This window comes from Zea mays, chromosome 9, assembly GCF_902167145.1.
Source record: "Zea mays cultivar B73 chromosome 9, Zm-B73-REFERENCE-NAM-5.0, whole genome shotgun sequence".
Taxonomy (NCBI): Eukaryota; Viridiplantae; Streptophyta; class Magnoliopsida; order Poales; family Poaceae; genus Zea; species Zea mays.
In genome coordinates, this window is record NC_050104.1 from 73,600,369 (window position 1) to 73,671,911 (window position 71,543).

The following is a 71,543-nucleotide window of genomic DNA, read 5'->3' on the forward strand; positions in this document are numbered from 1 at the left end:
CCGGAGGGAGCACCCGTCATGACTGGTATCTTTACAGTTTTGAATTATCCTGCTATTGTTCTTTTTTATTCTGGTGCATCACACAGTTTTTATCAGTGCCAAATTTAGTGCCAAGTGCCAATTACCTTTTCACCACACCGATGGGGGTATTACAATTTCAACACCAGGAGGCAGGGTTGCCACCTACCAAATCAACAGGCAAGTGCCTATGAAATTGGGTAGTCTTGTGATTAGAACCACCCTTCTCATCTTAGGACTGGATAGCGTGGATATTATATTGGGAACTGATTGGTTATCTAGGCATCAGGAAGTATTGGATATTGCAGCAAGGGCCATTGAGATTCACTCCCCTGCTTACGGCGAGACTATTTTATATTTGCCTGATCAGGGTTGTACCTGTTCTTGTGCATTCACTATGATAGAGTCACCAGTGGAAAGGATCCCAGTGGTCCGGGACTACCCAGATGTCTTTCCGGATGAATTGCCAGGGATGCCACCTGATAGAGACATTGAGTTCGCCATCGAATTGCAACCCGGGACTGCTCCTATCTCCAAGAGACCCTATAGGATGCCTCCCGCGGAATTGGCAGAATTGAAAATACAACTGCAAGAGTTGTTGGACAAGGGGTTCATTCGCCCAAGTACTTCACCTTGGGGATGTCCGACCTTATTTGTGAAGAAAAAGGATGAGAGTTGAGAATGTGTGTTGATTACCGCCCTCTCAATGCGGTGACCATCAAGAACAAATACCCACTGCCTCGCATTGATGTTTTGTTTGGTCAGTTGGTGGGAGCCAAGGTATTCTCCAAGATAGATCTTCGCTCGGCTTACCATCAGATCAAGATCCGTGCCAGCGATATTCCCAAGACGGCCTTCTCTACCAGATATGGGCTCTATGAATTCTTGGTGATGTCTTTTGGGCTGACCAATGCCCCGGCTTATTTTATGTACCTGATGAACTCAATATTCATGCTAGAGTTGGACAAATTCGTGGTCGTTTTCATTGATGATATTCTGGTCTATTCCAAGAATGAAGCCGAGCACACTAAACATTTGCATACTGTACTTCAGAGGCTGCGTGACCATCAGTTGTATGCCAAATTATCTAAATGTGAATTCTGGCTGAAGGAAATTAAATTCTTAGGTCACACAATTTCTCAGGATGGGATATCTGTGGATCCTGAGAAGGTACAAGAGGTGATGGATTGGAAACCTTCTACCACAGTGCGGCAGATTCGGAGTTTTCTGGGATTGGCAGGGTATTATCGACGATTTATTCCGGATTTCTCTAGAATTGCCAAGCCAATGACTGAACTGTTGAAGAAGGGAGTCAAATATAATTGGAGCCAAAAGTGCGAAGACGCCTTTCATACACTAAGGCAGCATTTGACAACAGCCCCAGTGCTAGCTCAACCTGATAACATCAAGCCCTTTGAAGTTTATTGTGATGCTTCTGGTACTAGATTGGGATGTGTCTTAATGCAAGATAACAGAGTAATTGCTTATGCCTCCCGAGCACTCAGACCCCATGAGCAGAACTACCCTACACATGATCTGGAGTTAGCAGCCGTGGTTCATGCTCTCAAGATATGGAGACACTACTTGATGGGAGCTCACTGTAACATTTACACTGATCACAAGAGTCTCAAATACATTTTCACTCAGGCAGATCTTAACATGAGGCAGAGGAGATGGTTAGAGTTAATCAAGGACTATGATTTAGAGGTGCATTACCATCCGGGCAAAGCCAATGTTGTGGCAGATGCCTTGAGCAGAAAGGCCCAGTGCAATTGTATGAACATGGATGCAAGAGTTACCACCCTGTGTGATGAATTGTGCAAGCTGAACCTGGAAGTGGTTTCTTGAGGTGATTTAAATTATATCTCGGTGGAGCCCACATTACAAGAGCAAATAGTTAGGGCACAGATTGAAGACAAGGGTGTTCAGGTTATCAAAGAAATGATCAAGCAGAAGGCAGAGAAATACAAGTGCTTCCGTCAGGACAGCAAGGGAATTCTATGGTTTGGAGATCGATTGGTTGTTCCCAAGGACCCTGAGCTCAGAAAGAAGATATTGGATGAAGCTCACCTTTCAAAATTCTCCATGCACCCCGGCAGCAACAAGATGTATCATGATCTCAGATCCTTGTACTGGCGGACCAGAATGAAGAGGGAAATTGCCAAGTACATATCTGAGTGCGATACCTGCCAGAGAATCAAAGCCAGTCATTTGAAGGCAGCAGGCCCTTTGCAACCCCTTCCCATACCATCTTGGAAATGGGAGGACATCTGCATGGATTTTATCGTGGGATTGCCCAATACCTCCAGGCACCATGATTCCATTTGGGTTATTGTAGACAGAATGACCAAGACCGCTCATTTCTTACCAGTGCATACCACCCACAAGACAGAGAAATATGCAGAAGTTTATGTTGATCAAATAGTGCGGTTGAATGGTATTCCAAAGACCATTGTATCTGACAGAGGAGCACTGTTTGTGGCACACTTTTGAGAGCAGCTACAAGAATCACTTGGGACCCATGTAATACGAAGCTCAGCATACCATCCTCAAACAGATGGCCAGACAGAGAGAGTAAATCAAATCCTCGAAGACATGTTGCGAGCATGTGTACTACACTACAGAAAGGATTGGGACAAATGTCTTTCTTTGGCAGAGTTTTCTTATAATAACAGCTACCAGTCCAGTTTGAAGATGACACCTTTTGAAGCCTTGTATGGGAGAAGGTGTAGGACCCCGCTGAATTGGTCTCAAGCAGGAGAGAGGGAAATATTTGGGCCAGATTTGGTACTTGAAGCAGAGGAAAAGGTCAGGGTCATTAAGAACTTAGAAGCTGCTCAAGCCAGGCAAAAGAGTTATCATGATAAGAGGCGGAAACCTCTGCAGTTTGAAGTGGGGGAGCATGTTTATCTTAAGGTGTCACCCACCAAGGGTGTCCAGAGATTTGGGATCAAGGGCAAGTTAGCTCCTCGCTACATTGGACCCTATGAGATCAAAGCAAGTTGTGGACCCGTAGCCTATCAATTGAAATTGCCACCTCACATGTCAGCAGTTCACAATGTGTTTCATGTATCTCAGCTACGGAAATGTGTCCGCCTACCCACTGAAGTGCTACCTGAACCAGACCTTGAGATAGAACCAGACTTGTCCTATCAAGAGTACCCTATCAAGGTATTGGATCAGAAAGAGAGGTCAACGCAGGCAAAGTCGATCAGAATGTATAAGGTTTAGTGGAGTCACCATTCAGTAGAAGAAGCTACATGGGAGACTGAGGATTTTCTACGCTCTCGCTTCCCCGACTTTCTGCCCAAAGGAGTCGGTATGTAACCCAAAACCCCACCCCCACCTGCCCTTTGAATACAAATATAAGAAAAACTTAGATGTTAAGGGTAGTCTAAGTTGTGGTTTTGACTTAAAAAGGACTTCCTTCTGAAGTCGCAAAGAGAATGACATTCGAAGAGCAGTTAACTAGAGAGATCTGAGCAGAGACAGGAGCAACGCACCAGCACACCTTCTTGGCACCCCTCCAAAGGGCTCTCCCTAGAATCTCGGGACGAGATTCCTTTTAGGGGGGAGGGCTGTAACACCTCAGGTGTCACTTTGGGTGTTCACCCAAGGCTACACCATTTAAACCTACTATCACATGTGGTTTAGTTGGAGCAAAGTGCACCAAACTTGGAAATCAAAATCCTAAGCAAGTGCAACCCATCTTAGATATCGTACCCTAACCTATCATGCACCTCTAAAGGGGAGAATTGCCCAAAACCCTAATGCAAACCACTTTGAACAATGAGAACCCTAGAAATAATTATGACCAAAGGGTCATGAAAACCATATGATCATGACTTGGGCCAAATATAAAATTTGTAGTACACTTAATAACCTACAAATAATAGTAAGAAAGTAACCCCAAAAAGATTCCAGAAAAGCCCCAAAAGGTTCACCCAAGGGTTGAGCACAATAGAAAAATCAGGATTTTTCTAAGTCCAAAACCAACCTTTGGCCAAAGACCACACATGTTCACCCTCATTCAAACTTCAAAACATTTCGACCCAATTGACAAAGTGGCGCCAAATTACCTCTAGAACACCCTGGAAAGGGTTGAGCCCAACCCTAAGTCATTTGACACGACTTGGCACAAGTTTTGTCTCGGTTTGGACATCTCTGACATAGCCGACTTCCCACCCCTGTATCTCTCTAACCCGGCCACATCTACCCTTGGAACTCACATGAACTAGGTAGCTCTAGGTGCAGGGAAGAGATCTCTCACAGGTCCTAGGGCAAGATTCGTACGTTTTGGCCGCTCAGCAGAGGGAAGAACAGAGGCAGAAGCAAAGAGCCATGTGTTCGACGCGCTCTGAGCTCGCCAGAGCACGCCCGACGCACGCCCCCGCGTGCCCCGCGTCGCGCCAAAGCCAAGCCGGCGCCACGGCCCGCGCCTACGCCTATAAAGCACCCAGGGATTTCGACCGTACCCCTCCGCACGCGCTCGACCTCACCGGAGCCCAAAACCACCGGCGCTTGCCCGTGCACGGCGTGCCCGCGGCCGCCCGATCCCCCGCCACTGTAGACCGGCCAACAGAACCCTTCCCAACCCCGTCCAACCCTCGGAGAAGACTGTGCACACCTCGGTGAAGCTCCCCGAGCGAGGAATCGGAGTTTGCTTCGCCGGAGAAGCCAGTCCACGGTCGCCGGACTCCACCCGACCGCCAGTAAGCGTAGACCGGGTAATCCTCTGCTCTATTCTTTAATTCCTTGTGCACATAGCCTCTACGTCACCCCGTGAAGCTCACTGTGCCATTGGATTGAACTAGATCGCCGTGATTTAGCCGGAACAACCGCCGCCGACGAGAGCACCCGCCTGCGCACGTGGACCGGACGATTCCGGCCACCCCCGCCGTCGAGCCGTACACCGTTGTGACCGCCAAGACCTCCCGGAGCCAACCCCGCCCCTCGCCGGACCTCTCTCGCCGCCGGTAAGCCACGCCGCCCTTTTCTCTTTTCCAGGAACTGTTTAAACCTAGGGAGGGACCGCGGGGGAGAAGAAGAAAAGGCTAGGGGGTTTTGCGCGTTGTCAGTGACTCAGAGGAATAGTAGCGCAGGGGTATAACTGAGAGAGTTAGTTTGGAAAGAACCCGAGGACTTCGGTGCAAAGTGGTTTTTCCAGGAAACCTTTTAAAAAAAATCTGATTTAAATTCAAACAGAGCTTAAACAATTCATATCTTCTGTTTTGTTCACCCAAATTGAGTCAAACCAATTTTGCCAGATCTTAAATAATGTAAACTACTTAAGAAAAATATAAAACCCCTAAGTGTTACAGAAAACTTTAAGGTTTTGATTTAAATATTGATTTAACCAAAAGCTAAATAATAGGAGGAAAAATGGTTACACTGTTAGACTGAGGCTAAGAAAATTTGGAGAAGTACCTAATTACTTCCTAACCTGTTTAAAAATAATAAACCCCTCTGTACACCCAGTTGAGATAGAGTTTACCATTTAAACCCTTTTTAGCCTAAAGTTAAAGAAAATGTTAATGAAGGTTTAAATAAGGAACCAGGGAGCACCCATATTTTTGTTAGTCTACTTATTCAGTATAGTTCACTAGAAAAATTTATTATACCCTGGTTTAGTACAAAATAATTGGGATACCTTTTATTTTAAGAAAACAAGGAAAACTTAGAAAAACCCTAGAAAAATAACCCCAAGGTGAAAACACCCCAAACCTTGGGATAATTAATGTTTTGTTATTAAGAACATAGGAAAAATATGAAATCTGCTGTTTGACATTTTTCAAATAACAAGGCAGTAGAAAGTGCCTTTTGGGCATTTAACTTTAGAAAATCACAACTAAATAACCATCAATTAACTCTCTGTGATTTTTGGCACAAAAGCTTGTTATTACTATTAGATACCAACAAAAATGACCCTTAGGACAGAACTTACCCCTAGTTAAGAGTTGTAGTGCAAAGTGACCTCCTTTGCCCAACTTTTGTTATTTTTGTCCAAGGCCTACTCTTTTTATTCTGGACCTCAAATTCATATGACAGACTACAGTGACCAATAGTAACCCACTGAAATTTTTACAAAAGTTTTGGGAAAAGTTATACCACTGTTGTAGTTCAAACCCACACTAGAATTCTTAATTAGAAAATGAAAAAAGGGAAAATTGATAATGGAAACTTGTGTCACCCTAACCCAACTAGCAAAACCCTTTTTAATTTTCCCACTGAAATATGTAAGGGAAAATACAAATCCATTATGCTTACCCTTAACAAAACCTAAGCCTAGAGTGATAGGCACAAACCACTAAAGGCCACGTATGACCAAGAAACCCAAAGTTACTAACTAACTTAGTTTTTCTTCCTTTAGCTTAATGGTATTAAATCCTGCATAATCATGACATACATCTTCATTGCATTCGATAGACTGCAACCTCGCTGACGGAGAGTACGTCCTCGTGCTAGAGCAAGGTGTTGCTCAGGAGGTAGCCCCGGATCGAGCACCAGAACCTGCACCAGAGGATCTGCCTGCCACAGCTTTGGAAGGCAAGCCCCGGTTTATGCATAACCTGTTATTTATGCTATTTTACTATACTTAATGATTGTAGGATTGAATGTGCACTTAGGTGTAGGAGTTGTTTGAAACCCTAGTTGCATGATCTCAGGAATCCTATTGAGATGGATACTAGTATGCTAGGTCGAGTAGCTACTTTATTAATTAGAATCTCGGTAGAAGTCGAGTGATTTTCTAGCACTCGCGCGAGGTCAGGAATTGGTTGTACCCACTTTCATATCATAATGATGCTGGCCTGTGGACAACAATCCATGGGGATTGGTTGTCTACGAGATGGGAAATTGGAATAAGGATTAACGTGCGGATACCTGTGTCAAGCGTTTGAACGTACTAAACACATACCGAGAAATATGGTAAATCGGTAAGCCTAGTACCTGAGTGAACCTGCCCGCAGATTGCCCTCCTCACGCGACCTGAGATGTGGTCTCCCATTCCGGTTATGGTGGGTACAAGTGCGGTCACTGCACGATGGCAGTCGGGGTCAGTGAGGCATTGTACACCAAGGCGGTGAGCCCCTTTCTGTTGCCAGGGAATCGATGGGGACGGTTGATATGTGTGGGGACGGAGTGCCCCTACATGTCGTGTGTTTAGGTTTACCTTGCAAGGATAAACTCGATTCGAATCGTCTACTTCTCGCAGCTAATGAGACTGCTTGATCTATTGTACTGCATTGAGTAACAAGTGGAAATATGATGAGTTGATACAAGATGTTGATTGCTAAAAATGTTTGCTACTATGTATGAGTAGATAGTACATATTTAGCCTTAAGAGAGTCACACTTAAACTTGACAAAGCTAAAACTTGATTTATAAACTCAGCTAGTGCTTTTGGCAACCAAACCCCACATCCAAACAGCTGCATGTCTAGAGGTAGAGGAGTAGACTCCTCACACCGGGTAAGTCTAGCTGAGTATTAGTATACTCAGCCTTGCTTGTGGCATAATTTTACAGGTTCTCTGGAGGATATGGTTGCTGGAGTGACTTGGCCGTCTATATTGCCACCGGGTTGGACTGTCGAGTGGGACCCCGCCTTGGCTGAGGAGGAGCATGAGGAGTGATGGGACAGGCTTCCCCATCTCTCTGTTTACTTACCGTTAGTTTTATTCCGCTGCACTTCGAACAATGATGACTACTTTTGCAAAGAAACACCGATGATGATGTAATAATTTAATACTCCTTAATGTTTGGTTTTATGCTTTATTGTATTTGCTCTGTGACTCACCATCGAGTGAGACTGTGGTACTTGATCCTGTCAGAGGCCTCGTCGGACTAGATTCGAGGGATTGACGGGTTTCTTGCTATAAGTACCCCACAACCACCTCCACTCCAACCATCCAAGCATTCACTACATCTCATTCAATACAAGAGCAATATACACCACTCCAAATACACAATTCAAGAGATCAATCCGCTCAAAGTCTCAAAATTAACTCTAGCGCATTTAGACTTGTGAGAGGATCATTTGTGTTTTCTTGTGCTCTTGTTTGCTTGGTTGGCTTTCTTCTTCCTCAATCTTGTTCTCTAAGTGACTTGTAATCAAAGCAAGAGACACCAAGCGTGTGGTGGTCGTTGTGTGGTCTAAGTGACCCGTTTGATTAAGGAGAAAGCTCACTCGGTCTAAGTGACCGTTTGAGAGAGGGAAAGGGTTGAAAGAGACCCAGTCTTTGTGACCACCACAATGGGGACTAGGTTCATTGGAACCGAACCTCAGTAAAACAAATCACTGTGTCATTCGTTTTACTTTCTTGGTTGATTTGTTTTCCCCTCTCTTTCGAACATGGATTTTATTCTAATGCTAACCCTAGCTTGTAGTGTGCTTAAAGTTTGTAAATTTCAGTTTCCGCCTATCCACCGCCCCTCTAGGAGACTTTCAATTGGTATCAAAGCCCGGTGCTTCATTAGAGTTTAACAACTCGAAGTGATGTCGAGAGATCACACCAAGAGGGAGATGAAAACGGCTACAAGCCACGGGAAGGCTCCATCAAGGGAGTCCGGCGCCAAAGGAAGGGAGGAATCACCTCCCCGCGTCAAGTCGCACTGGAGTGGCGACAAGAAGAAGAAAATGAAGAAGGTCTACTACGAGACCAATTCTTCGTCGCCCTCCACCTCCGGCTCCGACGCGCCGTCCGTCACTTCTAAGCGCCATGAGCACAAGAAGTTTAGTAAGATCCCCCTACGCTATCCTCGCATTTCTAAACGCACTCCTTTACTTTCGTCCCATTAGGCAAACCATCGATTTTTTACGGTGAAGATTATTGTATGTGGAGTGATAAAATGAAGCATCATCTAACCTCACTCCACGCAAGCATATGGGATATTGTTGAGTTTGGAGCGCAGGTACCATCCGTGGGGGATGAAGGATATGATTCAGACGAGGTCACCCAAATCCGACATTTTGACTCCCAAGCCACCACTATACTCCTCGCCTCTCTATGTTGAGAGGAGTATAATAAGGTGCAAGGGCTAAAAAGTGCCAAAGAGATTTGGGATGTACTAAAGATTGCACACGTAGGGGATGAGGTGACAAAGATCACCAAGCGGGAGACGATCAAGGGGGAGCTCGATCGATTCGTCCTCAACCAAGGAGAGGAGCTACAAGCAATGTACAACCGGCTCAAAACCTTGGTGAATCAAGTGCGCAACCTCAAGAGCACCAAATGGGATGACCATGAAATGGTCAAGGTTATTCTAAGATCACTCGTTTTTCGTAATCCTACACAAGTTCAATTAATACGTGGTGATCCTAGATATAAGCTAATGTCTCCCGAGGAGGTTATAGGAAAGTTTGTGAGCTTTGAATTGATGATCAAAGGCTCCAAACAAATTGTCAACTTTGAGCAAGGCGCCACCTCCACACACTACTACAAATCGTGTCATATGAGATGGTTATTTTTTAGCTATTAAGACGCTTATGAAGTGTCCAAATTTGATGGAGTCGCAAAAGATGTTCCACATCTGAGATGGTTATAAACCGTCTTAAAAGATATTATATAAGACAGTTTTTAATTTACAACCGTCTAAAAAAGGTATTTGTTTAAGTCATTTTGTCCAATAAACCGTCTTAAATTAGTTTTTTGTTTAAGACACTTCTTCTAAAGAACCATCGAAAATACGAACATGATAAGTCACAAAGTATTTATCAAACTGACTAGAATATCCTATAATAATAGACACTTGCAACAGAAAAACCATCTTATTTAAGAGACTGGTATTGGACGTTTTAGAAACTGTCTTATTTAGGAGACTAATATTAGACGTTTTGGGAAGTGTCTTATTAAGATTTAAATGAAATGACTTACATAGCGGTACATTCTTCAATTTATACTCATTTTTAGATACCACATTAAAATAATTTGAAAGAGAAATATACATACACATATATTTAATAACATTGTAACTAATATAATATAGATAAGTACCATTCAATATCTCATAAATAAATATTGTCAAATAACTCATACATAAGTGTACTCTAAAGCCAAAACTAAATACTAATTGAAAAACTTGGTTATCAACTGTTTGCACTAATATTGAGCCTAACTAAGTATATATGAATTCAAGTCTCCACACTTGTGCGGCCACCAAAATTTGAGTTACATTCCATCTTTTCCTGTAAAACAAATAGGAGAAGACAATAATTAGTAGTTAGACACATTTGAACACCTCATATTGTGACATATCACAAAGGTCATATAGATGTGTATAAAATGATAGAATTATGCTAGATTTTGCATCTATCAAATAAACTTACCTTCTCTGAAACTTTGCTGGAAACAGGCGCGCTGACAATTGGTGAGACAATTATTTTTGCCACATTTGAGCAAAACTTGCATTTGAGTCAAGCAGATTTGATGGACCAAGAAATAGTATATGAAGAAGCATCCGACACTCTCCCATCCTATTGAAAATAACCAAGGAATTAGTAAGTAATTATGTATGAAATAGAGAATATAGGTCATACGACTTTAGAACTGTGGGGTTCTATGTTTTAGATATGTGTAGGTCTCTTTGCTCTATTATTAGCAACGTCAATTTCTAGTATTCATAAGGTTATATATTTGTTTGTAAAGAAAAATAATTTAACAATGTAGTATTACTACATCCAAGGCACAAACACTAAAGCAAGTAGAAGTAGAATAAGCTGGTGTTAGAGAAGGCGAGTGGTTAGGCATGATAGATCAGTCTGCTTCACAGAAGAGAACTTACCAACAAGGAATATAGACATGCACTGTCTTCTGGACTAACATGGTATAGATCTCACAAAAAACTAGTTCTCACAAAAATCATTTGTTGGGCTAAAGAACATGTACATCATAACATGGTATAGATCTGCATTTCACCCCTTAATAATAATTAGCAAGGACAGGTAACCAAATAAGTTGTTCAAGAAGATCAGCTGAGGAATGAACTGGTACTTGTTTCAAATGAGTACATGTAGAAAAAACATAATATATTAACTGTAACATATGTTGTTAAAGGATTGCTTCTACATAATTGTTGTAGATCCTTGTCTCAAAATGGAATGTCATAATGTCTGATGAAATAAAAGGTGAATAAACTTACCATGCATTAAGACCAAAAAACGCTTTGAAGTAACTAATCACAATCACAAGGTTATTTCGTGCAACTCCAAGAATCAACATCTTCATTGTATATTAATCCTGTGTAGATTGAAAAAATTGTCGTCATCATAATTACATAGCGCCCATCAAACACCATCTCCATTATGTCTCCAAGTTTCTATGATAAAAAAGATGTAATGGTTGCATTATTGTGAACAAAACTATGTTCTCTCGTATCCCAGATACTTAAGTAAAAAGCTCTTGGGGAATACAGCTAAATGATCCAACTCAAAAACAAGTTTTAGAATTGTAGTACAGAACCATAAATCCATAGATAAGTGAAGCAAAATGCAATCAAGCTTAGTGGGCAAACCTGTGACACCAGCAGTACATGGAGTAGAGTTGGCATGATCTCATTTGTCCCCTTGATCATAAGATGTCTGCAGAAGGTTATCTATCTGAGACAATGGCTGCAAGGAAATAAAAAATGGATGTAAAGTAGAAGGAATGAATTTACCTGAAAATGCATGTGCATATCGATATCCAACAGGCAAAATGAATTAGAAACAAGCAAATCCATTTCTAGTTCTTTAAACACTACAGATTTTAAAAATCCATGTGAAAGAGTTGGCAGATGTAATTCTTTTGCTACATGATATGATCTTGAAGCTGAACAGTGATATCCATCTTAAAATGTGCGTCTTAAATAAGCATATCTCTAGTAGTGTTTTCCCATAATTTCTGACAGAGGTTAGTCTCCACTTATTAATCTAATTCCTAACTGATTCTGGAAGTCAGACCATCGAGCTGAACGAGCACAACTCCAATTTCTAGCAATTGCGACTCCGAGGACAACAAGTCCATTGACTTATTTCCTTGCTGTATTCTCATATATACTTCACGCTAAGCATAGCTATTTATTATGTCCTATTCATGTTAGATAGGTACATACATATATATATACATATATATATATATAAACACTAAAAACAGGTCTAAAGATTCAGCTCCGTTCTCAATCGTGCAACCACTGCTTTGCCGGATCACGGATGGGCCCACCACCGTTCGTCCCATCGCGCACTCTGTTGCCGCGGCAGCTGAATTAGCCGTATGAGCCCATCTGCTACCCGATGCTCGCATTTCTCAACCCGCAATAGCACAAAAAATCCCTAATCTCCACCCTCCAAGCTGATCAAACAGTCCCAAAAAATTCCCGCGGCTTTTCAGCCCACTTCTATGAGAATCACTTTAGTCAAAACCGTCTAAAATCAACGTGAACACAAAATCGGTCGAGTCGTTGCGATAGTAGGAAACCACCACTTTCTACATCTTAAACTCTATCGACTCTTTTATCTTCCTCCACATGTAATCTCCACGATACTCAGATTCTCTCCACAGTCAGGTTTGTAATAACTTTGAAACATGCTTAACACAAGCAATACTGGCGGTAAAAAAGCACATGTAAATAGAGAAAAGTTGAGAGCATATACCCTTTTCCAATGCGACAATATCAAGCATCCTGCAAAGGTCCACGTGGTTCTTCAAATTATCCTCTACTCTCTTCTCTCCAAATGCCCGTACAATTTTATTGTTTGCCTACAAGTAGTAGTTTTATTCAGTTCATCTGAAATTTATAACAATTGGATCAAAATTCAGAGGGACCACTGGCAATTTCAATACGGGACCAGAATAGGAATGCAATATTTTTTTGTATCTTCACATAGAACCCTAAAGCACAATTAGAATTCCAACAATCAAATTGTGAGTGTGAGAATCAGGGTTGGAGTTGACAGTGGAGCTAATATTTAGGATGTCACACTACAGTCTAACGGTTACTTCAGTGGAAAGCAAATAGCCAGAACAAACACCAACTAAATTTCCATGAGCTTCTTTGCTTCCTCTTCTTGCTTGCTCTGCAAAGAAACACGCCACAGTCACTCACATGAAACCCAGAACCCCGAGAAGAAAAAGGGATGACGAGCGCTTCACAATTCTAGACGGAACGTACGGCTTTGAGCTTGTCGATCTTCTTGCTGGTAGCGTTGAGCTCCTGCCGGATCTTATCCAGCTCGAACTGCCCTGCAGCATGAGGACGCCTCAGAGTCAGAGACCAGCCTGTGAGGAAGGAGACGGGGGCAGGGTAACGAGGAGAGTGGACACTTACTTTCGCGCCATGCCTTGTCGAGGGCGATGACCTCGTCGACGAGCTCGACGGAGGCGAACCGACTGCACTGGGACTCGTGAATAAGGTCCGGGTTGCCGCCCTTGTCAGTGCGGAACAAGTTGATGTCGAGCATCGTCGCTTGCGACGGCGGCGACGGCGGCGGCGAGGGGTGAAGGCGAGCAAGTGAAACAAGCGGGCACGACTGCACGAGGTTAGGGCAGTCCTTTCGTTTGACGTCGCAGGTGGGCTTGGCAGGCTATTTGGGCCGACTACTACAGTCTATGCTGAAATATGGGCCGGACTTTTTGGCAGCAAGAGCAGAATAAAAAATAGAAGCTCAAAGCACGATCCAGCACGAAATAATATAGAATGTGTTAATATAGCCCGAAGGTAGATCTGGACCGGGTCTTAAATTCCGGTCCTTTAAGCCCAGCACAGCCTGCACAGCTGGTTCATCGACTCTCAAAAAAAACTTTAGTGGCTACGCATGTTATCTAAACTTGTTCTACCGTATGAATCAAAATTGTTGGTCCTAGCCTTCTACGAGAGCTAATGTTATTGCCACTACACTGTCCTCTCTTTGTGGCCCTCCTCGGAGCGGGGGCGGTGGAGGCAGCAATGGGGAACCGGCGGCGGAGGATCCGGATGGGGAGGGGGAGATGAAAGAAGGGAGAGAGAAGGGGATGGCGGCCTCGCGAGGGTTCCAAAGTGAAAGAAGCCAGCCGGATGGCCGCGTGAAATGGATCAAGTCGCATGGACGGATGTGGTTTTTGGGGCGACGTGGATAGCTCCACCTAGAGAAATCCTCTCGATTTTAAATGTAAAGAGATGTTTCTATCATCCAACCTGTCTATATAGTGACCCACTATCAGTCACACACTTAACTATATAGCGACCGATCATAAGTGGTTAAATTTCTAGACTTTTAGTGATCGATGGGCCATCCCTACAAACACATAATTAGATTTTTCTTTTAAAAAAAAAAGCTAATCGAAAAAAAATCGAATAATTACGGGGACTTCTACATGATATGTTAACATGATTCAAACATGTTTTGCGCTTTAGAAACACTATGGAACATATTTAGGTCAATCTAAGCATAATTTACTATTTACTACGTTTTTCACAATATGTCTTATCAGAAATATCATACAAAGACGGTTTTATGCTTACAAGTTTCTAGTATACCCACTAACATCTAAGACAGTTTGTATAGTCTAGATGACTCTAATAATATCTTTATTTGAGATGGTTTCATATACAGAAGTGTCTAATATACTAATCAAAATATAAGACAATTCTTGTAAACTTAATGCCTCAAAAGGTATATTTATTTGAGACGGTTTTCAAAATCAATATGTATTAAATCAATATAAGACATTTCCTACCATATATATGTCTCAAAAACCTTCTTCATTAAAGACGGATCTCCAACAAATCGTCTTACCTTACTCATCACCATATGATAAAAGACACTTCTATAAAATGCACTGATATTTGTCTTAAGATGTATGTCTTAAATAAGCATATTTTTAGTAGTGACACCCGAGGTGCAACCCGTTGCATTCAAAGCGATGGAGGAAAAGAAAGAGGAGTCTACCTGAAGTAGGCTCCCCATCGACGCCTCCAAGCTCGACAACGAGGAAATGGCGCTCATCATCAAAAGCTTTCGCCAAATCCTCAAGCAAAGGAAGGGGAGAGACTACAAGACCCGTTCCAAAAGGGTGTGCTACAAGTGTGGTAAGCCCGGTCATTTTATTGCAAAATGTCATATATCTAGTGACAGTGTCAGGGGCGACGACAAGAGAGGGAAGAAGAAGGATAAGAAGAGATACTACAAGAAGAAGGGCGGCGATGCCCACGTGTGTCGGGAATGGGATTCCGACATGAGCTCCACCGACTCCTCCTCCGACGAGGACGCCGCCAACATCGCTGTCAACAAGGGACCTACCTTCCCCAACGTAGGCCACAAATGCTTCATGGCAAAGGACGGCAAGAAAAAGAAGGTACAAGCTAGAACCACCCCCAAGTATACTATATCTAGTGATGAGGGTAGTTCTAGTGATGATGAAGATAACTTGCTTAGTCTTTTTGCCAACCTTAACATGCAACAAAAAGAAAAATTAAATGAATTAATAGGTGCTATCCATGAGAAGGATGAACTCTTGGATAGCCAAGAGGAATTCCTTATTAAGGAAAATAAAAAGCATGTTAAGGTAAAGAATGCTTATGCTCAGGAGATAGAAAAATGTGAAAACTTGACTAGAGAGCTTAGCATTTGTCATGACACTATTTCCAACCTTAGAACCGAGAATACTAATTTAATTGCTAAGGTTGAGAAATCAAATGTTTGCCATGATTCAATTGACAATCTTAGAAATGAAAATGCTAGTTTAATTGCTAAGATTGATAAATTGAATGAATCAATTGCTAGCCTTAAATCTGAGAATGATAAGTTAATTTCTAAGGCTTAAGATTTGAATGTTTGCAATGTTTCTATTTCCAATCTTAGAAATGAGAATGCTATTTTACATGCTAAGATTGATGAATTAAATACTTGCAAACCCTCTACATCTAGTGTTGATCATGTTACTATTTGTACTAGATGTAGAGATATAAATGTTGATGCTATCCATGATCACCTTGCCTTAATTAAACAACAAAATGATCACATAGCTCAACTAACTGCTAAAATCAATGAGCATGAGATAGAGAATGAAAATTTTAAATTTGCTAGAAGCATGCTCTATAATGGGAGACGCCCTGACATCAAGGATGGCATTGGTTTCCAACAAGGAAGCAATGTCAAGCTTAATGCCCCCAAAAGATTGTCTAATTTTGTTAAGGGCAAGGCTCCCATAGCTTAGGATAACGAGGGTTACATTTTATATCGTGCTGGTTATCCTGAGCACAAGATTAGGAGAATTCATGCTAAGAAATCTCATTCTGTTTCTCACCATGCTTATATGTATAAGAATGAGGCATCTAGCTCTAGGCATTCCACTCATTTTAAAATGCCTAAAAAGAAAACTCCTACTACATCAAATGACCATAACATTTTATTTAGGACTTTTGATGCTGCTTATGTTTTAACTAACAAATCAGGCAAAGTAGTTGCCAAATATGTTGGGGCAAACATAAGGGATCAAAGACTTGTGTTTGGGTTCCCAAGGTGCTTGTTTCTAATGTGAAAGGACCCAAGACCATTTGGGTACCTAAGAATAAGGCCTAAATTGTTTTGCAGGTTTATGCATCCGGGGGCTCAAGTTAGATTATTGATAGCGGATGCACGAACCACATGATAGGGGAGAAAAAGATGTTCTCCTCCTACGAGAAAACGAAGATCCCCAAAGAGCTATCACATTCGGGTATGGAAACCAAGGTTTGGTCAAAGGACTTGGTAAAATTGATATATCACCTGACCATTCCATTTCCAATGTTTTTCTTGTAGATTCTTTAGATTACAATTTGCTTTTTGTATCTCAATTATGCAAAATGGGTTACAACTGTCTTTTTACGGATATAGGTGTTACTGTCTTTAGAAGAAGTGATGATTCAGTAGTATTTAAGGGAGTATTAGAGGGTCAGCTATACTTAGTTGATTTTAATAGAGCTGAACTCGATACTTGCTTAATTGCTAAGACTAATATGGGTTGGCTCTGGCATCGCCGACTAGCCCATGTTGGGATGAAGAATCTTCACAAGCTTCTAAAGGGAGAACACATTTTGGGACTAACCTATGTTCATTTTGAGAAAGACAGGGTTTGTAGCGCATGCCAAGCAGGAAAGCAAGTTGGTTCCCATCATCCATACAAGAACATCATGACGACCGACAGGCTGCTTGAGCTACTCCACATGGATTTATTCGGCCCGATTGCTTACATAAGCATCGACAGGAGTAAGTATTGTCTTGCAATTGTGGATGACTATTCTTGCTTCACTTGGGTATTCTTTTTGCAGGAAAAATCTCAAACCCAAGAGACTTTACAGGGATTCTTGAGACGAGCTCAAAATGAATTCGGACTGAGAATCAAAAAGATAAGAAGCGACAACGGGCCGGAGTTTAAGAAATCTCAAATAGAAGGCTTCCTTGAGGATGAGGGCATCAAGCATGAGTTCTCTTCTCCCACACACCTCAACAAAATGGTGTAATGGAGAGGAAGAATAAAACTCTACTGGACATGGTGAGGACAACGCTTGATGAGTACAAGACTCTGGACCGATTTTGGGCTGAGGCGATTAACACCGCTTGCTACTCCATCAACCGGCTCTACCTTCACCGAATCCTCAAGAAGACATCTTACGAACTCCTCACCGATAAAAAGCCCAATGTTTCATATTTTAGAGTCTTTGGTAGCAAATGTTTTATTCTTATTAAAAGAGGTAGAAAATCTAGATTTGCTCCTAAGGCTGTAGAAGGCTTTTTACTTGGTTATGATTCAAACACAAGGGCAAATAGAGTCTTCAACAAATCCACTGGATTAGTTGAGGTTTCTTGTGACATTGTGTTTGATGAGACTAATGGCTCCCAAGTGGAGCAAGTTGATCTTGATGAGCTAGATGATGAAGAGGCTCCGTGTGTCGCGCTAAGGAACATGTCCATTGGGGATGTGTGTCCTAAGGAATTCAAAGAACCTACACAATCTCAAGATCAACCATCATCTTCAAATCAAGCATCTCCACCAACCCAAGATGAGGATCAAGCTCAAGACAATGAAGAAGAAGATCAAGAAGATGAGCCACCTCAAGAGGAGGACAATGATAAAGGGAGAGATGACAATGATCAAGACAAGGAAGATGATCAAGAAGTACAAGGTCAAAGACCGCCACACCTAAGAGTCCATCAAGCGATTCAAAGAGATCACCCCGTGAACTCAATTCTCGGTGACATTCATAAGGGGGTAACTACTCGATCTCGAATCGCTCATTTTTGTGAACATTACTCTTTTGTGTCCTCTATTAAGCCATACAAGGTAGAGGATGCACTAAGAGATTCAGATTGGGTGCTGGCAATGCAAGAGGAGCTCAACAACTTCACGAGGAATGAGGTATGGCATTTAGTTCCACGCCCTAATCAAAATGTTGTAGGAACCAAATGGGTATTCTGCAACAAGCAAGATGAGCATGGTGTGGTGACAAGGAACAAAGCCCGACTTGTGGCCAAGGGTTATTCACAAGTCAAAGGTTTGGATTTCGGTGAAACCTATGCACCTGTAGCTAGGCTTGAATCAATTCGCTTATTACTTGCCTATGCTACTTACCATGGCTTTAAGCTCTATCAAATGGACGTGAAGAGTGCCTTCCTCAATGGACCAATCAAGGAAGAGGTCTATGTTGAGCAACCTCCCGGCTTTGAAGATAGTGAGTACCCTAACCACGTTTACAAACTCTCTAAGGCGCTTTATGGGCTCAAGCAAGCCTCAAGAGCATGGTATGAATGCCTAAGAGACTTTCTTATCACTAATGGCTTCAAAGTCGGTAAAGCCGATCCTACTCTCTTTACTAAAACTATTGCAAAAGATTTGTTTGTATGCCAAATTTATGTTGATGATATCATATTTGGGTCTACTAATAAATAAACTTGTGAAGAGTTTAGTAGGATCATGATTAAAAAATTCGAGATGTCTATGATGGGGGAGTTGAAGTATTTCCTAGGATTTCAAGTCAAGCAACTCCAAGAGGGCACCTTCATCAGCCAAACAAAGTATATTCTAGACATACTTAACAAGTTTGGAATGAAGGATGCCAAGCCCATAAAGACACCCATGGGAACTAATGGGCATCTCGACCTCGACACGGGAGGTAAATCTGTAGATCAAAAGGTATACCGGTCGATGATAGGATCTTTACTCTATTTATGTGCATGTCGACCAGATATTATGCTTTCCGTTTGCATGTGTGCAAGGTTCCAAGCCGATCATAAGGAAGTTCACCTTAGGGCCATGAAAAGAATCATGCGATATTTAGTTTATACACCTAAGTTTGGTATTTGGTACCCCAAGGGATCCACTTTTGATTTAATAGGATATTCCGATGCCGATTGGGCAGGGTGTAAAATCGATAGGAAGAGCACATCAGGGACTTGTCAGTTTCTGGGGAGATCCCTGGTGTCTTGGGGTTCAAAGAAACAAAACTCAGTAGCTCTTTCTACCGCCGAAGCCGAGTACATTGTCGTAGGTCATTGTTGTGCCCAATTACTTTGGATGAGGCAAACCCTCAGGGACTATGGCTACAAATTGAGCAAAGTCCCTCTCCTATGTGACAATGAGAGTGCAATCTGCATGGCGGATAACCCCGTTGAACACAGCCGCACTAAGCACATAGACATTCGCTATCACTTTTTGAGGGATCACCAACAAAGGGGGGATATCGAGATTGCTTATGTTAGCACCAAAGAACAACTAGCCGATATCTTACCAAACCATTAGATGAGAAAACCTTTACCAAACTTAGGAATGAGCTAAATATACTTGATTCTCGGAACTTTGATTGAAACTTTGCATACATAGCTCATCTATATACCTTTGATCATACCTCTTTTATGTCTACGCCTAATGTGTTTTCAAGTGTATTTCTATGCTAAGTCGTAGATTGAAAGGGAAATGGAGTCCTCGGCGAAGACAAGGCTTCCACCCCCACTCCACTCTATCGGTATCGTTTACACTTCGCTATCACTCCACACCACTCTTCGATTGGTATAATCTTCACTCATCTTTACTTGTACCAATGGGAGAGAAAGTAAAAGGGCTCTCAAACGACTCCGTTTTTGGCGATTAATGCCAAAGGGGGAGAAATATTAAGCCTAAAGCAAAAGGACCGGACCACCACCTTTCGAAATTTTTTAATTAACATAATTCAAATTGGTATGTTTTCAATTGGTTAGTATTTTCAAATTGGTATCTAAATATACTTCCAATTGATATTTATTAAAACCCTCTTGAAAGCTAAGAGGAGAATTTCATTCAGGGGGAGTTTTGTTTAGTCAAAGGAAAAGCATTTGAAACAGGGGGAGAAAATTTCAAATCTTAAAAATGAGAAAATTTCAAATCTTAAAAATGCTTCTCACAATCTTATTCATATACCTTTGACTATTTGCAAAAAGACTTTGAAAAGATTTTCCAAAAGAATTTGCAAAAACAAAACAAGTGGTGCAAGCGTGGTCCAAAATATTAAATAAAAGAAAGCAACCATGCATATCTAATAAAACTATAAATTGGTTTAATTCCAAGCCACCTTTGCATTTACCTTATGCAAACTAGTTCAATTATGCACTTATATATTTGCTTTGGTTTGTGTTGGCGTCAATCACCAAAAAGGGGTAGTTCAATTCTGCACTTATATATTTGCTTTGGTTTGTGTTGGCATCAACCACCAAAAAGGGGGAGATTGAAAGGGAAATAGGGTTTAACCTTTTCCTATAAATGATTTTGGTCGTTGAATGCCCAACACAAATAATTGGACTAACTAGTTTGCTCTAGATTATATATTCTACAGGTGCTAAAGGTTCAACACAAACCAATATAAAGATCAAGTTAGGGTTCAAAAAGAAAGGAGCAAAATAAACCAAAGAGCACCCTGGTCTGGCGCACTGGACTGTCCGGTGTGCCACCGGACTGTGTTCGGTGCACCACTGGACAGTGTTCGATGCACCAGGGTCGTACACTCTGAACTTGCCACCTTCGGGTTTCAGAATAGCCGCTCCGCTATAATTCACCGGACTATCCGGTGCACCAGCGAAGCAACAGCTAGCTAGCGCAACGGTCGGCTTCAACGGTCGCCTGCAACGCTACAGTGCGTGAACAGGTCGCACAGAAGTCAGAGCAGCCGCAGACGGCGCACCGGACAGTGAACAGTGCCTGTCCGGTGCGATATCGGACTGTCCGGTGCCACAAGAAGACAAAGCTCCAACGATCAAAACTGTCAGAACACTAACGGTTGGGTAATGTGGCTGGCGCACCGGACAGTGTCCGGTGGCGCACCGGACTGTCCGGTGCGCCCATCAACAGCAGCCTGCCCTAACGGTTGAATTCGTGGTTGGGGGCTATAAATACCCCACAACCACCTCCACTCCAACCATCCAAGCATTCACTACATCTCATTCAATACAAGAGCAATAGACACCACTCCAAAGACACAATTCAAGAGATCAATCCGCTCAAAGTCTCAAAATCAACTCTAGCGCATTTAGAATTGTGAGAGGATCATTTGTGTTTTCTTGTGCTCTTGTTTGCTTGGTTGGCTTTCTTCTTCCTCATTCTTGTTCTCTAAGTGACTTGTAATCAAAGCAAGAGACACCAAGCGTGTGGTGGTCCTTGTGTGGTCTAAGTGACCCGTTTGATTAAGGAGAAAGCTCACTCGGTCTAAGTAACCGTTTGAGAGAGGGAAAGGGTTGAAAGAGTCCCGGTCTTTGTGACCACCTCAACGGGGACTAGGTTTATTGGAACCGAACATCGGTAAAACAAATCATCGTGTCATCCGGTAACGCCCTGAATTTGGGGGTAAAATTTTTTTTCTTCTTTTTACTCACCAAATTCAGGCGTTACTCCCTTTTCTTTTCCTATTTCGCTCCTTCTTCCCAATTTCAAAGCAGTATAGCGACCGGTGTCTGTATTGCATGTGTACAAAAACTAAGTTGACATGAGCGTTGCATCATGCCGAGGCATATTTCTTTGTCTGATGTCGTGTTCAATTGCGTGTGTTGCTTCGTCTCGTTTTGGATTTTGTTTCGCGTTTGGATTCCGATCTGTGGTTGTGCTCGTCGTGGGTTGTTGTCCCGCAGTGCGGCCCGACCCGATCCGGCCTAGCTCGGCCTGGGCTTGGCCCGCGCACCCCTGGCGCCCTGCCCCTCCCTATGTCATGCCCCCCTCCCCTGGTCTCTTTCCCCTCATTCAATTCTCCTGCGCACAACTCCCTCTCTCTCCCACCTCTCTCTCTCCCCATGGCGCCCTAGGTTTTAGAGATGGTGATCGCCGGATTTCGACCCCGAGGTGAGCTCCCTCTCCCTCTCTCTCTTCCCCTCCACCTCCCCTTCCTTCTCCCCTGCGCGCGTTCCCTGCGCGCGCCCGCGCCCCGGTGGCGGCCCCGTGGCCGCGCCCCTCTCTGCCCCGGCGGCGGCTCGGCCCGGCGACCCAGCGCCCACGCCCCTGCCCCGGTGGTCCCCGCGCCCGCGCCCCGGCGGCCTCGTGCCCCGGTGGCCCCGCATCCTGCGCGCCCCGCGACCCCATGCCCTCGTGCCCCGGCGTGGCCTCGCGTGCCCCCGGCCTTCCGAAGAACAGTGTATGGGTTGTATGAGTTCACTGTTATGTCTTTTGGACTAACGAAGGTCAGGTTATCATCAGCTCAGGATCCGACCCACATTTCGAAGATGACATTCATTACCAAGTATGGGTTGTATGAGTTCACTGTTATGTCTTTTGGACTAACGAATGCACCAGCCTTCTTCATGAATCTGATGATCAGTGTATTCATGGATTTGCTTGACAAGTTTGTGGTGGTATTTATTGATGATATTCTTATATATTTCCAAAGTGAAGAAGAGCATGTGAATCATTTGAAGATGGTATTGCAGAGATTGCGAGAGCACCAGTTGTATGCAAAGTTGAGCAAGTGCGAGTTCTGGATCAATGAAGTCCTGTTCTTGGGTCACATAATAAACAAAGAAGGATTGGTTGTGGATCTGAAGAAAGTCACAGACATTTTGAACTGGAAAGCGCCAGCAGATGCCCGAGGAATCAAGAGCTTCATCGGAATGGCTGGATATTATCAGCGATTCATTGAAGGGTTTTCGAAGATTGTGAAACCGATGACATCTTTGCTAGGCAACAAGGTTGAGTTCAAGTGGACCTAGAAATTCCAAGAAGCCTTTGAAGCGCTGAAAGAGAAGTTAACTACAGCGCCTGTCTTAGTCTTACCTGATGTGCACAAGCCCTTCTCAGTGTATTGTGACGCTTGTTACACTGATTTGGGGTGTGTGTTGATGCAAGAGGGAAGAGTTGTGGCTTACTCGTCCCGACAGCTGAAGGTTCATGAGAAGAATTATCCAATCCATGACCTAGACTTGGCAGCAGTGGTTCATGCACTAAAGACATGGAGACACTATCTGCATGGGCAGAAATGCGATGTTTACACAGAACACAAGAGTCTGAAGTACATATTCACTCAGTCGGAGTTGAACATGAGACAATGAAGATGGTTAGAGTTGATCAAAGACTATGAATTGGAGATTCATTACCATCTAGGCAAAGCGAACGTAGTGGTAGATGCTTTAAGCAGGAAAAGTCAAGTCAACCTGATGGTCGCTTATCAGATGCCTTATGAGCTAGCCAAAGAGTTTGACAGGTTGAGTCTCGGATTTCTGAACAATATGCGAGGAGTGACAGTTGAGTTAGAGCCTACCCTAGAGCGGGAAATCAAAGAAGCACAAAAGGATGATGAGAAGATCAGTGAAATCCGGCAGCTGATTCTAGAGGGCAGAGGCAAAGATTTTCGGGAAGACGTAGAATGTGTGATATGGTTCAAGGACCGCTTGTGTGTTCCCAATGTCCATTCTATTCAGGAGTTGATCCTCAAGGAAGCTCATGAGTCAGCTTATTCTATACATCCTGGAAGTGAGAAGATGTATTAGAATCTGAAGAAGAAATTCTGGTGGTACAGAATGAAAAGGGAGATCGCAGAGCACGTGGCAATATGTGACAGTTGTCAAAGGATCAAGGCAGAGCATCAGAGGCCAGCTGGATTGTTGCAACCGTTGCGAATCCCTCAGTGGAAATGGGATGAAATCGGAATGGACTTTATAGTCGGATTGCCTCGCACTCATGCCGGCTACGATTCCATTTGGGTAGTGGTGGACCGCTTAACCAAGTCAGCCCACTTCATACCCGTCAAGACCAACTACAGCAGTGCAGTGTTGGCAGAGTTGTACATGTCTCGGATCGTTTGTCTTCATGGTGTGCCAAAGAACATAGTGTCAGACAGAGGAACGCAGTTCACCTCTCATTTCTGGCAGAAGTTGCATGAAGCCTTGGGTACACATCTGAATTTTAGTTCAGCTTACCATCCGCAGACAGACGGCCAGACTGAAAGAACTAATCAAATCCTCGAAGATATGTTGAGAGCTTGTGTGTTGCAAGATCAGTCCGGGTGGGACAAGAGATTAACTTACGCAGAATTCTCCTATAACAACAGTTACCAGGTCAGCTTGAAGATGTCACCATTTCAGATGCTTTATGGAAGGAGTTGTAGAACTCCGTTGCAATGGGATCAGCCTAGAGAAAAGCAAGTGTTCAGGCCAGACATTTTTCTCGAAGCGAAGAGAACATCAAAATGGTTCGAGAGAACCTGAAGACAGCGCAATCAAGGCAGCGAAGCTATACAGACACAAGGAGAGAGCTGAGTTTCGAAGTTGGAGATTTTGTCTATTTGAAAGTTTTGCCTATCAGAGGAGTCAGAAGATTCGGAGTCAAAGGCAAGCTAGCATCCCGCTATGTTGGTCTGTACCAGATTCTCGTAAGGCGTGGAGAAGTGGCCTATCAGCTCAGTCTACCAGAAGGCTTGTCCGTAGTGCATGATGTCTTCCACGTGTCTCAGTTGAAGAAGTGTCTGTGTGTGCCAGAAGAGCAGTTGCCAGTGGAAGGTCTGGAAGTCCAGGAGGACTTGACCTATATAGAGAAGCCAGCACAAATTCTTGAGACTGCAGATAGAGTCACCCGGAGGAAAACTATCAAAATGTGCAAAGTCAGATGGAGTCACCACTCTGAGGAAGAAGCAACCTAGGAGCGTGAAGATGATCTGATGGCCAAGTATCCTGAACTCTTTGCTGGCCAACCTTGAATCTCGAGGGCGAGATTGTTTTAAGGGGGATAGGTTTGTAACGCCCTGAATTTGGGGGTTGGATTTTTTTCTTCTTTTAACTCACCAAATTCAGGCGTTACTCCCTTTTCTTTTCCCGTTTCACTCCTTCTTCCCAATTTCAAAGCAGTATAGCGACCGGTGTCCGTATTGCGTGTGTACAAAAACTAAGTTGACATGAGAGTTGCATCATGCCGAGGCATATTTCTTTGTTTGATGTCGTGTTTAATCGCGTGTGTTGCTTCGTCTCGTTTCGGATTTTGTTTCGCGTTTGGATTCTGATCTATGGTTGTGCTCGTCGTGGGTTGTTGTCCCGCGGTGCAGCCCGACCCGGTCCGGCCTGGCCTGGCCCGGCCTTGGCCCGCGCACCCCTGGCGCCCTGCCCCTCTCTATGCCGCACCCCCTCCCCTGGTCTCTTTCCCCTCATTCAATTCTCCCATGCACAACTCCCTCTCTCTCCCACCTCTCTCTCTCCCCCGTGGTGCCCTAGGTTTTGGAGACGGTGAACGCCGAATTTGGACCCCGAGGTGAGCTCCCTCTCCCCTCCCTCTCCCTCTCTCTCTTCCCCTCCCCCTCCCCTTCCTTCTCCCCTGCGCACGTTCCCTGCGTGCCCCCTGCGCGCCCGTGGCCCCCGGCCTCGCGCCCCCGCGCCCCCGCGCCCGCGCCCTTGCGCGCCCCGCGCCCCGGCGGCGGTCTCAGCCTCACGGTCCCGCGCCCCTCCCTGCCCTGGCGGCGGCTCGGCCCCTCGCCCATGCGTGCCCCTGCGCGCCGGCGGCCCGGCGACCCCGCGCCCACGCCCGCGCCCCTGCGCGTCCGAGCCCCGGCGACGGCTCACCCCAGCGCCCCGCACCCTGTGTGCCCCATGACCCCACGCCCTCGTGCCCCGGCGTGGCCTCACGTGCCCCGACGCGGCTCACGTGCCCCCGGCGCGCGTAGCGTGTTCTCGCGCGCGCGACTGTAGTCGCGCGACGTTCAACTTTCAGTTTAATCCGTTTTTCTTTATTTTAGTTTAGTCGATGTGTTGTGTCGCGCGCTTCGTCGCGCGACGATTCATTTTAAAATTCATCTTTATTAAGGAGCTGTGTAGCACGCTTCGTCGCGCGACGTTTCGTTTTAAATTCAGTTCAGATGACGTATGTCGTCGTGCGTTTCGTCGCGCGACGCTTAACGTTTCTTTATAATTAATGCAAGAGTCTCGTGGCGCCCCCGTCGCGCGACGGGTCATTTATTTCTTAATTCAATTTAAGTGTTGTGTCGCGCGTCTCGCCGCGCGACAATCCTTTTAATTTACCTTTATCTGTTCATAATAATTAAATATGGAACATGACTTTACCCTATGATAAACGTGATGGCTAATCAATACCATTCTGTTTAGACGAGTATTTTAATTTTTAATCGTGTGACGTGATCGCTCGTCGACTGTAGCCTCGACCGTTACTTTCCCTTTCTCACTTAGTCGTAGGTGTGAGCCCTGCGTCGAACGTCTGTTTATTTATTGCATTCTATTATTTGGTGTACTGTTCCTTTGTATTAATTTTGTGGAATGTATGTTTGAAACTCGTATAGATAACGGTCAGTTGGCGGATTCCGAAGGAGTTGCAGGTGATGGTCACTTCGGCGAGGAACAAACAACACTATGGATCTCGACTCGCGAAATGGATCTGATATTTGGAATGGGCTCAACGAGAGGATTCCAGGCATATATATATATTGCTAGGATTTAAAGATATTTTAATTTTCGAAATAAATCATTTTTTGGATTAAAATAATTCCAGAAAAATTCTTGAAAACGTATTTAACGCCCCAAAAATATCTCGAAGGCTCCAAAAAATCTAGGAAACTTCCTGGACATGATTTGGCACCCAATGAACTCAAAAAAATATTCATAGCTTTTGAAAATGTTTTTAATTACTGCAAATAAATAGATTTTGGTTTCTAGAAAATAGAACAATATTTCGAAAAATATGAAAATTTACTGAAAGCTTCTACAAGGTATATTAACATGTTTCAAACATCTTTTGCACTTAGAAACACTAAGCAACAGCATGAATGCAACAACCAAGGAACCTCTAAGGCTCACTTCACTAGGCTTAAGCCAATATATAACAAATTAACTCTCCATTATTTAGGAAAAAGAGAAGAGAAACAAGGAAAGGAGAGGGTAACACCTGAATTTGGTGGATATTAGAAAAGAAATTCAGGGTGTTACAAATCTAACCCCTTAACAGAATCTCGCCACCAAGATTTAAGAAGAAGCTAGCAAGAAAAACAAGGCTTGTTCATCATTTGTTCACAAGACCTTACAAACAAATCTACTAACTTATCAAGAGACACATCACTCCCTCGGCTCGACGCTTATGTCCAATAACCTGCCACTTTCATTACTTGTTTGAATTATTTTATACTTTGAGCGAGTAAAGGCAACTTCTTCTTGATTATCACCAGTTGAGTTCTGCTTTGGGACCTTCTTCTCGAGCCGATCTAGACGCTTCTTGGGGCATTGGCGAATGCAATGCCCTTCTTCCTTGTAGTAGAAGCAAGCACCTCTTGCTTTGACCTCTCTGTGAGTCGATTTTGCTTGATTGCCGGCAGATGATGGTTGATCGGTTGTCTGCATGTTGAATAGGTGAGCTTGATTTGATTCTCTTGTTTGGGTATTCTTTAGTTTTAGGGCTTTTGCTTGTGGTTAAGGTGGTTTAATCTTGTACCCAAACATTCTCCTGGTCCTCTTGTTGTTCTCCATTCCATTCAATAGATGTCCATGTGACTCATCTTTCTTGTTCATCAACTAGGTAGATGTAAAAGGGAGAGTGAGACAAGGTTTTACAAGGTGCGCGATATATATGAAGGGGAAAAAGGAACAAGGATATATAAACATTGATATAAGAAAAGAGATAAAAATTGATATGAAACAAAAGGATGGTGTTGTATTTTTATAGGAATAGATTGATGGTATTGTGTATCAAGAGAAGGCTAGCAAGAAAACAAGGTTGGCACATACGTTGCACATAGATTCTCTGATTCGACTCGGACTTGCCAACTGAGCGGGTATAAGAGGAAAGGATAGAGAGAAAAGAGGTAAGCATAGACAGAATAAAGTGAGAGAGAAGGGAAAGAGAACCCAAATACCCAACTCTATAACACTCGCCTAGTAATTGATGCCATTGCAGACCCAGGGTCACAACACATCAACACTCATCACAAAAGAAGCAAATCAGTCATAACACAAAGACAAACAACATGAGCATTCAATAACAAACATATAGTTGCTACACATTAATGTTAACTAGATGGTGGTCTTTCCTTACAAAGGGGAAACTAATTTAAGGCCATCGAAAGACAAGGGGAATGATAAGACATACAGGATAGGGGCATGAGCACAATAAAGGATGGAGCTAAGGCAAGGATTGTAATCGACAAGGGAAAATATGCAACCAAGGGAAGGATAGGTAAGACACCATTCTCAAATCGAGATGGAAAAGAGGATATTTCAAAAGGCAGGCATAAGATAAGCATCATGGAAAGGTGTAGAGATTACAAAGGTAAGAGAGATAACAAACAAAAGCGCAACAAAGGATCGAGTTAAGACAATAATTGCAAGTGACAAAGAAGAGGATATGACCAAGGGCTAGATAGGTAAGTTGCCACTCTCAAATCGAGGTGGAAGAGAGGACATTTTAAAAAGCAAGCATAAATATAAGTATCAAGGTAAATCGATAGATGACAAAGGTAATGGTGATAACAAACAAAAACACATCAAAAGATGGAATTAAGACAAAACTTGCAAGGCGGCAAAGAAGGGTAAACAATCAAGGGTAGGATAGGTAAAGCACCACTTTCAAACTAGGTTGGAGAAGAGGAGGCTTTAAAGGGTAGGTTCAAATTAAGCATCAAGGTGAAGATATAAATATTACAAGAGTTAAAGGCGATGATAGGCAATGGTGTAAGAGAAGAGGTAAAGGTGCATAAGAACAGAGGGTACGAGTACAACAAAAAATGGAGTTAAGACAAGACTCGCATGTGGCAAAGATGAGGTTACAACCAAAGGCAAGATAAGTAAAACACCACTCTCGAACTGAGATGGGAGATTGGAGATTTTAGATAATAGACATAATGTAATCACTAAGGTAGGATTGAGAGATGATAAAGGTAAAGGCAATAGCAAACAAAAGCATATCAAAGGATGGAGTTAAAAACTCGCTAGCAACAAAGAAGAGGATACAACCAAGGGAAAATAGGTAAAATACAACTCTCAGATTGAGATGGAAGAGAGGAGATTTTAAAAGGCTGGTATAAGATAAGCATCAACGTAAAATATAGAGGTGTCAAAGATAAAGATGATAATAACGAAAAGCATAACAAAGGATAGAGTTAAGGAAAGACTCGCGATGTGGCGAAGTGGAGAAAACAATCAAGGGTAAGATAGGTAAGGTTCCAATAGGATGGTTGAAGTAAAAAAATCATTACCGAGTGATGTTTTAAGGGAACAACGAGATCACCATGGATGTGCGAAATAAAATGATTGCTCATGGATTGTCAAGAAACAATGGTGGTCAAGGGCATGTAAACTGAAATATTTTAAATAGACATTGAGGGTCTAAAGGTAAGCATTTATATAAAAATAAGATTATGCAAGATTCCAAGGATACGAGCATACCAAGACCAAGAGAATCGAAATTTTCGAAAGATAGTGACTTAACAACGGAACAGGAAAGGATCTAAGAAGACAAGAAGATCATGGTTATATAAACTGAAATGTTTAAATATGTAGCAGAGTTTTTAGAGGTAAGTATTTGAAACAAGAGTATTGATGAATCTAGGGATACAAGCATATCAATACCATGGGAATAGAGATTGCCCAATGGTAGCAACTTGATGATGGAAGAAGAAAGAATCCCAAAAGACAAAGAAGGTTATGGTCACGGGGCACCTACAAAGATGCTGTGAGCACAAGAGTGAGATCAGATCTAATAGAATGAATAAGTAGAGCATGTATAATACTAGATTAAAATACATTTAGCGAGGTGATATATAGGAGCTTAACTTAGAATTAAACGATGTGACTAATATTTTGAAGCAGCATCAAGGATGAGGTGAATTAATAGCACTACAACACATGTGGCCTTTTGTGACGAACATCCCATGACAATGAATATTTTCGTCATTGGCTATTTTGTTTTATGACGGTTTTTTTGTGGCAAGACAACTTTATGACGAATTTTGGGAAGCGTCACTAATAACATTGAGAAAACGTCATAACACTAGTCATTCGCTATATCATGACGAATATCTTGTTGTCATAAGGCACTAACAGTAAATGTCATAACTATATGACAGTTCCATATCGTCATAAGATATTACAAATAAGTAATTATTTAAATGTTTATTGTAGTTGTTAATAAAAATCAATATACATGTTGAAAAATACTTGTAGTTTATAAGTGATGCCCATACTACGCTACAAAACTGAGAGAAAAATTATATAAAAATCAAAATGTTTAAATGAGAAAAAAGATTAAAAACCTCTACTTACAGGATTTGAACTCTCGGGCTCCTATATACAGTCTAGAAGAACTTCTTTTGTCCGCTAGGCTAAGCAAGGCTATCTTTTAAATTTGGACATATTAACAATATAACGTATTTTCACCAAATTATTTACATCCTCCAAACAATCTCCATTCATTCGACTTCGCCATTATCTGTACGAGTTCGGCATCGTGGTCGCCCCGGCTGGGATTCCTCCTCCACGTAGGTCTCCTCTTCACGTCACACAACGCCGGAGGTCTGTCGCGCAGCCACCGCCGAAGGCCTGTCTCGCAGCAGCCGCCGCCTGAGACCTGTCGCGCAGCAGCCGCCGCCGGGGCCTGGGCGCTGCCAGGGGGACGAGGACTCCATAGGTGATCCGTGGGGGATGGGTCCTGGGCTCTGTCAGGGGACGAGGACTCCATAGGCGATCTGCGGGGACGACAAGAATTGTTCCGCTTTGCACGTGCTGCCAGTCTGCCTGTGCTACCAGATTTCAACCTCGACATCGACGCACATCACCAATTTGCTGCGCCTGGTAAGGATTACTCTAACCATGTAGATCTATTTATATGAAACAGATACTACAATTAGCAATATGGTGCACTGGTTGAGGAGATATGAGAATAATGGTGCTTGTTGTTCTATGCAGTTGTTGTATTATGGGTACTCCGTAGATAGAAAAGACAGATAATTTGATAGTGGTAAGTGTGGCATAACAATAATATGATTATTATTTACCAAGTATTTCACTTCTATTACCTTGCTGCAACATTGATTTATTTTGGGCACTAAAATAATTTTGCTTTCGTCAGATGGACAAATCTTGGATCAATGCAACACTATTTAGCAAGCCACACCTAGAAGGAGTTAGTGAGTTCATGAAGCTTGTAATAGAGCGATTTAATGCGAATGAAGAGATACTTTGTCCATGCCGCAAGTGTTTGAATCGGCTTAGTGGACATAGAGGACAGGTGGAGGACCACTTATATCTTCATGGGATAGCTAGTACATACACTAGGTGGATATATCATGGAGAAGCCATGGATGACATAATTAATGAAAATGGTGATTACGAGGATGAACATGTGAGTTTCAATGATGATGCTGGTATGAATCAAGATGAAGAAGATCCTGATGATAGGATTAATGGTATGGTAGAGGAGTTATACACAGCCGAAGATCAAGGTAAAAGGAAATCTATGTTTGGAGATATACTAGAGGAGATGAAACAAGAACTTTATCCTGGTGCAACTTATACAAGATTTTCGTTTGTGGTGAAGTTGCTTCATATTAAGTCGTTTTATCGTATCAGCAATGTTGGCTTCACTGCAATACTGAAGTTGTTGAAATCGGGATTTCCTAATTGCTCCCTTCCTGCATCTTTTGGAGAAGCAAAGAAACTTATTCGTGCACTAGGACTTGGGTATGTTTCAATCCATGTGTGCGTGAATAACTGTGTTTTGTTTCGGAAGAACTATGCAAAGCACGATCAGTGTCCAATTTGCGGCGAATCAAGATGGAAAGATACAAATAAACGGATCCCTCAGAAGGTATTGCGCCATTTTCCATTGATCCCTAGGCTAAAGAGAATGTTTGCTTCCAAAGAAATAGCAAAACAGGCACAATGGCATAAGTTCAAGAATAAACATGTGGAGAATGAGCTTAGTCATCCAGCTGATGGAGAGGCATGGAAAGATTTTGATAGAAAATATGGTCGGTTTGCAGAAGATGCAAGGAACATTAGACTTGGGCTCGCTACTGATGGTTTCAATCCTTTTGGCAAAATGAGCTCATCATACAGCATGTGGCAAATATTTATTATACCATACAACTTTCCTCCATGGGAATGTATGGAACAATCCAACTTCATTATGGGCCTACTCATTCCTGGCCCAGAATGCCCAGGAAAGGATTTTGATGTCTTTATGGAACAACTCATTGAAGAGTTATTGGAGCTTTGGAAAGGTGTCACTACTTGGGATGCATTGAGTGGAAACAATTTTGAACTACATGCTGCAGTTATATGGTGCATTCACGACTATCCAGCTTTGAGCACATTGTCAGGTCGGGTCACAAAAGGCTATTACGCTTGTGTGCATTGTGACAAAAATCCTTGCTCCAAAAGAATAAGGAACAAGATATGCTATGTTTATCATCGACGTTTCCTTCCAAAAGATCATCTATGGAGGAGAAATAAAACTTTTGATGGTCATAGTGAACAACGTGAGAAGCCAGAGGAATTTACCATAGATGAGTTGATGCAACAATTGGAGAGGGTAAAAGATGTAAGACCAGGAAAACATACTAAAAGCAAAAAGAGAAAGAGGGAAGTAGAAGGTCAATGTTGGAAACGAAGATCATGTCTATGGGATTTGCCATATTGGTCAAGTTTGAAGTTGCGCCACAATCTTGATGTAATGCACATTGAAAAAAATATATGTGAGTACTTTCTTGGTACATTTCTTGGCATTGTTGGAAAGACAAAGGACACCATTAATGCTAGGCTTGATTTGGAGGACATGGGCATAAGGAGACATTTACACTTAAAGCATAATGGTGACTCATACAATTTTCCTCATGCACCATACACAATGAATAAAACACAGAAGGTTGCTTTTTGTGACTTTTTGAGAAGTGTGAAATTCCCCGATGGCTATGTTTCTAACTTAGCAACATGTTTTAGTACTGATGGATGCAACCTCCAAGCATTGAAAACTCATGATTGTCATTTCCTTCTTCAAAGAATTTTACCTGCTGCTATTAGAGGAATCATGAGTAAGGACATATATGAAGCACTTGCTGAATTAGGTATTTTCTTTCAGCACATATGTGCTAAGACATTGAAGTTGGATGTTTTACAAAGAATGAAAGTTGAAATCCCAATCATTTTGTGCAAGCTTGAGAAAATATTTCCTCCTTTCTTTGATGTGATGCTGCACTTGGCTATTCATTTACCTGACGAGGCAATCCTAAGAGGACCAGTGCAATATGGGTGGATGTATCCAATTGAAAGAAGGTTGTATACATTGAAACGTTTTGTAAGAAATATGGCTAGACCTGAAGGATCCATTGCAGAAGCATATGTTGCTAATGAGTGCTTGACAGCTTGCTCGAGGTACTTCGATGATGTTGACACACGACACAATCGAGAGGGTAGGAACAAAGAGCGTGTTGATTTGAGCAGAGGCAAATTTTATGTTTTTCAGCATGGAGTTGAACTTCTTGGAGTGCCAAGAATTACATACCTCTAAGATTATTATGATAAGATGGTTTGGTATGTCCTAAACAATTGTTCGGAGGTCGAGCCATATATAAAGTATGCATTTCCTTATATGTTTGCCATTTTTATATGAATTGTTATTATCGCCTCTAATATATACCATATCACGATGTATAAGGAAGAGTTAGAGAATGAAGGGATTGTTAATGTGGAAAAAACTATTGAGAAGCACTTTTCCTCCTGGTTTAAGAAGCATGTGAGTTTCAAGTTCATATCCTCAGCATCAATAATTGACTTGTTTTCACCATGGATTTTTTTATGTCTTCAGATTGCAAGTTTGCGTTTTGTCGATGGAGAAGACATTGATGATGACCTATATGCATTGGCATGCGAACCTGATTTGCGAGTTCGAATTTTTTCTGCATGTCTTGTTGATGGTGTCCGGTACCACACCATTGACCGTGAGAGAAATAGAAGAACCCAAAATAGTGGAGTCATGGTTGAAGGCACTCATAATAATGAATGCATTGATTTTTATGGCTGCTTAAAAGAAATTATCGAGTTGCAGTATAACTCAGATTTGATGGAGCATCGGACAATTGTTCTTTTCCGGTGTGATTGGTTTGACACTCATAGCAAGAAAGTTAGTATGAAATATGATGGATATTTTAGAAGTATAAACCATAGTAGTTGTTGGTACAAAAATGATACTTTTATTTTAGCAGCACAAGCAACTAAGGTATTTTATTTGCAAGACATCAAGAATTCTGGAAACTGGAAGATTGTTCAAAAATTTACACATAGGCACTTGTGGAGTGTGGCTGAAAATGACATTGATGAAAGACCTAGTTCCTCAGGACTATCATACCAAGATGATACATGTGTTGGTTCTGAAGTGCAAGTTAATGAAGGAGATATGGAGATACCTGGACATCAGGATGCTGACGAATCTGTTAATGTCAATGCAAGTGTGGTTGATGAATTTCGGGTGCAACGAGAAGAGGAAGTGGAAGAGTATGAGACAAGCGACAATGAAGATGAAACTGGATGGCAATATGCTAGTGACAACGAAGAATCAATAACTATTGTCAATGACGATGATGATTTCAGTGATAACGAGTAGCATGTTTTTTGTTTGATCTGAGAGAAGTGAACTCTATGCTGTATTTTGTTTGATTTTTAAGAAGTGAACTAGCTACTGTTATTTGAGAAAAGTGAACTGTATGCTGTAATTTGTTTGATTTTTAAGAAGTGAACTCGCTACGGTTATTTGAGAGGAGTGAACTTTATGCAATAATTTGTTCGAGCTTTGAGAAGTGATATTCAACTTTTCTATGCAACTCAGATTTCAGAAAACACACATTTCAGATTTCAGAACATACACATAATACACATTTCAGATTTCAGATTTCAGAACATACACATTTCAGATTTCAGATTTCAGAACATACACATAATACACATTTCACATTTCAGATTTCAGAACACACACATAATACACATTTCAGTATTGTCTAACTGATGTAATACTACTGCTACACATAATACACATTTCAGATTTCAGAACATACACATTTCATAATGCATTTCTATGCAACTCAGATTTCAGAAAACACACATTTCAGAACACATTTGTGTGCACCACATATTTCACATTTCAGATTGTAGATTACATTTTAGGTTTCAGAACATAGATCCAGCCATGCATCAGTAGTGCACAGCATGTTTACAAGACCCCTACATTTTTCTACCCAATGACATCTCGCTTTTTCTTCTTCTGGTTATGAACCAATTCCTGCAACATTCCATAGATGGCTTCCTTTTCATGTCGCATAGCTTGTAAGCCAAGTAGTCCTTGTTGTCATCCACCTTGACATCCTAGTAGTTCTAGATCAGACTTAGGGATGGTGGCAATGGCATGGGGTACTATCTACCAGTTCAGCGACGAACATGGTGTGTAACTGAATTTTGTGATCCGCTTCTAACACCTTGTAATACACAACACCAACCTTGTGATCCATGTCTTTCAGCTAGTAAACTGAACATGGCGTGTAACTGAAACTGCACATGGCGTGTAAACTGAACATGGCGTGTAACTAAATTTGCTTGTAAACTGAAACTGCACTTGTTGCATGCCTGTATCCAGAATTGCACAGGCACTGAATTGCTGAATGATTGTGTCCAGAGTGTAAAATTCAGTTCTCGACTGCCATCACTGAGATGAGAATGTACTCTGCAAGTCTGAGCTTATTTGACACTTCCATTCAGACTTCAAAAATTGGCACACTGTGGCTAGGTGGATACACTACAGGTCGGTAGCATTCAGGATGGTGATGGCGCCCGACGAGGGATGACGATGGCGTGACGCTTAGCATGGGCGACAGTGCAGCTCTCCTCGATGGGATACAGACGGCGCGGTGGCGCTCGAGCAGAAATAGCAGAGGTGTTTTCTGTGTCCATGGAAAGCTCTCGGCATGACCTGTGCCGCTGTGCGCTATGATGGGCCTCAACTTTGTGCAGCCCATGTCACTTTTGTATAGTTATCGCTGGATCAACGGTGAAGGGTGCAGATTAGCTGACTGCTCTCTGACGTTGTCTAGTCTGAATCCCACGACCCCACCCCACGCCCGTCTTCCTCGCCTCAACGCCGCCACCCAATCCAACCGCCTGGACGCCACAACCCCGCCCCACCTCGGCGCCGCCGCTCCATCCAACTACCTCGACGCCGCCATCCATCCAACCGCCTCGGTGTCTGCTCCTCAATACCTGGCCGTGTTCAACATGCCCCCTGGAAGGATGGATGGGGCAAGGACATGCAGAGACCTTGGTGGTAAGTGACTTCAAGTTCTTCTCTCATTTACTGCTTTGCTATCGTTGCCCGGCACGGGTCGCCGATGCCGTCGCCTAGCACGGGCCACCGCTGCCGTTGCCCAGCACGGGCCGTCGCTGCAGAGAGATGTCTTTTATCCTTGCAAACACATGTGTATTTTTTGCAGCAGAGAGGTTTGAGGTGCTCAGATCGGATCCCCTATTCTCCTTTTTTATAGATGGATTCTATAGGTTATCTATCGCAGTGGTAAATAGAGATGCATAATTTAGTTATATGCTTATTTTTGTACAGATATTGTTGTCGCTAATGGCATATAGTGATTATCTAAAGATATTATGTCATAAGTTATGATTTTCTATATGATTTTGATAGTAGGAGTGTAGGACAGTACGTTAGAGCATCTCCAACAAATACCAAAAAATTAGCTCCCAAAACACAGACATTGGGATCTCCTTAAAAGTATTTAGGCCAATAAAAAAGGTAGTACTCCAACAGCTCCATATAGTTTACGTAAAACCTGTTTGATCGGTTCACAAATCTCCACCAGTTTGTTACCCGTCGTCCACTCCCACAAATGTTCTAGGTTTATTATTCAAAACGTACATACTGCTCGCTTGAACACATGTATTATTCGGAATGTGTTGTTGAACTGCTCGCTTGAACACAGGTAAAAAAGGTCTGGTTAGTATTCAGAACATATAGGTACAAATTAGTAGCTTAATTATTTACCATTTAGAATTCAGAACATACAAGAACAAATTGCTAGCTTCAACTGCTAGCTTTACTATTTGTGACACACATAGAAGATAACGGTACAGGCACTTCATTATAAATGCAGTTCACATAACAGATTAACAGCACAGGCAAAACACAGGAGTATCAGGCACACATACAGTCTGATTCACAATGTTGTGTTCCAAGTAAAAAATGTAAATATCAAGTGAATTGATTATATGTAACAGAATAACAACTTCAAGAAATCCACTCTAAATAAACACATATGCTGTCCAGTGTGTATTCTTGAACTATAATCAATTCCTTTATAATTTAGTCCATCCATTTCATTTTGTCATACGTTTACATGAATAGCTATTTCATCATGGAGTACAATTTTTACTGCTAGGCATCACAAATAACAGAGTTCAGAAAACATGAAGAATCTGGAGACATGCTTTTCTTTTTTCCCCTATAATATGGTTTGAGACTTTGATATTAGGTGCTATTGGAGTTGCTCTTATCTCCTCTTTTTCTAGCAAAGGCAACATATATGCATGGCCACTAGTTACTTCTTTTTGTTTACAAGAAAATAACAGACGAATTGGTGAATCGTTAACATCACTTGTTCTGAACTGACACCAATAATTACTTTACAGTTGTTTACTACTATGTTCCACCAACCATCGTGTTGTTAGCACAATTCTGATATTTATCTAGTTCGACAGAATTCCAATTAGTTTACTTGCTCCAAACAGTTTAGTAGTCGTGTCCTATTCACTTGCTTCAATTAGTTAACAGAACTTGCATCAATTAGTTCACTTGATGCAACACTCATATTTTGCCTATTTAATGTATGTTCAGAGGTGCCAATTACTGAGTATGAAAAGGAGAGGGCTTTAAATGTGATGAGGAACAACAAAATGTTGAGTAGCCTTGGTATAACTGGATTAACATCACTTATTCGATCAAGTAGTACAAGGAAGAACTCTATCGCTCGTGAAGACTTTGATCCATTGTATGAACCTGATCATAGTGAGGACAATGATCATCATGTGGCTAATCAGGTACTTAGATTTCTTATTGTACCCCTTTGGTGTTATTACTGATTTGTGCTCAATGTGCAATAAGATAAATTTGGGTTTAATTCTTTTATTATGCCTACGAGGCCATGCAGGATGATCCTTTCTACATTGAAAGAAGGAACACCAACATGTCTACTGGTTTTGGAGGAACAAAAGGATCCAAGAGAGTGGTAGCACCTAATGTAGAAGACCAAGTTGGTAGAGTAACTAGGCAGAAGACAAAGGAACTATCCTTAGTTGAGAAAGATATACATGGTTTGACTGCAAATACAGATGAGCACACATTGATTTCTGCCAATTTTCCTGCACACCATGATGACGAGATTCAGATGTGTGATGAAGGCAAGAAAACAGTGATCTATTCTAAAACAAATATGTTCTAGAAATTTGCATTAAACTGATTATAATCTACATTAATTTTGTGAAAATGTTCATTATTTTCAAGTCAAATAGATGTCATGACAGATAAATGGATAAGGGGAAAAAGTATGGGTAGACAATTGGAAAGGATAAGTCGAGGCCTAAACACTAAGATCCCATTGGTCATCACTGAAGGGAATAGACGTCCTGAGGTTCCTATGCAAGCTGCAATGCTTGCATCAGAAGGAGGAATTGTAATTAGGCAACATATGCCAATCCTAACACACTGGAAGGAATACAAGAATGACAAATCCTATTTGGAAGACTTCGTCGGTAGAATTGGTGTAAGTAAATAGTCTTTCTTCCTAAACATCAAATGAATAGGGTGGTAGGGCCTATGTCCTATATTGCCAATTTATTAGTATATAGTTAGTAGGTGCACTTTGTCCCATAAATAGCTAAAATAACTATGGCAGAAAGAACTGCATATGTTTCTCTATTCCAAATGACACCTTACCTTAGAAATTGTTCTATCCAATTTCATTAGACACTATGAATCTCTCTATTCTAATATGCATGTTTTTTACTAGGGTCAATTTGCCATAGACACCAAAAACAAAGATGTCAAATATGCATGTGCTGATTTGATGAGGTGTAATCAGCGACAAATGAGATATAAGCTCAAGAAGGCTTACTTTAATGGTGTGGCAGCTGACAAAGTGAGAACAACATCACCGTTGAGTACTATGACAGATGAGCAATGGATGCAACTAGTCAATATGTGGTCTACCCCAAAGCACAAGGTATAGAATTACTAGTTGCAATTTGTGTTTTCTACTATTGTCAACATGAAATTAGACATAAACTATCTTATGCTTTGAGCTATTTCCACTTGTGGTTTGTACTTAAATCAAAAGATTTTGATTTTGATTACAATACCAACTTTAGAGGATAAATTGTTGGATACTATTGTTTTCTCAAAAAATACTGGTTTTCTCAAGCATGTAGGAGTGTTATGTGTCTTTAAGTTAAAAAGAGATAACTGGTCTGAAACACACACAAAATAAATAATATAAACGCTTTTTAGTTGCTCTGTGAACACAAGGGTGTATCCTTTACAACTGTTTGGGTCATTTTCATGACTCACTTCTTAGCTTAACCTCCATATGCGAAGCTGAAAAGAAAGCAAGTTTGGACTGCTCTAGTGTAGACTTAAAATTCCAGGGCATATGAGGTTAGAAACGTGTGTGGTGCCATTGTTTCTTGAGCTACATTTTTTGTTGAAAGGAATATGCAGGAACATACCTTGTTGTGCTGTTGAAAGGAACACACAGTAACATACCTAGTATTCCAACAAAACATACCTTCTTCAAAGGAACAAGCTGGAACATACTTTAATCTATGTTTCTAGTTTTACAATATAATGGTTTTATAGGAAAAATGTGTGAACAACAAAGTGATCCGTGGAAAAGTTCGGTTCCAGCAAAAGACAGGATCTCGGAGTTACATTGCACATATGCATGCCGTGGTAATATACATATACAATATGTGTTCAATTGTTCCTCACCTATCCTTTATGTTTGAGCTTACATTTAGAAATTGTTTGCATGTATTTTAGAAGCAAGCCAAATATGGAGATGCACCACCAAGTGCGATTGATCTTTTTAAAGAGTGCCATTGTAGTAGGAAGACTGGTTTTGCTGAGCCTGTAAAGGAAGCAATTGTAAGTTATGCTTCATTTTAACTGCAATTTTATTTATTGATTTCAAACTGAATAATCGTTTGGCATTGAAAGCAACTTTGGCCTATTCATAAATCAGAGTAGATGTGCAATGTATGATGTTCTTCTTCATTAAGTAATAAACAACCAGACCTATTCAGTTTAGTAATATACATGCAGAACTATCCATTTTATTGAGTGTTTAGCTTATTTTTGTCATTATATTTCACTTGTGCACCTTGCGCTGACTGTGTTGTTGTTGAGGAATTTTCCCCGATGTAACCTGTTCTTATCCAAGTGAATACTATGAAGGAGCTAGTACTGTAGAAACCGAACATAAATGTGACTAGCTTATTCAATGCTTGTTTTGGTTTCATTTTATCCATACCACTTGTCTTATTTTTAAACTTTCCCATTCACAGGACACAATGGAAGCACTTGTGGCTGAGCCTGGAGTAGAAGGGAAAGAATCTAAGACCCCTACAGAAGCAGTTGCTCAAGTGTTGTCTTCATCAAAATTTCTTTATAATATTGGTCTTGTACCTGCCACAAAGAAAAGCTGCAATGGTGGTGATCCTACACGCGTGGCAGAACTTGAGGCTGAACTTGAATCAGAGAAGCAAAACTCATTAGAAGTTAGAGCTCAGTTAGATGCCCTAAAGAAGAAGGTAGAAGAATCAGAAGAAGCAAGGGCTAAGGAGTTAGAAAAGATTAATGATCTGCAAAAAGGAGCAGATGAGACCAATGCTCTCCTTCGTCGTCTCTTTAGCCTCAATAAGTAGTTGGTCGATTGTGCCCTGATTTTGCTGTCCTATTTGTACTTTGCTTTGCACTCTACTTGATGCTGGTGACAAAACATGATGATAGTTTTAATTTTGATATGTCCTTTTGGTACTGTCCTTAGCACACTACTAGATGCTGGTGTGATGAAACATGGTGACAATTTTGAAAAATTTGAAGGATTTGGTTGTTGATAAATGATATCTATGATAATATGTTGCTAAGTATATGTGTTGATTGTTTATTGGTGTTTAATTACAATGGATTTTGCTTATGGTACATTGTGAAACAAAATGTTTGGGTTCTACTGGAACCCGGCGCTTCTAGCAGCTATGTTTCTACGCTGTGTTCTGTGCTCTTGACTGCAGGTTTAAAAATAAAAAAGCAAAAAAATGGTATAACAAATCGGCTGTACGATTTCTGGGCTGCAGTACCAGATTAAAAAGGCAAAAAAATTATGGTGAAAGAAATTGACTTGAGGGCTAAATACTTTGTGACAAACAAAATTGTCATAAGTAAATATGCCACGTAAGATCCCAATCCTGCTATGTTATGCGCATGTTTAATTTTATGACGTTTTCTATCCTACGTGGAGGCATGATGTGGCGTTTTTTGGGAGATTGTTAGTGACGCAAATAGCATGTCACAAAACTATGACGACATATAATATGTCACTAAATTTATGACAAATAAACATGCAACGTCACAGATCATGCAATGCCACGCATGATAGGTGACGAAGTAATTATCGTCATGGAGATGTCATAAATTTCACAAAATGACATAAATTCAAGGTTTGGTGACATAAAGAGAACGTCACAGAAGGTCACAAGTGTTGTAGTGTAGTCAATAAGTCCTTAAACGGCCAATACTACTCTAGGCTAGTGGACCTATAGTCAGCAAGGCTTCGATACCACTTATGTCACACCCAGTTTCAGAAGGCAAACCGAATGCGAACCATGTATGTGCCAGGATCAGAACTCACGTAAACAGCGATTACATAAATGACTCATCATAGCACAATGCTTTGAATAATAATAAAGAGTAAGTAATAATTATTACAAACTAGAGTCATTTACATGATATATATCAAAGTGTACATAATAGAAACATAGCCAATGTAAATAAACCCACCATAGTAAGCTGACTCGAGGAGGTCCCTAGCCTAATCCCCCAACTCATCAATGTCCGGAATCTCCTGGAGATCTGCCTCGTCACCTTCTTCTTCTTCTTTACCCAATCATAGGTTGAACCAAAGGCAATCTGGTCTTTTGTGAAAGCAAGGGTGAGTACACGTCAACGTACTCAGCAAATGTCCCGTTTGGCTGAGGTGGACTAGCTTTATGTAGAGTTAGGCTCAAAGAAAATTGCTTTTACTTTGTCATGTTTATTCATTAATATAAGCCAAGTTTTATCATAAATCCCAAGTTGTTATCCCAAAGTGTACCTCGTCATAGAGTAAATACCAAAATCTATAGTTAGAAACATCATTAATAGAACCATCATCATCTGTAACCAAATCCATAAATAGAACCATAGTATCTCAAAACCATCTGAATCTATAATCAAAGAGGATCCCAAGGCCTCTCTTAACCGTGAGCACGACTGATATATCAGTTTCATAACTCTCTACAGAGGTTGCACACTTTACCCATGAGCCGTGATCCCTTTTGCCTCAGGATGTACGGACCCTTAAACCCTTCCAAGGTGAGTAGGCAAGGTTTCACTATGCGGCTTTTCCCTAGGGTCCTCACTATGCAAATGTTGGAAATAACCACTACATAGATACCATATGACGTACCCAAGCCTATACTCTCCACCCTCAGGAAAAAGTTATGGGAACGATGCCCGTACCTAGACCCCTAAGTGAGAATATAAGAGCCATAACAGATGCCTCTGTCCCCAATGACCAAACCAGAACCCAACACAAGACTTCCCTAATTACTTGGCCAAGGGCATCCCATACTACTCTCATGGTTGCACTGTTTTCCTAGGTGGTCTCTCAACGAACAGGTCCTTACAGAGAGGTACTCGAGAAACAGCCCGAGCCCCATTTAGTGCCACAAGTTCATCATCATATCTAGAATAAAATCATCTTATCATAATTGTATCACATCATGTTCATTGATTAAAGTAGAGCTCTAGCATAAAGCTAACCATAATAATCCAAAAGGTAATCAAGGGCAAGGTAAATAGAAAGCTAGTCAATACTTAGGTTTTAATAATGTAATGCAGGGGAAATAAATTATCATGTGAATAGAACATAAGTAGGTCAGAGGACACTTACCTTCATCAAACGGATGCTCTGGGTCTTCAACCTTGTAGAACTCGAAGAGTTTGATCTGAGGATCACCAAAGCTTGATCGTCAATTCTTCGAAGCTCTAGAACAGATCGTGTCTTTTCGTGACATGCAGTGAACACAAACATGCACGAGCAAGCAATCATAGACGTGCATAAGAACATTACACCATACAAGGGAAAATATTATAAAAACATGCAATATGGAATAAAGCACGCTTCTACGCCCGCGAGAGGAAAAGGAACGTCAAAATCGAAGCTGTGACTAAAAAGATATTACTTACGAAAGATTCACGTAATTGAATATGTAAAACTATATTTTTTTCTAAGTTGATTTTAGTTAATAGTCATCTATGGGAGATCTCATTTAGTTGTAATCCAATTTATATTCTATATAGAAAACATATGTTAAACTTGGCAAGTTATATTTATAAGATGTTGTGGAATTTGTATCGTCGAAATAATTAATTTTAGAGAAGACGCGACGCACGAGAAATTGATTATCGTGTTCATGTTAAACCAATAATCATTACTTAATTAATTATCATGCGTGATTAAGCGAAATGACTTAATAAGGCATGTGGATAGCGTGCGATAAGCGCAGGCCATGCGTGACAACACGCTAACGGTGTGCGCGATAGCACGAACGATGTGCAGCAATGCGTGCGACACACACAAATGATGCGTGACGACGCACGACACTGAGCGAAAAAGCGTGCGGACGGTGCGCGAAACAACACACGCAATAGCGCATGAACGATGTGCAATGACGCACGCAAACATCACGCGCGACACGTGAGAATCACTAACAAATATCACGTTTATACTAAACAATTATTATGAAAAAGTATTTAAGTTAATATTAACTATGTTAATATTTATTTATAAAAGCACAACTTGAAAACTATAAATTAGATTTAATTGGAACGCTAATTTAAATAACGTTAGTCAAACAAACATTTAATAAATTATTTCGAACATGTGACATTATGAAATAATATTTTAAAATATAGACAACTTTAATATGAATCTAACGCGACTTGAATGGAGTGGATCGGATTTATAATGAAAAGATATCGAATATTCTAATAAACAAACATCTATGCGCACGTAAACTCGAGGGTCCTTTTTGTAAAACTGCCTTCTTCTACCTCTCTCTGCTTTCTGTCACACCCGTTTCTAAGGGGTAGAGCCGGGTGCATCACATATGTGTGCCAGGATCTATTTCCACACATATGTTGACGTTATGTAACACCCCAGGTGTTTATATTCTGCTCGACAACGAGTACGGATTTAAGCACGCAATATCATTGGATAAAACGAATTTTAAATTTCAATCATCTTCTCTTATCGCGATTTTAATATCGCATCTGTTTCGTCTGTCGCGAGTGCGACATCATTTTTTATTCTATTTATTCGGGCTCTTCCAAAATTTTCATGATGTTCGGAACATCGTCGTTCCGAAAATCGGTGCGTCCGGTGATTATTTAAAATTCATCGCTCGCGCGAATACGAATTCGGAAGCCCGACTCACTCGGATGATTTTATCCTAGACAAATTAATTTGAACTCGACGACAGAAATGTTCGGAGTAAAATAATCCGAATCACGCATCGTCCGAGAAAAATCATGCGCGAGATTATGATCCCATTCGTCCTTCCGCACATTGTTTTGACGACAAAATCGCGTGTGCATTAGCCGATATGGTTTCGGCTAATATTAATTGAATCACGCATAATAGATTATCGAAGCCGAAATCCGTTTAATTCAGTCCATTGCTTCTTGCTTCGGTCTAAATCTTCAAAAGGGAATTAACAGTACGATTTTGTCCGAGTTTAGAGAATTCGCCAAATCAAATCGTTAGTCCTCGGATTTCCATTTCGAGATTCGGAGAATGGGATGCGTAGTTGAATAGCGTGTTGACCCAGTGTACATTGCTAAAAATCTGAACTCAAAAATATCTGCGATTTTCTGTAAAGAAAATGAAGAAAAAGAAAATCAAAAACAGAAAAAAAAGAAATCCAGTCGTCTTCTCTCTCTCACTGATTTTTCTCCTCGCGCGTTCTTATCGGTCTGCGCCGCTCAAGTTCCTGGAAGAATATCCCGCCGCCGAGCTCATCCTCTGCTCTCCCTGCTCGCCGGCAGAAGCCCCAGCCGAGTTCCAGCCGTCGGTCTTATCCCGTCGTGGGATATTTCCTGCTCCCTCCTCTGCCTTATCTCCCACGCGCAGGCTTCTTCTCCACGCGCGCTCTCTCCTCTCTTGTCCCTCGTGGTGCTTCGCTGGCCGGTGTTCTTCCCAGCCGTGGAGCTCCATCGCTACCCATCTCTCCTTCTCGCGGTTCCCCGAGCTCGCCCCAAATCAGACAGCGTCTGGACCAAGCCCCAGGGCTGGTCGTGCCCAGCCCCGGCGTCGGCCCCAACTCCGGACTCTAGCTCGGACCGCGCCTGCTGCTCTGCACGGCGCTCTTGCTCCCTAGAGCTCCTCCAACCGCGCCCCCTCTCCTCGTGCTCCCTCGCGGCGACCTCCCATGTCGAAGCCCAGCCCAGCCGCTCCCTTCCTCCAGCTCCCTACTATCGCGGCTCCCAGCTTCTCCCTGGCCATCTGCGCCCCTACTCCTTGCTCCCTCTGCTGGCTCGCGGCGCCCTCTGCTCTAGCTCGCCGTGCGCCCAAGCTCCTCCAGCCGCGCAGCCCAGCTGCTTCTTCCTCCTCCCGGCGTTCTTCCTGTGCCGCGCTTTCTGCTCGCCGCGTGCCCTGGCGTTCGTCGTGGCCACCGCGCCGAGCTCTACGCTGTTGTCCGTGCGCGCGCGCCTGCTTCTCTGTCCATGGCCGCGTTTCTCTGCTCGGCCTTTGCTACTCCTCTGCGCGCAGCCACGTCCTACTGCTTGGCTACAGCTCATCCGCCGCGCTCGGGTCTCCTTGGTATTCCAGCTCGTCGTTCACCGTCGACCTCGCTAAATCGCCCTTGCTCGACGCCGGTGATGGCCATCGTGGAGTACCGCTGCGAACTCCCAGCACTCTTGCTCTGCTCCAGGAAATACCAAGCCTTGAACAACCATCGTTTTGTTGCGACGTGTGTGTGCGCTACTCGCCCCATGTCGTTGTCTTCGTATTTTTAGCAAGCCCCGGCGTGCGCTCATGTTCGCCATCCCCTGTTCGATCTCGTCGTCACACTCGCCAGATGTTCGTTCGAGGACTTCAGCTGAAGGTCGTCGTCGATCCGTGCGTCATCAAGAAATCCTAAGAATCGGGTGAAGACGAAGCTAGCAGCACGATATTCCCCAAGCGCTCGACAAATTGCCTAGATCGGAAAATCGCTACCGATCTCGCGGATTCGTGTCAGCTGTGGAAATGCTAAGCTGATAAATTATTCAGAATAGTTCGATCAATGAATAAATTAATGTGCTAGTGCGATGCTCATTAAGGTGCTCGATAAATTGAGTAAGTCACGAAACTCTCGTCGACTTCGCAGTTCTTGCGATTATCGAGCCAGGTTCAGTTATAGCGAGTTATTTCGCTATTCCGGTCAATTAGTTGAATTAATATACCGAGTAGAATATTAGTAGGCCTGTGTGATAAAGAAACGTTTGATTAATTGTGGACATGTAAAATATGTGAGGAGTAAAATAAAATTAAAATAGTTCTTTGTGAACGATGTAGTGTCATTTATAAAATGAGGGATAAGTTCAGAATTTAATTAATTAGCTGATGAGTTGAGTAGGTTAATTGTGTTTCATGTGTATAATTTGTTGCTTGTGATGTTTGCGATAGGTTCGAGAAGCGTAATTATTGCGCTTGATTATACGTCGATAATTAGTGTCTCTATATGAAATTGTTCAACGCCTCACCGCTAGGTGTTTAATCCGCTATCGCGAGCACTATCTAGGTTTGCGATATTTATGTTTATATGCATTCATGTGCATCGTGCATCTCAATTAGGTACGATAATTGATCGCGTGATGCGGAAGACGAGCCAAGTCGACCCCAAGCGCGGGCTACTCCGTGTGGTGATGCTGATGGGCGAATCTGAAGATGGGCAGACTAAACAAGTGCCAACACAAAAGGTTGATCGCCAAGTGGACGTCATCTAACAAACACTAACCTAGTGTTTATCCCAGGCAAGCCCCGGTGCATGCAACCCCTTCCTTGTGTTTTTAAATAATTTTTGCACACTTTAAGTCTAGTGAAATGTGCATTAGGTTTATAGGAGTTGCTTGAAACCCTTTGATGCATTGCCTTCCTTGATATCCATACCTTTATAGATACTTCTGATGAAGTATCAAAAATATGATTTACAAAAATGCTTAGCCCTGCTTCGATCTTGTGGATAGAGGTTGTCTTTTGCAATACTGCCTAGCTCAGGGGTTATCCTGAGGAAGGATGGCTTCTACCTGCAAGAATATATTTTCATTGGAAGCATGGTGGCATCTTACTGCAAAGTTCCCTTTGATGCTCTTTTCATCCTAAGGAACACAAACAATCCTAAGGATGGAAGTACTTAAATCGGGACTTGGGCTAGGAACAGGTGATGTTCTACCAAAGTTGATTAAGGATTGAATGCGTATGTAGGCGTGCTGATCGAGGACCCTTTAACTGGTCACATGCCTCGTCATGGGTAAGCCTTGCCTCGGGCAGACTAAGGCCAGAATAAGATAACACGAAATGGGCGTGGAGCGGTGGCGAGAGTAGCGTGTACCCTCCGTGGGAAGAGGCTGGACGGTGGTGTATCTGTGCTCTCGGTTCGCGTGAACCTGATCTGGTCTTAAGAACCCCGGTGGCGGGTTGACATATGCAAGGGTTAAGTGCTACATATGTCGTGTGATTGGAGATCCTCAGCTGAGTATATAATCGATCCGGATCGCCGTACCTTTGCGGTTATGAAGACTTGGTCACTTCCCTACAACCTAAGTCAGGATGTGAACCTCATGAATAAAAATGATGTTGTATTGATGAGATGGTGAAATTAGACCAGATGCAAATAGAGTCTATTAATATTTAATCTGGCGTTAAAATATTGAAAGTAAGGACTCACTTTAGTAAGCTATTTCTGCAAAAGTATCTAAGTTGATTCTTGCTAAAGCCTCTCCTTGATTCCCAAATCCAGCATACCCTTGAGAGTCTTTTCTTTAGTCGGGTAAGTCTTGCTGAGTAATTCCATACTCAGGGTTTTATTCCCTGTTGTTTTTTAGGTTTTAACTTTGTGCTGTTGTTGATGGTGTTAAGTGCCGGTGGGCTCGGCCTTCTTATATAAGTATACCCCGTCTTTATCTTCTTATTGAGGATGGTCACTTGAGCTAGCATATATTTCAAACTTATACTTTTGTAATCACTCCGATAAAATAATGTAAAATTTTTGTAACCTATAAAATTTGGTAATAAGATTTCCGCTGCAAAAATGTTGTGTGTGTGATTTGTGTTACTTAATCCCGCGGTTCTAGTTGTAAGTGGTTTACCCGGTGTCCTTGGGGCACTCGGACGGATCCTGTTAAGTTATTTGGTGCACATGCATAGCCGTCTGAGGTCTTTGAGACAAGGACAGGTGCATGTGGGCCCAATAGCTTGGGAGGTTCTGCCACAGCTGGTATCGGAGCAGGATTAAGTATATACGGTCACATACATATTTTAAAAACAAAGTTTTAGTTTTAGAAAAAAACCTATTTTCAACTAAACACATTGTTTGGCTTTGAAAAACAGTTTTGAAAAACTATAATGCTAGCGACATCCTCTATTAAGCCCTAAGTTAAGGACTATTAGGTGACTTAGTTTAAAACACTAACCCACAACCGGGTGGGTATTGCATACATGTGTATTGTTATTTTTGAGGCCATTCAGTTTTGAATGGATCGACGCTCAGGTAAGGTGAGATGTGAGAGCATGACCGAACAACCGTCGGTCTAGGGAAGAGTATAAAAAGCGCTTGATTATATACATGTTCCACATATGTATATATGAAGGCTGCGATGTGGAGTATTTACTTGTCTGGGAATTCAGTACCCCATGGATGTGTATGGGTATACAGACATGGGAATACTGAGAAGTGTAATGTACTTGCAACGACGCACCTACGCTCAGTTAAGAAGGTGAGTTACCATAATGAGTTGCCCTATGGTTAAAGTGTGGCAACGGCGCCTATGCGTGGCTCGGCGCTTAATGATGATCTGGCCTCCATATAGCAATATATGGAGTATAAACTGTGATAAATTGTCATGTGTGAATTGCATCATTGGGAAACTGGGTTGTGATGGAATTTTCTGCAGGTACACTAACCTCGAAAACGTATGTGTAGTTGACGACTAGCAAAATATCGTGAGAGTCGCAAGTATGCCACCGATATAGAACGTTATCGCCACATTATGTTGGCAAAATTAGTGAGGACGAATAAGACGAGCATGCATCCTGATTGTTGCATCATGTTTGTCACCTATACACCCAATGCTTCTCTCATCCTTATTCCAGAAACCAGTGATTGTAGATAATCTGGTGTAATGTTGAATTATGAACTTCGATAAAATAGTTGTTCTCCGTTCCTTAGGTATTATGTTTAGATGCTATATGTGTGCTCTTGTGCTTAATGTGTCGATAGAAGGTTAGTGACTTGTTTGCCTAAACCCAAATCTAGGCCATGTTCTTAGTTGGTGAACCATGACCAAAGTTGATTTTTCCGCTGCCCCTCCTTGACCCAAACTTATACAAATAAATGCTTAGATAATTTTTTCGTTGGACAAAAAGGGTACTTAAGCTTAAAATAAGAATCTCGACTCATATTTTCATCTTAGACCATGCCCTTATTCGATTGGCGCAAGCTGATATCCCTAATTCCAGCTTGCCTGTTCTTGATAATCACATCATTGCTGTATCGACCCAACCTAGGAAAGACATGTCTCATCATTTTCTTGAGTTTGATGCCTTTGATTTCCTCATTTCTATCGAAGGCATACCAACTTAATCTCATGATTATTTTTACTCCGCATCTAGTCAGATACTAATCCTTGACCTTGTAATCTCTATGATGGGCATAGAAATATGTTTGGGGCTGAATTAACAGTCTCCCATCATACTCCTTCCATCAAGTTTAGGTTATGGCCATGCCTTGTTCGTTTCATCGGGCCATAATCTGTTTGGCTGTCTACTTGTAACCGTTTTGATAGGTAGAGTCTCTTTGTATATTATCACCCTTGCCCAGTCTATTTGTGTTGTGCGAGATTTCTTATTGGTTATGTTTGATAATGGTGTTATGACTAAAACCGGTAGTGCCGTGACGAAACCGAGGGCCTTCTGTGTGTGCGCACACATAGTTGTGCTGCTCGGCACGCACTGGTATCACAGTTAGTAGTTGTAATCCATTATGAGACTATATCAATGTGTTATCTTAGCACAATCTGTTTTTGCTACGTGAGATTCATTATTGATGCCAGTTCGGTAATGGTGTCATGATTAAGGACTTATGGTGCCGCAGCGAAACTGAGAGCCCCTTGTGAATGTACACGCAAGGTTATGCTGCTTGGCGCATGCTGGTATCGAGGTCTCTAGTCATGATCCATTGTGGAACTACATTGATATGTTATCTTCCGTAAACTACTTCCTTGAAACAATTTTTATGTTGTTTGTGAAGTGATCAAGCAACATCTATCATCTCTATTGGATCCAACGGGCATACCACTTTCATATGTGGTTTCTTTTCTTTGATCTTAGTAGTGACTACTCATACAAGTTCCCTTTACGTTCTTTGTGTAAAGGTGAAGTCGTGAAGCTCTTTAGCGTTGAGAGACAGCTAATTAGCTCTCAAATGGAGATTGACTTCCCCTGCTGCTGAGATGCAGGAGTTTGTTCATTCGCTCCTTTATTTAATCCATGCACTCCCTAACCAAGTGGAAAATTCATCTCGCATGAATAAACGAAGGAACAACATGACCAATGGATTTCTACCCAAGTGCATGTTTTCCTGTTAGCAGATGTGAACTCTCAACCCTTGGCTTACCGATGGTAATGAGAGGACCTACTCAATGTCATGGGTAGTTCAACAAGTTGGTTTTGACTAACTTGTAACTACCCAATGAACAAAGGTTGGGTTTAGAGATCATTTTGTCGAATTGTCTAAACTCACTTTGGACCAACTCATTCTAAGAGAGTACTAACAAAAATCGAGATTAAGTAGGCCAGTAGCCACCTAATCGTCGCTTTAGTCGTGCCTTGATCGCCTCACGTGTGCTTTTCCAGCATGTGTGATCAGGTCGAGTCATGCTTAGTGCTCAAAAAGTGGATTGATTGTGAAGCAAACATTTGTTGGTAATCTTCATTGATGTTCCCTCGAGTCTCCATTAGCATCATTGGACTTGGATTTTCTGGCTAACACGAGTTAACTGTGATGTTATTCGACATACACACCCGTCTCGTGTGCTATGAACTTACCGTGACCACTTGTTGGTAAACCTCTTTCTGTGTGTTTTACCCAAGATGGTGCATCTGATTCTGTTTGGGTAAAATCGCATATTTACTGCTCGCCCAGCAGACTCAGATAGTACAGTGTCATCAGAAAAAGCAAACTGCACACATGGAACCTTATGTGTTCTTCTGGCAGACATCGTCTTTATTAATGGACATTTCTAAGTTGGCTTACGTCGATACATGTTATGTCCACTAGAGAAACAACGTCCTGAGGCACTCATCTTTATTGGGAACTGTCTCATGATTATTGTTGATATGGATATGAGGTACATGCTTCTCTACCCTTAGAAGTCTTTCGCTCCGAATCTCGAGACGAGATTCTTTTAAGGGGGGAGGGCTGTAACACCCCAGGTGTTTATATTCTGCTCGACAATGAGTACGGATTTAAGCACGCAATATCAGTGGATAAAACAGATATTAAATATCAATCATCTTCGCTTATCGCGATTTTAATATCGCATCTGTTTCGTCTGTCGCGAGTGCGACATCATTTTTACTTCTATTTATTCGTGCTCTTCCAAAATTTTCATGATGTTCGGAACATCGTCGTTCCGAAAATCGGTGCGTCCGGTGATTATTTAAAATTCATCGCTCGCGCGAATACGAATTCGGAAGCCCGACTCACTCGGATGATATCCTAGACAAATTAATTTGAACTCGACGACAGAAATGTTCGGAGTAAAATAATCCGAATCACGCATCGTCCGAGAAAAATCATGCGCGAGATTATGATCCCATTCGTCCTTCCGCACACTGTTTTTACGACAAAATCGCGTGTGCATTAGCCGATATGGTTTCGGCTAATATTAATTGAATCACGCAGAATAGATTATCGAAGCCGAAATCCGTTTAATTCAGTCCATTGCTTCTTGCTTCGGTCTAAATCTTCAAAAGGGAATTAACAGGACGATTTTGTCCGAGTTTAGAGAATTCGCCAAATCAAATCGTTAGTCCTCGGATTTCCATTTCGAGATTCGGAGAATGGGATGCGTAGTTGAATAGCATGTCGACCCAGTGTACATTGCTAAAAATCTGAACTCAAAAATATCTGCGATTTTCTGTAAAGAAAATGAAGAAAAAGAAAATCAAAAACAGAAAAAAAAGAAATCCAGCCGTCTTCTCTCTCTCACTGATTTTCTCCTCGTGCGTTCTTATCGGTCTGCGCCGCTCAAGTTCCTGGAAGAATATCCCGCCGCCGAGCTCATCTTCTGCTCTCCCTACTCGCCGGCAGAAGCCCCAGCCGAGTTCCAGCCGTCGGTCTTATCCCGTCGTGGGATATTTCCTGCTCCCTCCTCTGCCTTATCTCCCACGCGCAGGCTTCTTCTCCACTCGCGCTCTCTCCTCTCTTCTCCCTCGTGGTGCTTCGCCGGCCGGCGTTCTTCCCAGCCGTGGAGCTCCATCGCTACCCATCTCTCCTTCTCGCGGTTCCCCGAGCTCGCCCCAAATCAGACAGCGCCTGGACCAAGCCCCATGGCTGGTCGCGCCCAGCCCGGCGTCGGCCCCAACTCCGGACTCCAGCTCGGACCGCGCCTGCTGCTCTGCACGACGCTCTTGCTCCCTGGAGCTCCTCCAACCGTGCCCCCTCTCCTCGTGCTCCCCCATGGCGACCTCCCCTGTCGAAGCCCAGCCCAGCCGCTCCCTTCCTCCAGCTCTTTACTATCGCGGCTCCCAGCTTCTCCCTGGCCACCTGCGCCCCTACTCCTTGCTCCCTCTGCTGGCTCGCGGCGCCCTCTGCTCTAGCTCGCCGTGCGCCCAAGCTCCTCCAGCCGCGCAGCCCAGCCGCTTCTTCCTCCTCCCGGCGTTCTTCCTGTGCCGCGCTTTCTGCTCGCCGCGCGCCTTGGCGTTCGTCGTGGCCACCGCGCCGAGCTCTTCGCTGTTGTCCATGCGCGCGCGCCTGCTTCTCTGTCCATGGCCGTGTTTCTCTGCTCGGCCTTTGCTACTCCTCTGCGCGCAGCCACATCCTACTGCTTGGCTACAGCTCATCCGTCGTGCTCGGGTCTCCCTGGTATTCCAGCTCGTCGTTCGTCGTCGACCTCGCTAAATCGCCCTTGCTTGACGCCGGTGATGGCCATCGTGGAGTACCACTGCGAACTCCTAGCACTCTTGCTCTGCTCTAGGAAATACCAAGCCTTGAACAACCATCGTTTTGTTGTGACGTGTGCGTGCGCTACTCGCCCCATGCCGTTGTCTTCGTATTTTTAGCAAGCCCCGGCGTGCGCTCATGTTCGCCATCCCCTGTTCGATCTCGTCGTCAAGCTTCGCCTCAGCCTTAGCTCGTCGGTCACACTCGCCAGAAGTTCGTTCGAGGACTTCAGCTGAAGGTCGTCGTCGATCCGTGCGTCATCAAGAAATCCTAAGAATCGGGTGAAGAAGAAGCTAGCAGCGCGATATTCCCTAAGCGCTCGACAAATTGCCTGGATCGGAAAATCGCTACCAATCTCGCGGATTCGTGTCAGCTGTGGAAATGGTAAGCTGATAAATTATTCAGAATAGTTCGATCAATGAATAAATTAATGTGCTAGTGTGATGCTCATTAAGGTGCTCGATAAATTGCGTAAGTCACGAAACTCTCGTCGACTTCGCAGTTCTTGCGATTATCGAGCCAGGTTCAGTTATAGCGAGTTATTTCGCTATTCCGGTCAATTAGCTGAATTAATATACCGAGTAGAATATTAGTAGGCCTGTGTGATAAAGAAATGTTTGATTAATTGTGGACATGTAAAATATGTGAGGAGTAAAATAAAATTAAAATAGTTCTTTGTGAACGATGTAGTGTCATTTATAAAACGAGGGATAAGTTCAGAATTTAATTAATTAGCTGATGAGTTGAGTAGGTTAATTGTGTTTCATGTGTATAATTTGTTGCTTGTGATGTTTGCGATAGGTTCGAGAAGTGTAATTATTGCGCTTAATTGTACGTCGATAATTAGTGTCTCTATATGAAATTGTTCAACGCCTCACCGCTAGGTGTTTAATCCGCTATTGCGAGCACTATCTAGGTTTGCGATATTTATGTTTATATGCATTCATGTGCATCATGCATCTCAATTAGGTACGATAATTGATCGCGTGATGCGGAAGACGAGCCAAGTCGACCCCAAGCGCAGGCTACTCCGTGTGGTGATGCTGATGGGCGAATCTGAAGATGGGCAGACTAAACAAGTGCCAACACAAAAGGTTGATCGCCAAGTGGACGTCATCTAACAAACACTAACCTAGTGTTTATCCCAGGCAAGCCCCGGTGCATGCAACCCCTTCCTTGTGTTTTTAAATAATTTTTGCACACTTTAAGTCTAGTGAAATGTGCATTAGGTTTATAAGAGTTGCTTGAAACCCTTTGATGCATTGCCTTCCTTGATATCCATACCTTTATAGATACTTCTGATGAAGTATCAAAAATATGATTTACAAAAATGCTTAGCCCTGCTTCGATCTTGTGTATAGAGGTTGTCTTTTGCAATACTGCCTAGCTCAGGGGTTATCCTAAGGAAGGATGGCTTCTACCTGCAAGAATATATTTTCATTGGGAGCATGGTGGGATCTTACTGCAAAGTTCCCTTTGATGCTCTTTTCATCCTAAGGAACACAAACAATCCTAAGGATGGAAGTACTTAAATCGGGACTTGGGCTAGGAACAGGTGATGTTCTACCCAGGTTGATTAAGGATTGAATGCGTATGTAGGCGTGCTGATCGAGGACCCTTTAACTGGTCACATGCCTCGTCATGGGTAAGCCTTGCCTCGGGCAGACTAAGGCCAGAATAAGATAACACAGAATGGGCATGGAGCGGTGGCGAGAGTAGCGTGTACCCTCCGTGGCAAGAGGCTGGACGGTGGTATATCTGTGCTCTCGGTTCGCGTGAACCTGATCTGGTCTTAAGAACCCCGGTGGTGGGTTGACATATGCAAGGGTTAAGTGCTACATATATCGTGTGATTGGAGATCCTCAGCTGAGTATAATCGATTCGGATCCCCGTACCTTTGCGGTTATGAAGATTTGGTCACTTCCCTACAACCTAAGTCAGGATGTGAACCTCATGAATAAAAATGATGTTGTATTGATGAGATGGTGAAATTAGACCAGATGCAAATAGAGTCTATTAATATTTAATCTGGCGTTAAAATATTGAAAGTAAGGACTCACTTTAGTAAGCTATTTCTGCAAAAGTATCTAAGTTGATTCTTGCTAAAGCCTCTCCTTGATTCCCAAATCCAGCATACCCTTGAGAGTCTTTTCTTTAGTCGGGTAAGTCTTGCTGAGTAATTCCATACTCAGGGTTTTATTCCCTGTTGTTTTTTAGGTTTTAACTTTGTGCTGCTGTTGATGGTGTTAAGTGCCGGTGGGCTCGGCCTTCTTATATAAGTATACGCCGTCTTTATCTTCTTATTGAGGATGGTCACTTGAGCTAGCATATATTTCAAACTTATACTTTTGTAATCACTCCAATAAAATAATGTAAAATTTTTGTAACCTGTAAAATTTGGTAATAAGATTTCCGCTCCAAAAATGTTGTGTGTGTGTGATTTGTGTTACTTAATCCCGCGGTTCTGGTTGTAAGTGGTTTACCTGGTGTCCTTGGGGCACTCGGACGGATCCTGTTAAGTTATTTGGTGCACATGCATAGCTGTCTGAGGTCTTTGAGACAAGGACAGGTGCATGTGGGCCCAATAGCCTTCGAACAGACATAATGTCTTAACCTTTATTCATCAAAGTACAGCGAAACATGGACATCTATCCATAGGAAGATGACTGGGGGTATCACTAGACTAGCATCCATGGAGCTCAGCATCATAACTTCATCTGCAAACTTCTGATCAAAATTTAAGCAAGGGTGAGCTCACTTATGGTCGGGGCTCAGCAAGTGGGGGAAAATTAATATAAGTTTAACAAGGTGAGGCTAAGGTTGAGCAGTAAGCATTTTAGTTGGTCAACATTTTATTAACAACACCTGTCTTACTAATAAGTGTGAATCCCAAGTATTCCCACTAAACAAAGGTATAAGGGTATATCAAAAACACTTAAGTGAAACCACTTAAGCAAACCATTGACAGATCATCGGATCTCGATTTATTTCCATCTTCAAGTTCAATTATCATGTGAGGAGTCCAGGCTGCTCTTAACCGTGAGCACGACTGATATATCAGTTTGACACTCTGCAGAGGTGGCACATCTTTACCCATGAGTCACGATTCCCTTCTAGCCCGGGTTAGCTAGACCCGTATTCACTTCCGAGGTGAATGGCTAGGGTCTCACTACGAGGCTTTTCCCTAGAGTTCTCATTATGCAAATGCTGGAAATGGTCAACTGCATAAGGTACACCTAACGTAACCAACTTATAGTCTAGACTATAGGGTAAAGCTTTGGGAACTATGTGAGAGCACCTAGAGAGGGGGGTGAATAGGTGATCCTATAAAATCAAACACTAAATAGCCACAAAACTTAGTTTTGAAAGAGTTAGTGCGACTAAGTAGCTTTGAGGCGAGTTCTTGTGAACAAAACAATCACAGAGAAAGTAACACAAGAGACACGTGATATTTATCCCGTGGTTCGGCCAAGTAACACTTGCCTACTTCCACGTTGTGGCGTCCCAATGGACGAGGATTGCACTCAACCCCTTTCAAGTGATCCAATGATCAAATTGAATACCACGACTTTCCTTCTTATAGTTTTCTTCCTGTTTGTGAAGAATCTCCACAAGTTGGAGCCTCTCACACTTACAATATTGATCACAAAGAATGCACAAGAGTAAGGTTGGAAAGCAACACACACAAATCCGCAGCACACACACGCACACAAGCCAAGACTTGAGCTCGAAACGTAGCACAAAGAGTTCACAACTAGAACGGAGCTCAAATCACTAACACAATCGATCAAATGCGCGGAGACGGAGTGTGGGAGTCTTAGAATGCTTAGTGAATGCTTGAATATCTCCTCCATGCGCCTAGGGGTCTCTTTTATAGCCCCAAGGCAGATAAGAGCCGTTGGAGATCAACATGTAAGGCTATCCTTGCCTTCTGTCGAGTGGCGCACCGGACAGTCCGGTGCGCCACCGGACAACTACTGTAGCATGTCCGGTGCGCGATTCCCTTCCAAATCGGGCACAGACGACCGTTGCAGCTCCGGGCCCGTTGGCGCATCGGACAGTCCGGTGCCCCCACCGACCGTTGGAGCTGCCACGCGTCGCCCGCGGATTTCGCGGCCGACCGTTGGCGCTGGCGACCGTTGGCTCACCGGATAGTCCGGTGCACTACCGGATAGTCCGGTGAATTATAGTCATACACCACCGTCGAATCCCGAGAGTGGCGAGTTCACCGCGAACCAGCCTGGCGCACCGGACACTGCCCAGTGCACCACCAGACAGTCCGGTGTGCTAGACCGAGCTGAAGCTTGGCTGCACAGAGCCAAGTCCTTCCCTTTTCCTCTCTTCTTCTTTACTCACTGTTTCTAGCACTTGGATAACCGTGTTAGTACATAAAACAATTTACCAAGTCTAGAAACATACCTTTTGCCTTGATTTGCACTCCTCACTACTTTATTTGGCACATAAGAACTTAATTAAACGTGTTGGGCACTTAATCACCAAAACATTATAGAAATTGCCCAAGGGCACATTTACCTTTCAATCTCCCCCTTTTTGGTGATTTATGCCAACACCTCAAAAAGCAACCAAAATAAGTTCAACATCAATGCAAATGAGGACCAAATCATTTTTGCACAAGATTTGACATATTTGGATCATTCTTTGCCACCACTTGGTTTGTTTTTGCAAATCAAATTCATTTTCCTATCTCCAAGTCTAACACGCTTGTTTGGGCACAAAGAGAGATAATCCAAAGTGAAATTGATCAAGTGTCAAAAACTCCCCCTTTTTCTCATGATCAAAATTCTCCCCCACAGGAGACTAAATTTTGCAATAAGAGCATTTTGGACAAATCAAAAAATTCTAACTCTATTACTTTTGAACATCACAAGTGGTAGCTGATCCATTTGCTTTGGCCTTAATTTCTCCCCCTTTGGCATGAAGCACCAAAACGGGATCATTTTTGTCCCTTTAACCCCATTGCCTCACCAAAAATGTCAATTAAGAGCAAAAAGGCAAAAAGTGCATAAAAATGAACTTGGAATTAAATACACCAATACCAGAGTGTAGTGGAAGTCTTTGCATCGTCCAAGTTCACCTTTCCCTTTCAATGCACTTTTGAGACTACATCAAGTATACTCAAACACAAAGGTTAGTCTCAAGGGGTCAAGTTGTAACACATCTCCCCCTTAATATGTGCAGCACTTGCATATGGACTTGTGAGGTCCGGGGATCACATGTACAACTTGAGCACCACAAATAAACAATAGTGGATTAAATGCATAAAGGAACATGATCAAAGGCATAGAACACATGTATGCTATAGATCAATCCAAGTTACGCGAATCTAAGACATTTAGCTCACTATGCAACCTGGAAAAAGTTTTCTCATCCAACGGCTTGGTGAAGATATCAGCTAGGTGGTTCTCGGTGCTAATATGAAAAATATCGATATCTCCCTTTTGCTGGTGATCCCTCAGGAAGTGATGCTGGATGTCTATGTGCTTAGTGCGACTGTGTTCAACATGATTATCCGCCAAGCGGATTGCACTCTCATTGTCACATAGGAGTGTGACTTTGCTCAAATTGTAGCCAAAGTCCCGGAGGGTTTGCCTCATCCAAAGTAGTTGTGTGCAACGCTGTCCTGCGGCAACATACTCGGCCTCAGCGGTGGATAGGGCAATGGATGTCTGTTTCTTGGAACTCTAGGACACCAGGGACCTTCCTAGAAATTGGCACGTCCCTGATGTACCCTTCCTATCTACCTTGCACCCGGCATAGTCGAAGTCTGCATATCCAATTAAGTCAAAGGTAGGCCCCTTAGGATACCAGATCCCAAAGCAAGGCGTGGCAACTAAATATCTAAGAATTCGCTTAACGGCCACAAGGTGACATTCCCTGGGGTCAGATTGATATCTAGCACACATGCATACGCTTAGCATAATGTCCGGTCTACTAGCACATAAATAAAGTAATGACCCTATCATAGACCGGTATGCCTTTTGATCAACATTCTTACCTCCTTTGTTGAGGTCGACATGCCCGTCGGTTCCCATCGGTGTCTTCGCGGGCTTGGCGTCCTTCATCCCAAACTTCTTGAGAAGATCTTGAGTGTACTTCGTTTGGGAGAGGAAGGTGCCGTCCTTGAGTTGCTTCACTTGGAACCCAAGGAAGTAGGTCAACTCGCCCATCATCGACATCTCGAACTTTTGTGTCATCATCCTGCTAAACTCCTCACAAGACTTTTGATTAGTAGAACCAAATATTATGTCATTGACATAAATTTGGCACACAAAAAGATCACCATCACAAGTCTTAGTAAAAAGAGTGGGATCGGCTTTCCTAGCCTTGAAAGCATTAGCAATTAAGAAATCTCTAAGGCATTCATACCATGCTCTTGGGGCTTGCTTAAGTCCATAGAGCGCCTTAGAGAGCTTGAACACATGGTCGGGGTACCTGTCATCCTCAAAGCCAGGGGGTTGTTCCACGTATACCTCCTCCTTGATTGGCCCGTTGAGGAAAGCGCTCTTTACGTCCATTTGAAACAACCTGAAAGAGTGGTGAGCGGCATAGGCTAATAAAATTCGAATAGACTCTAGCCTAGCCACAGGAGCAAAAGTCTCCTCGAAATCCAAACCTGCGATTTGGGCATAACCTTTTTCCACAAGTCGAGCCTTGTTTCTTGTCACCACCCCGTGCTCATCTTGCTTGTTGCGGAACACCCACTTGGTTCCCACAACATTTTGCTTTGGACGTGGCACTAGGCTCCAAACTTCATTCCTCTTGAAGTTGTTGAGCTCTTCCTGCATGTGCAACACCCAGTCCAGATCCTGCAAGGCCTCTTCTACCCTGAAAGGCTCAATAGAAGAGACAAACGAGTAATGCTCACAAAAATTAGCTAAACGTGAGCGAGTTGTTACTCCCTTGCTTATGTCACCCAGAATCTAATCGACGGGGTGATTTCTTTGGATCGTCGCTCAGACTTGAGTTGGAGGGACCCGTGGTGCTTCTTCCTCCATCACTTGTTCTTCCTGTGCTCCCCCTTGATCCTATCCCTCTTCTTGAGGTACCTGTTCACCTCTTGAGTTGGAGGATGCACCATTGTGGAGGAAGATGGCTGATCTTGCTCTTGTTGTTCCTGTGGTCGCACATCACCTATCGCCATCGTGCGCATTGCGGCCGTCGGAACATCATCTTCATCTATGTCATCAAGATCAACTTGCTCTCTTGGAGAGCCATTAGTCTCATCAAATACAATGTCGCTAGAGACTTCAACCAAACCCGATGATTTGTTGCAGACTCTATACGCCTTTGTATTTGAGTCATACCCTAGTAAAAACCCTTCTACTGCCTTGGGAGCAAATTTAGAATGTCTACCTTTCTTCACCAGAATGTAACATTTGCTCCCAAATACACGAAAGTAAGAAACGTTGGGTTTGTTACCGGTAAGGAGTTCATATGAGGTCTTCTTGAGAAGGCGATGTAGGTAGAGCCAGTTTATGGCGTGGCAAGCTGTGTTCACAGCTTCCGACCAAACCCGCTCGGGTGTCTTGAATTCTCCAAGCATCGTTCTCGCCATGTCAATAAGCGTCCTGTTCTTCCTCTCTACCACACCGTTTTGCTGTGGTGTGTAGGGAGCGGAGAACTCGTGCTTGACGCCTTCTTCCTCAAGATACTCCTCCACTTGCAGATTCTTGAACTCGGACCCATTATCGCTTCTTATCTTTTTCATCTTGAGCTCAAATTTGTTTTGAGCCCTCCTTAGAAAGCGCTTTAGGGTCCCTTGGGTTTTTGATTTATCCTGCAAAAAGAACACCCAAGTGAAGCGGGAAAAATCATCAACAATTACAAGACCATAATTACTTCCCCCAATGCTAAGGTAGGCAACGGGTCCGAAGAGGTCCATGTGAAGAAGCTCCAGTGGTCTTGATGTTGTCATCACATTCTTGCTGTGATGAGTACTTCCCACCTGTTTCCCTGCCTGACAAGCTGCACAAGGTCTATCTTTCTCAAAACAAACATTGGTTAGTCCTAACACATGTTCTCCCTTTAGAAGTTTATGAAGGTTCTTCATCCCCACATGTGCTAGACGGCGATGCCACAGCCAGCCCATACTAGTCTTAGCTATTAAGCATGCATCTAGATCGGCCTCCTCTTTCAAAAAATCAACTAAGTAGAGTTTGTCGTCTAATACACCCTTAAAAGCTAATGAACCATCACTCCTTCTAAAGACAGATACATCAACATTTGTAAAAAGACAATTGTAACCCATGTGACACAATTGACTTACAGACAGAAGGTTGTAACCAAGTGACTCTACTAGAAATACATTTGATATGGAGTGCTCGTTAGTGATGGCTATCTTTCCCAAACCCTTGACCTTGCCTTGATTCCCATCTCCAAAGATGATTGTATCCTGGGAATCCTTGTTCTTGACGTAGGAGGTGAACGTCTTCTTCTCCCATGTCATGTGGTTTGTGCATCCGCTGTCGATAATCTAGCTTGAGCCCCCGGATGCATAAACCTGCAAGGAATTTAAGCTTGGGTTTTAGGTACCCAACTCTTGTTGGATCCTACAAGGTTAGTCACAATAGTTTTTGGAACCCATATGCAGGTTTTTGTCTCCCTTGCATTTGGATCCCAATTTCCTAGCCACTACTTTTGCATTCTTACATGAAAGAACAAAAAAAGTGTTGCAAGCATTGAACATAGTAGTAGATTCATTGCACATTTTCCTAGGCACATGATGCACAACATGATTTCTCCTAGGCCTACTTCTACCATGAACAAAAGTAGAACTAGAGGCAAACATAGCATGTGAATTAAAAATTTGATGATCATAACTCCTATTATAATTTTCCTATCATAGATAAAAGCATGGTTCCTTTGAGGATTACTAACCATAGGAGCCTTCCCTTTCTCCTTGTTGGGAATGGGAGCCCTTTGTCTTGTTAAGTTCTTGGCTTCCTTTCGAAAACCAAGCCCATCCTTAATTGAGGGGTGTCTACCAATGGTGTAGGCATCCCTAGCAAATTTTAATTTATCAAAATTAATTTTGCAAGTCTTAAGTTGAGCATTGAGATTTGCCACCTCATCATTTAATTTGGTAATAGAAATAAGGTGATCATCACAAGCATCAACATCAAAATCCTTACATCTATTACAAATAACAACATGCTCTACACATGAACTAGTTTTGTTGACTTCCTCTAGCTTAGCATTTAGTTCATCATTTAAACTCTTTAAACTAGAGACTGATTCATGGCAAACAGACAATTCAGAGGATACCATTTCATTTCTCTTAATTTCTAAGGCAAGGGATTTTTGCACACTAACAAATTTGTCATGTTCCTCATATAAAATATCCTGTTGCTTTTCTAACAATCTATCTTTTTCATTTAGAGCATCAATTAATTCATTAATTTTTTCTACTTTAGTTCTATCTAAACCTTTAAATAAACTAGAGTAATCTACTTCATCTTTGGAGGATTCTTCATCACTAGATGAAGTGTACTTGGGTGTGTCCCGAACACATACCTTTCTCTCCTTGGCCATAAGACATGTATGGTGTTTGTTGGGGAAGAGTGAGGATTTGTTGAAGGCCGAAGCAGCGAGTCCTTCGTCATCGGAGTCGGAAAAGGAGCAGTTCGAGTCCCATTCTTTTCCAAGGTATGCCTCGCCCTTTGCCTTCCTGTAGTTCTTCTTTTTCTCCTTCTTCCCGCTCTTTTCTTGTCCCTGGTCACTATCATTATCGGGACAGTTTGTAATAAAGTGACCAGTCTTACCACATTTGAAGCAGGAGTGTTTTCCCCTTGTTTTATTCCTGTTGGGGTACTCCTTGCGTCCTTTGAGTGCGGTCTTGAAGCGCTTGATGATAAGCTCCATCTCATCTTCATTAAGTCCGGTAGCCTCCACTTGAGCTACCCTGCTTGGTAGTGCCTCCTTGCTGCTCGTTGCTTTGAGAGCAACGGGCTGCGGCTCGTAGATAGGTAGTGGACCGTTCAAGGCGTCATCCACATATCGTGCCTCCTTTACCATCATGCGCCCGCTCACGAATTTTCCGAGTATCTCCTTGGGCGTCATCTTTGTGTACCTAGGGTTTTCACGGATAAGATTCACAAGATGGGGGTCAATAACTGTAAAGGACCTGAGCATGAGTCGGACGACGTCATGATCCGTCCATCTTGTGCTTCCATAGCTTCTAATCTTGTTGACCAGGGTCTTGAGCCAATTGTAGGTTTGTGTTGGCTCTTCTCCCCTGATCATGGCGAATCTCCCTAGCTCGCCTTTCGCCAGTTCCATTTTGGTGATCATTGTAGCATCATTTCCCTCATGTGAGATCTTGAGGGTGTCCCAGATTTGCTTGGCGTTGTCCAAGCCACTTACTTTATTATACTCGTCCTTGCAAAGAGATGCTAACAACACAGTAGTAGCTTGGGCATTCTTATGGATTTGCTCATTAATAATCACAGGGTTATCCGTACTATCGAAATGCATTCCCTTTTCCACTATTTCCCAAATGCTAGGATGGAGAGAAAATAGATGACTACGCATTTTATGACTCCAAAATGAGTAGTCTTCTCCATCAAAGTGTGGAGGTTTTCCTAGAGGAATAGAAAGTAAATGTGCATTCAAATTGTATGGCATGCGAGAATAGTCAAAAGAGTAGTTTTGATTAACCGTTCTCTTTTTCGACGAAGAGTCGGCATCGTCTCTTGGTGAAGAAGAAGATGCATCGCTATCGTAGTAGATGATCTTCTTGATGCGCCTCTTCTTCTTCCCGTCCTTCTTCTTGTGACTCGAGCCTGAGTCAGTGGGCTTGTCATCTCTTGGCTCGTTGAAGATGGACTCTTTCTCCTTGTCGTTGACCACCATCCCCTTTCCGTTAGGATCCATCTCTTCGGGCGGTTAGTCCCTTAGATAAAGAGTACGGCTCCAATACCAATTGAGAGCACCTAGAGGGGGGTGAATAGGTGATCCTGTAAAATCAAACACTAAATAGCCACAAAACATAGTTTTGAAAGAGTTAGTGCGACTAAGTAGCTTTGAGGCGAGTTCTTGTGAACAAAACAATCACAGAGAAAGTAACACAAGAGACACACGATATTTATCCCGTGGTTCGACCAAGTAACACTTGCCTACTTCCATGTTGTGGCGTCCCAATGGACAAGGATTGCACTCAACCCCTTTCAAGTGATCCAATGATCAAATTGAATACCACAGCTTTCTTTCTTATAGTTTTCTTCTCGTTTGCGAGGAATCTCCACAAGTTGGAGCCTCTCGCACTTACAATATTGATCACAAAGAATTGACAAGACTAAGGTTGGAAAGCAACACACACAAATCCGCAGCACACACACGCACATAAGCCAAGACTTGAGCTCGAAACATAGCACAAAGAGTTCACAACTAGAACGGAGCTCAAATCACTAACACAATCGAAGAAATGCGCGGAGACGGAGTGTGGGAGTCTTAGAATGCTTAGTGAATGCTTGAATATCTCCTCCATGTGCCTAGGGGTCCATTTCATAGCCCCAAGGCAGCTAGGAGCCATTGGAGATCAACATGGAAGGCTATCCTTGCCTTCTGTCGAGTGGCGCACCGGACACAGACGACCGTTGCAGCTCCGGGCCCGTTGGCGCACCGGACACTGTCCGGTGCACACTGGACAGTCCGGTGCCCCCCACCGACCGTTGGAGCTACCACGCGTCGCCCGCAGATTTCGCGACCGACAGTTGGCGCTGGCGACCGTTGGCTCACCGGACAGTCTGGTGCACCACCGTAGAGTCCGGTGAATTATAGTCGTACGCCGCCGTCGAATCCTGAGAGTGGCGAGTTCACCGCGAACCAGCCTGGCGCACCGGACACTGTCCGGTGCACCACCGGACAGTCCGGTATGCCAGACCGAGCTGAAGCTTGGCTGCACAGAGCCAAGTCCTTCCCTTTTCCTCTCTTCTTCTTTAGTCACTGTTTCTAGCACTTGGATAACCATGTTAGTACATAAAACAATTTACCAAGTCTAGAAACATACCTTTTGCCTTGATTTGCACTCCTCACTTTATTTGGCACATAAGAACTTAATTAAACGTGTTGGGCACTTAATCACCAAAACATTATAGAAATTGCCCAAGGGCACATTTCCCTTTCACTATGCCCGTATCCAATCTGCCTGAGCCGAAACTATAAGCGCTTGCCAGATGCCCCTATTCCGGTCGACCACGACCAGCACCCAACATAAGACTTCCCTAGTTATTCAGCCAAGGGCGTCCCATACCACCCTCATGGTAGCACTGTTTTGCCGGGTGGTCACTCCATGTTCCAATTATCACAATATGATCTTGCTTAATCGTCGGATTAGCCACAATAAACAGGAGTGACTGCATAAATTTAAAGTTGTAGCAATAGCATAACTACTTGATTAGATCATAATCCCAGGTTAAACAAGGAGTGAAGTTGGAATGGTTAGGGGTATCTAAATAGGTAACCCATCAAATCATGTATATATATATATCGAAGAATAAACTTTATTAAATGCATTGTTTGGGATCAAACAGAGTATGCAGAGGGAGAAGTCCACTTGCCTTGCTTATTGAAAACTTGAGGTTCTTCCACGGATACGAATAGATCTTGATTCTTAACTACTAGATCAACCACTGAATATCACACAAACAAACAAGAAGAACAAACACCACTCAATAACATACAACATTCATCATACGTAAAGCTAAAAGAAAGCTTAACGAAAAGAGCGTTCGCTTTTCGAAAACGTCGCAAGTAATGGTTATAATAAGAAGGTATTCTTTTCAAAAATGTGTGATCTATACTTTATAAAACAAGACATCAGCTTAAAATATCTTAATTAAAATATACAAATATTAGGTTCACCAAATTAATCTTTTATAAAACATCATATGTGATATGTCTAAGATTAAGGGTTTATAAGATGATAAAATACGTTATAACAATATTAAACCTTTTTAACCTTTTAGAAAAGATATAAGTTATATGTCTAAGGTTAATGGGCTACGAAACACATTATTAATTTTAGAAGCATTATGGAACTTATTATAATTCATTGTTAAACATTCACTTATGATAAACTAAGATATAAGTCTAAATAGGTTTTACGTGAAAAGATCATTATTATTAAACACCTATTTTATGAAAAACTAGGTTATAGGCCCTTAAGTGGATTGTCATGCAAAAGATAATGAACACATAACCATCTTTTAATTTCATTAGAAAACAAATAGCCTATATTATTATATTCGAAGTCAATATATAAAGTAACAATTTTAAGTTATAAAAGAACATAAACTCTTATTATTTTATTTTATCCTTTAGGAAAAGCTAAGTGATTCGTATATAATGTGGACTAAATTCTATGAAATCATTAATGATGCCATAAATCTATTAATCTATTAAGAACAAATTGACTATAAGTTTGATTAATAAATTATGATAAAGGATAATTAATCTATTAATTATCTTTAATTCTATTGTAGGAACAAATATCTAATTCATTAGAAAGGAAATTATGTATAAACTATCATTTTAGTTTATAAAAGCAATGACCCTTATTTTTTAATTAAGAAAATATAAATAATCTATTAATTGAACATATTTATCTTCTATTTTTATTAAGAAACATATGGTCTACATATTCTTTTAAGTTTCTATTTAATACGACTATACTTAAACATCTATAACGAACCTTGTTAAATATGATATCTATTAAAAGGTCATTTTAAACTAGAAACAAGTTATCTAATTCTTTAGTAAGAAACCTATGTTTACCAATATAACTATCAATTTCTTTATTAGAAAAGTATGAGTGCCTAGTTAAGTCATTTTAACATTATTATAAATTCTACTTTTTCTTTTTTCTCCTTTCTTTTCTAAATAGAATTTATACGTATAACTAAAAATTGTTTATTTATAATTCTTCTGACATTAATATACTAAAAATTAATTGTAAATTACTAAATGAAACTTTCAATAACATATTCATGGTTGTTATGACATAAATAAATATTTTACTCATTCTAAGTAATTTAAGTGCTTGTCGGCGTTTCGAAACCGGGGGGTCCCTGGACCGACGAGTAAATTGTCGCCGCGTGCCCCAGCCCAGATGGGTCAGCGCGAGACAGAGCGCGAAGGGGGGAGAGAAGCTGGAGGGAGGCAGGCGTAAAAGGGGAAACCCGCGGCCTTCGTGTTTGTCCCGTGCCCAGGTCGGGTGCGCTTGCAGTAGGGGGTTACAAGCGTCCACGCGGGAGGGAGCGAGCGGCTTACGCGAGTGCCGTCCCGTCCTTCCCCGCGCGGCCAACCCTCTGTAAGAGGGCCATGGACCTTCATTTTATAGGCGTAAGGAGAGGATCTAGGTGTACATTGGGGGGTGTAGCAGTGTGCTAACGTGTCTAGCGGAGGAGAGCTAGTGCCCTAAGTACATGCCATCGTGGCAGCCGAAGAGGTTTTGGCACCCGGTTCGTGTGGTGTCGTGGCCGTCGGAGGAGCGCTGGAGCCTGGCGGAAGGACAGCTGTCGGGGCTGTCGAGTCCTTGCTGACGTCTCCTTGCTTCCGTAAGGGGGCTGAGAGCCGCCGTCGTCATGGAGCATGCGGGGCGCCATCATTACTTGTTTACCGGGGCGAGTCAGATGGGACGCCGATCTTGTTCCCCGTAGCCAGAGCTAGCTAGGGGTAGGGTAATGATGGCCCTTCCTGTGACGTGGTCGGTCCGAGCCCTGGGTTGGGCGAGGCGGAGGCTCCTCCGAGGTCGAGGTGGAGTCTGCCTTCCAAGGCCGAGGTCAAGTCCGAGCCCCTGGGTCGGGCGAGGCGGAGACCGTCGGCTGAGGCCAGGGCTGAGTCCGAGCCCTAGGGTCGGGCGAGGCGGAATTCGTCGTCTTCCGGGGCTGAGCCCAAGTCCGAGCCCTGGGGTCGGGCGAGGCGGAGTCCATCGTCTTCCGGGGCTGAGCCCGAGTCCGAGCCCTAGGTCGGGCGAGGCGGAGTTCGTCGTCTTCCGGGGCTGAGCCCGAGTCCGAGCCTTGGGTCGGGCGAGGCGGAGTTCGTCGTCTTCCGGGGCTGAGCCCGAGTCCGAGCCGTGGGTCGGGCGAGGCGGAGTTCGTCGTCTTCCGGGGCTGAGCCCGAGTCCGAGACCTGGGGTCGATGCGGAGTTTCCTATGGTGCCTGAGGCTGGACTTGGCTGCTGTTAGCCTCACTCTGTCGAGTGGCACAGCAGTCGGAGCGGCGCAGGCAGCGCTGTCCTCTTGTCAGGCCGGTCAGTGGAGCGGCGAAGTGACTACGGTCACTTCAGCTCTGTCGACTGAAGGGCGCGCGTCAGGATAAGGTGTCAGGCCACCTTTGCATTAAATGCTCCTGCGATACGGTCGGTCGGCGTGGCGACTTGGCCAAGGTTGCTTCTTGGTGAAGACTGGGCCTCAGGCGAGCCGAAGGTGTGTCCGTTGCTGGAGGGGGTCCTCGGGCGAGACGTAAATCCTCCGGGGTCGGCTGCCCTTGCCCGAGGCTAGGCTCGGGCGAGGCGAGATCGTGTCCCTTGAGTGGACCGATCATTGACTTAATCGCACCCATCAGGCCTTTGCAGCTTTGTGCTAATGGGGGTTACCAGCTGAGATTAGGAGTCTTGAGGGTACCCCTAATTATGGTCCCCGACAGTAGCCCCGAGCATCGAAGGGAGTGTTAATACTTGCTTGGATGCTTTTGTCGCACTTTTTTGCAAGGGGACCAGCCTTTCTCGGTTGCGTTTTGTTCCGGGGGGTGTGCGCGAGCGCACCCGCCGGGTGTAGCCCCCAAGGCCTCGGAGGAGTGGTTTGACTCCTTCGAGGTCTTAATGCGTTTTGCAATGCTTCGGCCGGTCTGGTTGTTCCCTCATGCGAGCTGGCCGTAGCCCGGGTGCATGGTCAGGTCCCAAGTTCTCGGGCTGGTATGTTGACGCTGTCAACGGTTTGGCCGGAGCCGGGTTTGCGAGAGCAGCCCCCGAGCCTTCGCACAGGGCGAGAGGACGGTCAAGGACAGACTCGACTTTTTTACATACGCCCCTGCGTCGCCTTTCCGCAAGGAGGAGGGGGGAAAAAGCGCCATGCTGCCCTTGGAGGGCGCCGAACATGGTGTCTCCAGTGAGTTGCTAATGGGTAATCCGAGTGGACGCTCGTGCCCCATCTGCTAGGGGTCGGCTAGAGGCCCGGAGGCGCGCTCCAAAAGTACCTGCGGGTGATCTACCGGACCCGGTCCCCTTTTGACGGGGTCCAAGGGCTCGATGCCTCCCTCTGATGGGATTCCGTTACAAGATCGTTCCCGCTGGTCTCGGAAATATCCTAGGGTACCTCGGGAGCGTAGCCCGAGCCTTGGTTATGTATCGAACGTACCCAGGGTTATCCCTCGCTCTGCGTCTGAGACGGCTGTGAACCCTTGGAGGGCCAGCCTACGAACCCCTGATCAGTAGTGGGCGTGGAGCCCGAGTGGCCTGAGGCGGCCGTTGAACCCTTCCAAGGGGCCGGCCTTCGAACCTCTGACCAGTAGTGGGCGCGGAGCCCGAGCGCTCTGAGGCAGCTGTTGAACCCCTCCAAGGGGCCAGCCTTCGAACCTCTAATCAGTAGGGGGGCTCGGGGCCCGTTTCCTTCGCGGGGAAGGATCCCTTTCAGGGTATCCCCTTTCCCGATCCCTGTTGTAAGAGAGAGAAAGAGGAAAAGGAAAATGATACGAAATCGAAATGACGTGGCGCACCTTTTTTGACGCGGTCATTATGGCGAAGGCGAAGCGTCGCCCGCTTCTCCTGCCAAAGGTGCCACCTATCCTGCCACAGAGTTAATGCGACGGGACGAGTGGTTCACGGGCCAGCCGTTGCGCGCGTGCGAGCCGTTCGAGGAACGGAACACGGGCGCACCGTCTTCACGCCGCGAGAGAGGGTTCCCTTGCTGTCCCTGGATGGGACGTGAGCTTGGCTGACGACGTGACCGCTGCTTCCGCCCGCCTGCCACTGCCATTACTGCCGGCCCATTTTTGGCCGTATTGACCGTCGCGCCTTCTCCCACAGCTGACTGACCCATGACTGACGTGCCTGGCTGGCACTGTTGGGTCATACGCAGGGTTGCCTCGAGTCGCGGTACTGGTTCCGTAGTCGAGGAGGCGCGGTAGTGGCGCGAGTGGCGGTGCAGTTGCTCGCACGTAGCAACCGGCGCGCCGGTTGCATGACGTGTGGGACTGGGCCTCCATGCTGGGCGCGTTGGAGTCGAAGGGGTGCGCCCACTTGGCGCGGTTGCATGCCGCCTGCATGGCTGTCCGCCCTTTCACCCGCTGGTCTGGGCAACAG

At 43.2% G+C, this 71,543-nt stretch overlaps 3 protein-coding genes across 20 annotated transcripts; 2 read left to right on the forward strand and 1 right to left on the reverse strand.

Annotated features, from left to right (window-relative positions):
* Positions 1 to 9,999: 9,999 nt before the first annotated feature.
* Positions 10,000 to 13,564, reverse strand: LOC100279490 (serine--tRNA ligase, cytoplasmic). 6 transcript variants are annotated; one of them, XR_004852668.1, is made up of 6 exons: positions 13,318 to 13,564; positions 13,162 to 13,232; positions 12,644 to 12,749; positions 11,155 to 11,252; positions 10,343 to 10,489; positions 10,000 to 10,201 (listed from the first exon to the last, which is right to left on the reverse strand). XR_004852668.1 is itself a non-coding variant. In XM_035962555.1 (4 exons), exons 1-4 carry the CDS (start codon positions 13,448 to 13,450, stop codon positions 11,206 to 11,208), a joined length of 357 nt encoding a protein of 118 aa, XP_035818448.1. In that variant the 5' UTR covers positions 13,451 to 13,564; the 3' UTR covers positions 10,342 to 11,205. The 6 variants fall into 6 exon arrangements, 1 of the variants encoding a protein (XP_035818448.1); XR_004852670.1 differs by adding an exon at positions 11,527 to 11,593 and having other exon boundaries at positions 10,343 to 11,252; positions 12,644 to 13,066; positions 13,318 to 13,560; XR_004852669.1 differs by adding an exon at positions 11,527 to 11,623 and having other exon boundaries at positions 10,343 to 11,252; positions 12,644 to 13,066; positions 13,318 to 13,560.
* Positions 13,565 to 30,827: 17,263 nt separating this feature from the next.
* LOC118473325 (uncharacterized) lies at positions 30,828 to 35,230 on the forward strand. 7 transcript variants are annotated; one of them, XR_004852674.1, is made up of 5 exons: positions 30,828 to 31,225; positions 31,340 to 31,391; positions 31,503 to 34,006; positions 34,089 to 34,166; positions 34,239 to 35,230. XR_004852674.1 is itself a non-coding variant. In XM_035962558.1 (4 exons), exons 3-4 carry the CDS (start codon positions 34,080 to 34,082, stop codon positions 35,031 to 35,033), a joined length of 882 nt encoding a protein of 293 aa, XP_035818451.1. In that variant the 5' UTR covers positions 30,828 to 31,225; positions 31,340 to 31,391; positions 31,503 to 34,079; the 3' UTR covers positions 35,034 to 35,230. The 7 variants fall into 6 exon arrangements, 3 of the variants coding, with proteins under 3 accessions (XP_035818451.1, XP_035818449.1, XP_035818450.1); XR_004852675.1 differs by having other exon boundaries at positions 34,093 to 34,166; XR_004852676.1 differs by lacking the exon at positions 34,089 to 34,166.
* A 974-nt stretch (positions 35,231 to 36,204) lies between these two features.
* LOC100216778 (uncharacterized) lies at positions 36,205 to 41,626 on the forward strand. 7 transcript variants are annotated; one of them, XM_035962081.1, is made up of 8 exons: positions 36,205 to 36,740; positions 38,319 to 38,521; positions 38,623 to 38,881; positions 38,993 to 39,243; positions 39,490 to 39,702; positions 40,335 to 40,427; positions 40,518 to 40,622; positions 41,042 to 41,626. In XM_035962081.1, exons 1-8 carry the CDS (start codon positions 36,407 to 36,409, stop codon positions 41,399 to 41,401), a joined length of 1,818 nt encoding a protein of 605 aa, XP_035817974.1. In that variant the 5' UTR covers positions 36,205 to 36,406; the 3' UTR covers positions 41,402 to 41,626. The 7 variants fall into 7 exon arrangements, with proteins under 7 accessions (XP_035817974.1, XP_035817976.1, XP_035817978.1 ...); XM_035962083.1 differs by having other exon boundaries at positions 39,005 to 39,243; positions 41,042 to 41,623; XM_035962085.1 differs by having other exon boundaries at positions 39,095 to 39,243; positions 41,042 to 41,623.
* Positions 41,627 to 71,543: the final 29,917 nt, after the last annotated feature.

Coding starts and splice junctions, on each gene's coding strand:
- LOC100279490 (XM_035962555.1), bottom strand. CDS start 13,450: ATGCTCGACATCAACTTGTTCCGCACTGACAAGGGCGGCAACCCGGAC. Junction 12,750..13,161: donor AGATCGACAAGCTCAAAGCC/GTACGTTCCGTC, acceptor TACTACTTGTAG/GCAAACAATAAAATTGTACG. Junction 11,253..12,643: donor TATTGTCGCATTGGAAAAGG/GTATATGCTCTC, acceptor CAATCTACACAG/GATTAATATACAATGAAGAT.
- LOC118473325 (XM_035962556.1), top strand. CDS start 31,503: ATGGACAAATCTTGGATCAATGCAACACTATTTAGCAAGCCACACCTA.
- LOC100216778 (XM_035962081.1), top strand. CDS start 36,407: ATGATGGGCCTCAACTTTGTGCAGCCCATGTCACTTTTGTATAGTTAT. Junction 38,522..38,622: donor ATCATCATGTGGCTAATCAG/GTACTTAGATTT, acceptor TATGCCTACGAG/GCCATGCAGGATGATCCTTT. Junction 40,623..41,041: donor AGCCTGTAAAGGAAGCAATT/GTAAGTTATGCT, acceptor TCCCATTCACAG/GACACAATGGAAGCACTTGT.